Source organism: Euleptes europaea, chromosome 4 (assembly GCF_029931775.1).
Source record: "Euleptes europaea isolate rEulEur1 chromosome 4, rEulEur1.hap1, whole genome shotgun sequence".
Taxonomy (NCBI): Eukaryota; Metazoa; Chordata; class Lepidosauria; order Squamata; family Sphaerodactylidae; genus Euleptes; species Euleptes europaea.
In genome coordinates this window covers 58,310,218-58,382,306 of record NC_079315.1, presented here as the reverse complement: position 1 = coordinate 58,382,306, position 72,089 = coordinate 58,310,218, and the positions used below count along the sequence as shown (strand labels likewise).

General features: G+C 43.7%; 2 protein-coding genes across 2 annotated transcripts in view; both read left to right on the top strand.

Moving 5' to 3' along the window:
• Positions 1-22,449: 22,449 nt before the first annotated feature.
• Positions 22,450-37,340, top strand: FAM240C (family with sequence similarity 240 member C). Its single transcript, XM_056848992.1, has 3 exons — positions 22,450-22,546; positions 29,261-29,409; positions 37,217-37,340. Exons 2-3 carry the CDS (start codon positions 29,264-29,266, stop codon positions 37,338-37,340), a joined length of 270 nt encoding a protein of 89 aa, XP_056704970.1. The 5' UTR covers positions 22,450-22,546; positions 29,261-29,263.
• Positions 37,341-70,939: 33,599 nt separating this feature from the next.
• PRXL2C (peroxiredoxin like 2C) overlaps positions 70,940-72,089 on the top strand; it is a 9,779-nt gene continuing 8,629 nt past the window's right edge. The window contains exon 1 of the mRNA XM_056848773.1: positions 70,940-71,131. Within this exon, the coding sequence (XP_056704751.1) occupies positions 70,940-71,131 (192 nt within the window). The remainder of the gene's footprint in view (positions 71,132-72,089) is intronic.

Sequence of the window (72,089 nt, the reverse complement as noted above, 5' to 3'; positions counted from 1 at the left end):
GGAGATAGTGATAGGGGTGGTTTCAGGGTTGGCCAGCCATTGCATAGAACCATCCCTGTCCTCAACCATTGGTGTGATGGAACATCTCTGTCTTACAAGCCATTAAAAAAAACAGCTAGTATCAGCATGTCTGAGCTCGTTGATACTCTTCTCATAGAGTCATAGTCTCAAAAGATCTTCACCCTCTTGTAATTTAGCACATAGCACATCCTTATTTTCAAAAGACATAGTTTAATTCTTAGTAGTTCAAGTGTGATATTCTACCAGCCAACCCATATAAACAAGCACTTAGTAATGCTTCAGTTGTTTTTTAAAGAGCAAGGACCTGCTAGGGCAGACAGAATCACATAAGCTTAATAAATAAAATGCATTAATAATGCATGACATGTAACTTCTCAAACAATTTGGAGATAGCAGCATAGATGATCTCCTCTCTTTATGACACACCCTTTTTAATTTTTGTGCTTTTTATTCCAGCCAGCAAACTGAGCAGACACTGCTGTCAAAATGGAGGAACATGTTTCCTAGGGAGTTTTTGCATATGCCCCAAACATTTCACTGGGAGATACTGTGAACACGATAAAAGGATCAGGTGTGTAAAGCTACCTAGTATCTGTATACTTAATGTTCTGAGATGTGCACAAAACCTAGATATATTGCTCCATGAGGGAGCTGGACTCAACGACACAGGTTGCTGCACCTACCCACATCTTTAATACAGTATGTGTGAATATAAAGTGCCATCAGTACAGTATAGGGTATTTTAATACAATAATGGATATGTTATGGTCTCTGTACCCTATCTCTATACAGTTGCCCCATGACGTATCCTGTTATGTTAACAAAGAACTTGATGGGTGTAACTGGATTTAAAGCTTAATCAACTGATATTATTATCCCATGACTCAGGTCCTAAAGGAGATTAATATGTAGCCAAGCATTAAAAAGACAAGCACTTAGAGCCTCATGCTTAAGGAGGCTTATTACACTATAGCCTGAAAGAGAGATGAGTAGCAGGAAAAGCCACCTTATAGGGCCAAGAATCACCAATGTTGCCTTTTCCATTACCAGCCCTGATTTTTATTTCCTCTTTCCCTTATATGGATCAAAGGAGAAGCATTAATACCACAGAAGAGTCACATAGGGTTACAAGGTCCGTGTAGGGGCTTCCACATGGAAACAATTCTCCATGAAGCTGTGTTTGCTGCTGCGAATGCACGTTCCTTGCCTCAGTGCCATCCCCAGCCACCATTCTTTCAGGCACCACCAGAGGGCTTTTATTGGGCTTTTTCAAAAATCTGTAATTGCTTGATCGCTATCGCGTTATAACTTGAAAACAATATATTGCCTTGATCTGCTAGCTTTTCTGAATCCCCTGCCTTCATTAGAAAAAGTAAGTTTCCAACTCCTTTCAGAGGTATATCTCTGAAACAAAAAGGGCTAGAGTCTTACCTTTTTTTTTCTTCTAACAAAAGCTGGGAATTCAGAGGAGCTACTAAATTGTGGCAATAGTTCATTATAATGTTATTATGCGTCAACTTTTTAGTGATTGACATTTTTCAAAGCCCTCCAGTGGTGCATGGAGAAACAGAGGCTGGGAAGAGGTGCTGAGAAAAGGAAAATTGTGCCATGCAGTTTTGAAGGTGGGACATTAAAAATGTGCACCCTTCCCATCCACACAGCACGCAAAGGCACTTTAACTGTCATGTTCCAAAACAGATCATCCCAAACCAGGTTTGGGAAAGACTGCATCAAGGCAGAGAAAAACCCACAATGTGGATGGTTAGGGGCTGATATACTGTGGGTGCTCCAAAATACCAGAGCAAAACTTCCATGTGGAAGCAACTGGAGGCAGAAAATTGCCTCTGACTTAATAACATTCAAAAGAACCTAGAATGAGCGTTAATCATAACAACCAATCTCTTTTTCCAGAATAGAAACACTGAATTTCTATACAGTATGCTGAAGCATTTACATCATAGGGGGTTGACATCTCCCTCTACTTGCTCCATAGGAACTTTCAAAGAAAACAGGTCACTTAAAGAATCCAGGAAATATGAATGTGCATATAAGTATTTGTAAAACTCTCCTTTTAAAATGCCTTGTGGTACAGTAATTTGCAACTCTTTTGAACTATAGAGGAATACTTTTATAATCTCTCCTTTGTGCCTGCTTTGCTGCTCAACTGAAATAGCTCAAAGAAAGTAAAGGGGGGGATTTGAAAGCAGCCCATGAATATCATTCTCTGTTTCCATTCAACATAAAGTAGGTTGCTGAAAATGGATTTTTAAATTTGTTTGGTTCAGGTTCCACAAAGAAAGAATTGCTTAATTGAAATCATCTTGAAACCAGCTCTGAAAGGCCACGACTTCCTGGAGACAACCTACCTTCTCATTTCAACATTATTATTTCCACTTCTATATCAACTCCTCTCATGAATGCACTGACAAATGAGCAGAAAAGCTAGACTTTCTACAATTCAGTACAATACTTTGCTCTTTAAAGTATTTTGCCACTGGTGATAAGTATATATACTTTTTGCTAAAAAAAATGTCCAGTTGTTTAGAAAAGTTATAAGTTTTGCATGACAGCCAGCATAGTGTGATGGTTAGAATGTCAGATTAGGATCTGGGTGACCCAGGTTCAAATTCCCTCTCTGCCATGAAAGCTTGCTGGGTGACCTTGGGCCAGTCACACATTCTCGGACTAACCCACTAGACAGGGTTTTTGTGAGGGAAAAATGAAGGAGAGGAGAATTATGTGAGTTGCATTTGTTCCCCCATTGGAGAGGAAGATGGAATATAGATAAAGTAAGAAAATAAATAAATAAATTAAAAAAAAGTGCAAGTACTTAAGCATATTCACAGTGCAATTCTAAACAGATTTACACCCTTCTAATCCCATTCAGTGGACTTCAATTAACTTGCAAGGGTATCACTGTTTAGGATGGCACTGTCATTGACTAACAGTTTATTCCTGCTTAGCTGACACTGCAGGACTTTCTGGGGAGGAGACAAACTAGAGAAGCTAGAAAATATTATTGCCACCAAGGGTAGGCGACTGGGTCCAAGGGCAGGAATGCTACATCTCACTCTTGACTGGTGTGACAAGAAATATGTGTAACACCTGACACTGAAAGTGTGCAAATACACATACTGGACTGGATCTAACCATCCCCCAAAGCATTCCTCCAGCCTTAGCGGAGAGCCACCAATTTGCATTGACTCTTCTGTTGGAGAAAGAGGCTGGAGGAAGACTTCAAACTTTGGTCAGTGGAGTGGTAGGACGGGGGTAGGATCCACCCCATTGTCCCAACTCAGGCACCACATCCTAGGAGACATGCACTGAGAAGGAAAATTTGATTATAGGATCATTCAATATTACAGCAAAGAAATTTATGATCTATAAATATAAACTAACCACTTGGGGAGGGATGACAGGCTTGGGGAAGGCCACATAATTTTCATATACGATGTTCAGGAAGGGAACGCTGCCAGAAATGGCTCCCTGTCACATAGTCCTCTTTTTTTAGGCATAACTATTAGGAATATGGAACACAACCATCATATTGTGATTTTTATGGGCTCAGACTAAGTTCAGGTTACTAAAGGTTTCTTGGGCAAGTTTGGGTACTCACAAAATACAGTGAATTGATGGATGTTAGATTCAGGCCAGACAAAAGAGAGTTTCAGAGGCAGTAACCTCCTGAATACCAAGACATTTGTATGAGAAGAGACCTGAAAAGCTGCTACCAGAAAGAGTCGATACAATAGTACTAAGCTAGTCAGACAATTTTCCTTTGGTTCACTATGAGATATATTTTCATACCCCTACAGTACAGGCAGTCTGGGCACTAAGCAAAGTGCTCCCTGCAAATGGCATTATAGGAAAATGAAGGAAAATCTACCTATCCATCCTCACACAGTTAGAAGACATTTTTGTCTTTGACATCAATGATGTTCAAAGACTGAAAAATCAGTTCTTCCAGTGGAAGATGATTGTGACATCATAATTGCATATGTAAATATCTATATATAGTCAATTATTTAACATGTAGGATGAAATCATATTCTTTTCACAAGTATATAGCTACCATTAGATAACTATTGTATTTGCATTGCTGTCTTGTAAATTTAGATTTGTACATTCTTCCAGCTGAATAAAAACATTTTAATATGTGATCTTAGAAGCCTGTCTTTTATATTGCTGTTTATGATACCTTGTGGCATTCTTGAGTTACATTATAAACTCCTATTTAAATGGATACATAACATGTGCTGATTCAGGTGATCGGATTGAATTTATACTAGTATGTGAATGGCTTTAATTATAAGCATCTAACCCAATCTTAAGCTTCAAAACCACTCCAGAAGTCAAAATAAAATGCATGTGTGAGTAAAATAAATATAATCTTTGTTAATTTCAATGGTACTTGCTAAATGACATAATCATTATAAGATAGCAAACTATAACACTTTTTTATAAAGGTAAAGGTAAAGGTCCCCTGTGCAAGCACCGGGTCATTCCTGACCCATAGGAAGGCTTTTTTTTTCCAGAGCACAATTAAGAAGTTTTTCTTGTTAAAAGCTTATCTGTGAAGAAAAGTAGCAGATTAACATTTTTTGTAGAAATTGTATTTAGAGGGCTATACATTTCTACAGCTCAGTAATTTAGTCCATATCACAAAGTGGGTAGAAAAGCATATAGGACATTGGGTACACCGCACACGGTTCTGCAAAGTACTGGATACCTTGAAAATAAATACATAGCCAGAGGTCATAACCCTGTGGCCTCCTGAGTGAAATCCCCACATAGCTTATTCACATAGCTTATTTAACAACAGGTAGCATCAGTCTGAACTCTTATTCTATTTACATTTGGAGCCAGTGTGAACCTTGGACAGAGAGTCAGCTTTAATTGTTGTGCTATATTATACACTATGTATAAAATGTACATATGTAGCCATGAAATGCTGCATGTTGCTAAGCCCCTTAAATCCACATTGGCTCTGGCTGTGATATATATACAGAATCACAGTGTTACAGGGCTCAGGTAAAATCAGGTCAGTGTCTGGGCATTCTGTGAGACCACTGCAGGACAAGATTTTTAACCTTGAGGGAAACATGGCTAGGCATTAAATACAGTATCAAGTCCTACTATGTGTGGGTCCAGTCAAGGAAATTTATCACTGGAGTCATTCTCCACAAAAAAACACAACATCTAGGACACAATCTACATTCCATTGCTCCCACCCCCAAAGCATTAAGTCCAATGTTAACCAATAACTATAGGTAAGGTTTGCAGGTGCTGTGCTGAGAAATGATTGCCCATCTATCCTCGTGCTGGGAAAAATCACCAGACCAACACCCTTCATCCCAGGTTCCTTAATATGACAGTCTTTCAAAACATCTTTGCGAATACAAAGAGAAATACTATCTCATTCTTTTCCCCAGAATTATTATACAGCACAACATGATGTACAGGCCATGATTACCTGACTACTTAATTCTCCATCCAGCAAGCCAGGGGATTTCTTTTATTCTGTCCTTTCTCTGTTCATTTTTTCCAGCTGTTCAGAGTGGGGTAAATTCAAAGGTATTTGTTTCACATTGTGAAGACTGTGGCTGCTGCAGCATGTCCGTCTCCAGCCTATTTGCTGCATCTCAGTGTGACTACCTTCAGAGTCACACAGGACAATTGTAAAACCATGCAGACTTCAAACCAAGGTAACCCTTCCATTAACACAATTAGCCTTACTGGGTTTTGCTTCCTGCTGGAGGCTTGACTACAAGCAGTGTGTGTGTGTGTGTGTGTGTGTAAAGTGCTGTCCAGTCACAGCCGACTTATGGTGACCCCTTACTCAAGCAATCATTCAAGCCAAGAGACGTAGTTTGCCAGTGCCTCCCTCTGCATAGCAACCTTGGTATTCCTTGGTGGTCTCCCATCCAATTACTAACCAGGACTGACCCTGCTTAGCTTCCGAGATCTGACGAGATAAGGTTATACCATGCTGCCTTCCCACAGCATATAAGTAACATAGCCATAGGCTAATATAAGGGACTATGTTTTCTGGCGCCTCGAAGTTGGGGAATGTGTGCTAAACATATTGATCCTTTTTGTTAAGAAGAAGAAGAAGAAGAGTTGGTTTTAATATGTCAACTTTCTCTACCACTTAAGGAAGAACCAAACTGGTTTACAATCACCTTCCCTTCCCCTCCCCACAACAAGCAACATGAGAGTGTGTGACTAGCCCAAGGTCACCCAGCTGTCTTCATGTGGAGGAGTGGGGAAACAATTCCAGTTCACCTGATGAGCATTCGCTGCTCATGTGGAGGAGTGGGGAATCAAACCTGGTTCTCCAGATCAGACTCCACTGCTCCAAACCACCACTCTTAACCACTACACCTTGCTGGCTCCCTTAGCTTGGCTTTCACTGGGATACTGTGCCGATGCTATACATTTAAAACTTTTACTAAATCAGCGGAACTGAAATTATCTGTTTTACAAAAGGGAAAGTAAAACCCATATGAAGGAGAGGGGTGATCAACACCAAAATATGGTGCAGAGAAGAAAAAGTAGATGGGAAAAAACTGTGAATATTTGCTTTGATGTTTGCCAGACCCAGGACAGTTCCAGATTTTAGTGGGCCCTAGTGCACACATGGGCCCCCAGGAAACTATGGTGGGCGGCAAAACCCCGTGGCAGGCAGCCTCCTAGGGACTCGCCTCAAGCGACAAGAAGGCACCACCCCTTGCTCATTCACTCCCCTGCTCATATTTCCCTCTCTCTCACACAGTGCCTTTCTTATCTCACTTTTTGGGGAATAAGACCTACTGAACTCAGTGGGCCTTACTTCAATGTAAGCATGCAGTGTAAGCATGCCCTTGTTATGGTGCCCTTGTACATTGCCTGCTTCTCCCACTCACCTGCCCAGTCAGTCATCTACCCAGGTGCCCTGGCTGTTCACCCGTACTTCAGACAGTAGCAGAGGTAGCATTGCTCCCACGTGTGGATTGCTGCACTTGGAGCTTGTTCGTGTGATGGCAGCAGGCAGCCCATGGAGAAGGGAGCTTGTTCATGTGGTGGCAGCAGGCATGGAGAAGGGCTCAGCGGCACTCCCTCTCCCACCTGTCATGGTGTTTGGAATGAAGGCCCACTTTCATATCTATTTGCCCCACACATTTATTTTTCTTATAGGTTACATGTTTAGGAAAATGCAAATGTGTGAATCTTGACCCTTATACTCTGGACTTCAGTTAACATTCACTCAAGGTGTGCCAGCTTTCAGTGTTTAAAGGTCTTACCACACCATATATTTCTAAAATCCTTACTGCAAATGAGGGATAAGAGAGAAAGAGAAGTTTTCCTAAGACCTCCAAGTGAGCTCTTTGCAGATGCAAGATTTGAACTGAGGACCTGCTCATTGTCTTAGCCACCACACAACACTAGCTTGCATAGTTACTGATACCTCCATGAAGCCCCTTACCTCCAATGCTCTGAATTCATTAACAGAGACAGGTATGGGGGGGGGGGATTCAGTAGAAGTGGATGTCTTTTCCTGGGGGGGGGAAGTGGGTTTGCTATTCTCAAGCTTCACAATTTAAGGGCAAGCAGAAGCCACGACAGAAGGAAGCAGAGAAGAGAGGGGCAACTACAGAGTTCAATCATAGAGTCTAGACAGCATGTGAATTCTGCAGTGGCATCTGAATGATTGGAGAGCAATCCTAAGCAGGTCGACTGAAAACCCTACTCATGTCTGTTCAATGGGGCTTACTTCCCATTCCATCAATGTATGTTCTTAGGGTTGCACAGAGAAATGTTCTTAGGGTTGCATTGTAACAGTGCAGTCCTAAGCAGTTGCACCTTTCTAAGACCACTGAAGTCAATGTTCTTAGGATGGCACTTGCAACAGAAGTCAGCCATAAAAGGGACAGTTCACATAAATGTTCTTGTTTTTAGAGCATACACAGATGGCAAGTTTATAACAAAGAAAGGAATTGATATTTTTGATGGAGACAAAAGAACCTACAACTGTATTGCATCTGCACTGGAACTCAGGTGGAAAATGTAATGTTTGTACTAGTCCTTCAAGTTTTGGATTTTGCTTTTAAAGTTATGTGCCTTTCTCCAATTCCTGTAGACCAGTGGTTCTCAACCTTCCTAATGCCACGACCCTTTAATACAGTTCCTCATGTTGTGGTGACCCCCAACCATAAAATTATTTTCGTTGCTACTTCATACCTGTAATTTTACAGGTACACTGTTTATTAACTTACTAAACTTAATAATACACACGCTGACTTGGATCATTCATCCCCCCCTTTCCTCGTCGCCTTTTAAGAACCATTCATGCACGGGAGGTTTTGCCTTGGATTTGCTGCTCTCTAGATGCACATTTTCCCCATCTGCATTCTCAAAACTCTGCAGGGGGGCTTATTGTTGAGTTTTGAGAATCTGGATGGGGTCTAAAGACACCGCCCCCCAGCTTTGCCGGGACTCCTGGGAAGGCTGGAGGGGGGCTGTCAAACCCCTCTGCGCTCTCTGCGCAGAGAGCGCAGAGGGGTCTAAAGACCCCCTCCCAGCCTTGCCAGGACCCCCGGGAAGGCTGGCGGGGGGCTGTCAAACCCCTCTGCACCCTCTGCACAGAGAGCGCAGAGGGGTCTAAAGACCCCCTCAGCTTTGCCAGGACTCCCGGGAAGTCTGGCGGGGGGCTGTCAAGCCCCTCTGCGCCCTCTGCGCAGAGAGCGCAGAGGGGTCTAAAGACCCCCCCAGCTTTGCCGGGACTCCCGGGAAGGCTGGCGGGGGGCTGTCAAACCCCTCTGCGCTCTCTGCGCTAGGGGCGCTTTAAACAGATCTGCGCCTCCCTGTTTAAAGGGCCCCCTCCCCGCGCCTTCATGGAAGCCCCGTGAAGGCGCAGGGGGGCGAATCTGCCAAATTTATTCGCCGAACCCCCGAAGTCGGCAAATTCAGCTCCCCCGTTTCCCGCCTTTTTTGAGTTCGGTTTGTCTGAACTGAAAAACAGCCGAATCGGGGGAAATTCGGTTGTTTTTCGGAACCGAATCAACAGCCCTACTGCTGTAGACTAATGCATTACATTTGTAAACTGGGGTGATCATGCTGACCTTTTTAGGTCTCTAGATAAAAAGGTCTACAATTCACCTGACTATTGTATAGAGATACAGTTTTGGGTGCCAATAGAAAACAAAACCGCTTTGTTCACAATTAGGTATTCTGTTGCTCATAAAGCATGCCAATTGCAGCTCCTAAGTAATGATGACAATATTGAAGAAGGAAATCGTTAAAGGCAGATAGCTAATCTTCAGACAGGAAAAACCGCCTATTTATTTATTTTGATTACCACCCTTCTCGCTGTGACTCAAGGGGGGGGGCTACACAGAGTGAGCCAATACAATCAACAGGATGGGGCATTCAGTAAACAATGAAACAAGATTTGTGTTGTTAGAACTAACCAGAAATTAAAAAAACAGAACTGACACAAAGCATAAGTATTAACATGAGACATTAAATGATGCAAAATTACATAGTAGCATCCAATTTACAGCAAAATATACACCGTAGAATAGACCACACCACAGTCCCTAATAATTTGTCCAAGTAACTTTGTGAATCATTTTGTACAGTGCTATCCTAGTGCCCGCGTAGAAAAGCCCTTTTGAATAATTCAGTTTTGCATACTTTGTGGAAAGCCAGGAGAGTGGAAGCCTTCCTGACCTCCTCAGGCAGATCATTCCACAAGGTGAGGCCACAATGGAGAAGACACATGTATGGGCGGTTGTTGATTTTGCCCTTTTGCAGATTAGTACCTGCAGAAGGCCCTGTTCAGATAAAGCTGTCATGGCAAAGCATGGGGGAGAGATGGTCGTACAGATATGAGGATCCAAGGCTTTGAAGGGCTTTGTATATGATAGCCAATACCTTACATTGCCTAGTAACTGATGGGCAACCAGTGGAGTGTCTGCAGAATTGGACAAATATGCATGCTCCATCTAGCTCCTGATAATAGACCAGCTGTGGAATACTGCACCAGCTGGAGTTTCCGAATTGATTTTGAGGGGAAACTAATATACAGTGTGTTACAGTAGTCTAATCTTGATGTCACCATGGCATTGATACAAGTGGCCAGATCAGCCATATCAAGGTAAAGGGCCATTTTTCAAGCTAGGCTGAGTTGGAAGAAAACTTTCTTTGCAACTGCATTAACTTGCTTCTCCAGTATAACCCCAAGGCTCTTAACTGAGTTGGCAAAGGTCATCTGAACCCCACCGAAAGTAGGGAGCACAATGTCCTTCAAGTCTTCCACCTTCCCAGCCAGCATAACTTCTGTCTTTCCAGGATTTAGTTTCAATTTGTTCACTCTTGAACCTTTTGTCACTATCAACTCATGTTTTTCTAACTCAGTTATATTACTTTTGCCACAGCTGGGGGATTCATACCAAGTACTGTTGACACACAGGATAGTGTCTGTCCATTCCAATTGCATTTCACTTTGAGTCTTTTTTGCAAGCAGTGGCATTAGTGCATAGAGGAGCTGTCATTTCCTGCCCCTTCTTGAGTTTGGCAGGTAATTTCCTAAATGCCTGGTCTCCTTTGCACTTTAAAAGGTTTTTTCAAACACTATAGAGATGAGAAAAGGAAACACGATTCATTTACATTATTTTTGCCATGTCCTCTAGTCAGAACCTGCTGTCGCTTACTGCTTCTGATAGCATTAAGCTAGGGCCATTATTTCTTTAGAGCCATGAAATGTGTTTCTATCACATTAATCACAAGACCTGCTGTGATGTCCCAACTATTTAATCCATATTCCATACAACAGAAAATGTGTTTTAGTGAAGTGTGGCAGAAGCTTTACAAGACCCAGCAAAGAACCAGTAGGGCTTAAAGGGCCTGGAACTACTTCCCAAAATTTCTCCCTCTCTCCCTCCCTCCGTCCGTCCCTCCCTCCTTCCTCATTTGAAAATTTCTTCAAAACCCACCTTTTTCAAAAAGGCTTCACTGATGCATCTCCTTCAGCCCTTACTAAAACAAATGCTAAGAGTGATATAAATGAATTGTGCACGTATTTCCCAATTCACTTTCACTCCCATTTTTCTCCCTCCCTGCTAATTACTTCCCTAGTGTCTGAATGTAAACTCCTTGAGTCAGGAACATCTCTTTTTGTTATGCATCTATAAGGTGTCTTGCATCTTGATGACACTGTACTATCCAAGTGCCAGGCAAACTGAGGTTATAGCTATTTGAGTACTTAACAGTGTCCTTCTAAGCAGCGTTTCACCATCCTAAGTCCATTGAAAATTAGAAGGCTTAGAAGAGGGTAATTTTGCTTAGGGTGGCACTGTTAAAAACTGATTGACAGCCATTTCCCCACCTATCTTTCTCTTCAAACATAGTTTTATTTACATGTTATTTGTATTAAATTTTATATCCTGCTTCTCCCCATGGTTCACAAGGGCGATAATCAAAAATGCACTATACCAAAATAAAGACAATTAAAACCACTAAAACACAACACTTTCTAATCAACAGCTCTTTGGAACAAAGCATCTCTGAACTGCAGACTACAACATTCATTTTTCAGACATATGTAGGGTTCCCAACCTCCAGGAACTAGCTGGAAATATCCCGCTAATACAACTGATCTCCGGCTGATAGAGATCAGTTCACCTGGAGAAAATGGCCGGTTTGGCAATTGGACTCTATGGCATTGAAGTCCCTCCCCTCCCCAAACCCCACTCTCCTCAGGCTCTGCCCCCAAAATCTCCAGGTATTTCCCAGCCCGGAGCTGACAACCCTTGTCATATACTCTTTGCAAAAAAAATGGTCTTGCACAACTAATGAAAGATAACTGGGAGGGGACAAGTACCCCAACCTTTTTGAGCCTGTGGTCACCTTTGGAATTCTGATGCATGTGGTGGGTGCAGCCATAAAATGGCTACCACAAAATAGCTACTGCAGTTGGTGGAGCCACCCACAAGATGGCTGCCACTGTTTACTTTCAGTCACCCAGTGAACATATTTGTGCTGTGGTGGCAGTTGCTGTCAAAGTAAAGTTTCTAAAAATCTGCACAGCCAATCAAATCTCCAATGGCCAATCAGAAACCTTGCTAGGTAAATGCCCTGCTTGGCCCTGCCCATTTCCTAAAAACATTTAGCAGGTACCAGGAAAGGTGTTGGCAGGCACCATAGTAGCGGCACCCTGATCCAGATTATCTAGAAAGCTGTCCCATAAAATGAGGGATTATCATGTTGAAAGGTCATACCTTAATAGCAGCCAGTCGCACTTGGCAAACAGATGGAATGGCATTGGCCACAAAGCATTTTGCCATGTACAAGTATATACAGAGATTTGATCACTCACGTATGTGATCTCTACAGATCTTGATGAGTTTAATAGGCAAGAACCAGCTCCTTTAATTTAGCTAGGAAATGACATGGTTGCGAATGAAGCTGACTTTCTTCTCACCGTAGTTCTAAACAGACCACTTGTCTACTCTTTCACCACTCTGGGTAAGGCTTGTGTAATTTCAGTGTTCTGTACAGCATCAATCTGGGAAGGGGATGGGGCTCAGTGGTCCATTATCTGCTGTGGATGCAGAAGGTCCCGGGCAATTCTTGGCATCTCCAACTAAACAGGCTGTGAAAGACATCAGCGTGAGACTGGAAAGCTGCTACCAGTACCAATCTCCTCTGATGGCACTGATTTTGATGGACCAATGATCATCCTAAGGGGTTCATGTGACCCTTGCTTCAATGTTCTGTACAGTGACTAGCTCTTAGTCTCTAGACTAGGTCTTAGTCTCTAGACTCCCTTTTTTGGGATGTTTAGCTGAGAAATTAAGCCACTTCTGTTTGTGATGTGCTGCAATATCCTCCATGATTTTTTCAGTCGTCCAGCAACTGTTTCCCTATATTCCTGGCCATACCTGTGAAAGTTTGTTCCCACAAACTTTGAGCTAATGCCACTAGTATTTTATGCCAGCTGCATATACTGGAGACATCATATGGCAGAGAAAAAAAACTTCTCCATAGTAATCTTACTGTATATGTTTACATTTTAATCTTTATGAGGTGGCCTTGCTGGGTGACCTTGAGGCAGTCACACTCTTGTCAGCCTAACTCACCTCACAGGGTTGTTGGGATGGTAAAATGGAGAAGAGAAGACTGATATATACCTCCCTGAACTCCTTAGAGGATAAAATGTAGTAATAAATAAATATGCTTCCTTCTAAACATATACGAAATACAGATCTTCAACCATAAGTATAGATGTAGATAAGTTTTCTATATATATTTTGAGTTACTTTATATTTACACTGATTAAACTGAGATCAGATCATTGATAATTGACTTCGTTTTGTAGACTTCAAACATGAAGAATGAAGAGGCTTTCATGTAATTTGTGATCACAAGGGCCAATTTACTAACAAAGAACTTGGAAATTAAAATGTCAGACAAGTTAATGGAAGGTTTGATAAGTTGCTGTGCTGTTCATGAAGATTATATTCATTCTAATAGCTTGATTATAAAAGATATTGAGAGTAGGGTGCAGAGAGAAAAATCTGCAGCCTGCATAATGCTTCATTCAGTGGGATTTTGCTGGCACAGCAGTTTGATTATTGTGATGCTTTCAAACCTAAACTAATGAAGATGTTGAACAGTAGCAGCAATGAACGTACTTCCAGGGCTTCTCTTCCTGCTTCAGCTATGCTGTTCTAAAACTGCCAGAAAAACAATTATTGCAATGCATTCATTCATAGTTCTGAATTCTGTGATACTCTTGTCTTCTCAGGAGCCTCGCGGCGCAGAGTGGCAAGCTGCAGTACTGCAGTCAAAGCTCTGCGCACAACTCGAGTTCTAGCCCAAAAGATAGCTGGTTTCAGGTAGGTGGCTCAAGGTTGACTCAACCTTCCATCCTTCCAATCGGTAAAATTAGTACCCAGCTTGCTGGGGGTAAAGTGTACATGACTCAGGAAGGCAATGGCAAACCACCCCATAAACAGTTTGCCTAGTAAACATTGTGATATGACATCACCCCATGGGTCAGTAATGACCCAGTGCTTGCACAGGGGACTACCTTTACTTTTTCCTTATCTTCTCATAATGTGACTAAAGTATGATATTCTCAGTTTGGTCATTTTAGCTTCTAAGGACAGTACAGGCTTGATTTGATCTAGAACCCACTTATCTGTCTTTTTGGAAGTCCATGATATCTATAAAACTCTCCTCCAACACCACATTTCAAATGAATCAACTTTCTTCCTGTCAGCTTACTTCATTGTCCAACTTTCACACCCATACATGGTAATGGAGAATACTATAGTATGAGTTATCTTGATCGCCCTTTTGGCTGATGATGGAGCCATAGAATAAAAAATCTTTTAGAATTTCAATTTCTTCATCATCAACTTTAAAGTTGTGTAATTCCCCAGTAGTCATTACTTTTGTTTTCTTGATGTTCAGCTGTAGTCCTGCTTTGGCACTTTCTGCTTTAACATTCATCACTAGTCATTTCAAGTCTTCTCTGTTTTCTGCCAGTAATGTGGTATTGTCTCCATATCTCAAATTCCACCAACACTGAGGTTGGGCATCAAAAACCATCAGATGCGGTGGCATACCCATTTCTTTTAAAAACAACCATAACTTTTTTGTGATTCACACATGGAATGTTCCACAAGTATAATTTTTGGCTGCTAATAGGGTCATGCTGGTGCCCCCCCTTTCCTTGTGCCGGGGGCAAATGCCCCCAGCAGACCCCCACAAGACCCGGCCCTGGTGCACTGGCTTTGGTTTGTCCTCCTGTGAAGTGTATTTGGCATTTCAGCAAGAAATGTTGTATTGGATCAATTAAATAGAACATATAATTTGCTGGAGATGATGCATTGCTTAGCAATAGAGTGAATGATTTGCATGCAGATCATCCCAGGGTCACTCTCTAGTTAAAGGAACCTGAGTAGCAAGGGCTTGAAAACAGTGGAGTCCTACAAGGATCAGTACGGGGACTAGTGTTAATTATAATTAATTTGTTCATAATTGATTTGGAATGTGATGAGTGGCAAACAAAGTACAGTGTTGGTAAGTGTAAAGTGATCCTTTTTTTTTGCTGACAAGTCAGCTGAATTATGGCAACTCTATAGGGTTTTCAAGGCAAGAGATGTTAAGAGATGGTTGGCCTTTGCCTGCCTCTGCATTACCCTGGCATTTCTTGCAGATCTCCCATCGAAATACTAGCCAGGGTCAGGGATGAGAGTGTGTGACTGGACCAAGGTCACCCAGCAAGCTTCCATGGCATGAGTGGGGATTCAAACTTGGTTTTCCCAGGCCCTAGTCCAACACCTTAACCACCATACCACACTGGTTCTCGAAAAGTGATGCACATTGGAACAAAATAATCCTAATTTTAATACATGATTATGAGGTCTGAAATAGCTGAGGGAGATTAAAAGAAATCTTAGGGCTGTAGTGGAAAGCTCCATGAAAATGCTTGACCAGTGTGCGGCTGTGGTGAAAGGTGTGGAGGTTAAAGAAAAAACATTAGTAAAAGAGAAATTGAATTACGTAGACAGAAGGGAGGAGGAAAGCTGACTGTATTTCTGTTGCAGGAAAGGGAGTGTGTCCTGATCAAACTTGTCTTAACTGGTTTAGACGTTCATGCCTGTGTCAGGAAAAGTAACAAGAATGCATTAGGCAATTTGAATTGCTTGAGCCAATGGAAAAACCAATATGTATCTTGGTAACAATGTAATACAATCAGCCTTAGTTTCTACGCATTGCCCTTAAAGTAACAATATCAAAACTTATATTGAAGGGTGTAGGAGTTCTTATCCTATGACAAGGGAACTCTGTTAAGTTGATCTCCTGGAATATTCCATGGCAGGGGGCTCAATTACACCTTCCAGAAGTTGAACTTTTCCTATGTGAGCATCCTATTATTTTAACCCAGGAAACGTGGAGCCTTGAAAGCTGTTCCCTTACAGGTGGTTTTATCCTTTTGTTTTATTGGGATTAGACCCATGCAATTGGGTATTTTTAAAAATGTTTCTTTTACTTTTAATAAAGAAACTGACTCAATGCTTCAGATTTTGGTTCCTGAACTTCCTCATATTTTTGCCACAACAATGGGCAAACTCCATGCTGGGGATTATTAGGAAAGAGCCTGAAAATAGAATGGCCGATATTGTAATGCCCTTGTACAGAGCTATGGTGTGGCCTCATTTGGAATACTGTGTGCAGCTCTGGCCTCCCTATCTCAAAGAGAATATTGCAGAGCTGGGAAAAAGTACAAAAGATGACAATCAAGATGTTTAGTAGGGTGGATCACTATTCCTATGAGGAAAGCTGAAGAGTCTGACCCTTTTCAGTCTAGAAAAAAAGACAAGGGGAGACATGATAGAGGTTTATAAAATGATGCATGGGAGGGGAGGAAGTGGGCAGAGGGAGCTTTTTCTTCCTCTCCCATAATGCTAGAACTCAGGGGCACCCAATGCAGATGTTGGTAAATAGGCTCAAGGAAGACAAAAGGAAATACTTCTTTACGCAATGAGAAATTAAACTGTAATTAAACTGTGACATTCATTGCCAGTTGAGGTAATAATGATCACAAGCATTTAAAAGGGAGGGAGACAGATTCATGGAGTGGCTACAAGTCATGACTAAAGTTGCCAACCTCCAGGTGGCGACTGGTGATCTCCTGCTATTACAACTGATCTCCAGCCGATAGAGATCAGTTTGTTTCGAGAAAATGGCCGTTTTGGCAATTGGACTCTATGGCATTGAAGTCTTTCCCCTCCCCAAACCCCACCCTCCTCAGGCTCTGCCCCCAAAACATCCCGCCAGTGGCAAAGAGGGGCCTGGCAACCCTAATGGTGACTGAAGGGAGCCCCCACATATAGAGGTAATAAACCTCTTCTTCCAGGAGGCAGCAGCAGGGGTGTTTCTGCCCTGTGTGATTGGTCCTCCAGGGGAACTGCTTGGCCACTGTGTGAAACAGTATGTTGGAGAAGATCTTATCCTTGCCTGAAACCTTAGAAAGCTATTTCTAGTTAGGGGTAACAATAATCTACGATAGCTTATAAAATCACTTCTTGGCCTCTCAAAAAGATTGCCATCTCAGCACTGTTTGCAGAGATTATTTCTTCATGCCACCTGTTCCACTTTTCAAGGATCATTTGATTTTTTGAAGTCTTCTTCATCCCTGTTGTTGGGGACTGGAAGCCAACATGGAATTTATTCAGCAACATAACACTATAACACACAAGGCAATTGTTCCAGAGGCACAGTTCTTTGAACAAATAATCCAGTGGAGTTTTTTTTATTATTACCATTATTTCTATCAGTGACAGGGAATAAATACAATGAATGCAAACAAAACGCCAAGACAAAATTGCATACAATTTATACATTAGAAAGACCTACAAGGTCATCTAATCTGTTTCTCTGCCAGTTCAGGATTGCTCTTTTAGAAAAGTGCCTAACCTGATCACAGATGTCTCAGGGATCGTATTTTAAACATTTTAACTTACAAAAAGAAATAATAATAGTATATTAAGCCACCTCCTTCAAAGGCCTCCGTTTTTCCTACTATTTTCTCTTATTTTCCATATAAACATTTTTACCATTATGTTTCTTCACATTGTTCTTGTTCTTTCTTTTGCTCATCTTTTTTAGGCAGGGCCCCCCCTTTCCCCATTATTTCTCTTCTTATTTTCAGTCACTACTTCCCTGCTCCTTCCACCTCTCTTTTCTTCCCTCCCCACTCCCTTTTATACCTCTTTCCTCTAGGACTTCATTTGGGCCAATGCTGAATTTGAATCAACTAACTCTCCAACATATTCCAGTACTGGGGTTAGACATGCAAGGCCTCCCACTACAGTGGAAGACCTCCCAGGGCCCCCTGCTCTTTACCCACCAGCACCTCATGTGCCGGAAGAGGGAAATGGGGGGGGGGGGGGTAGAGCGTGCACCTGCATCACACCAGTGCACAGAGTGGATGCTCTAGCATTCACAAAATCTCTATGCTAAGACCATAGAGTTTTTGTAAATTCTAGAGCATCTAGACATCACTTCCAGTTTTTACCAGAAGTTATGTCAGCATGCTGATGCCACACCAGAGTGCCAGGTAGGGTTGCCAGGTCCCTCTTGGCAACCGGCGGGAGATTTTTGAGGCAGAACCTGAGGAGAGCAGGGTTTGGGGAGGGACTTCAATGCCATAGAGTCCAATTACCAAAGTGGCCATTTTCTCCAGGTGAACTGATCTCTATTGGCTGGAGATCAGTTGTAATAGCAGGAGATCTCCAGCTAGTACCTGGAGGTTGCCAACCCTAGTGAGGAAAGAAAAACCAGACAAAATGGATAGGTTTCCTTAGTATATCAGGTCAAAGGCCTAACTAAACATTGTACTTTTCCAGGGTCCATTCCTGGGTCTAGCCAAAAGATGAGATCCAGGAGTCCCATGCTTGGACCTCAGTGCCCACACATGCAGGGGCCCAATTCAGATTGGGGCCATTGTATGCATGGAAGGGGGCTGTTTCAGGTCCAGAAAATGGACATGAAACAGCCCTTGGCCATTTGCCCTGCTGGGGAAGCTCAATATGTACTGATGGTAGGGTTGCCAAGTCCCTCTTCACCACTGGTTTTTGGGGTGGAACCTGAGGAGGGCAGGGTTGGGGAGGGGAGGGGAGGGACTTCAATGCCATAGAGTCCAATTGCCAAAGTGCCCATTTTCTCCAAGTGAACTGACCTCTGTCGGCTGGAGATCAGTTGTAATAGCAGGAGATCTCCAGCTAGTACCTGGAGGTTGGCAACCCTAACTGATGGGCTGCGTATGTACTGCTGGTAGTTTCCTCAGTGGGTGAAATAATGGCTCCTCAGGGCCCTTTCAGGTTAGGAAAACAGTCAAGAGAGAGAGATGTAAAGCCCCTCTCCATAAGAGCCCTGCTGGATCATGTGTGTCCTGATCCAAATCAGATGTTCACAAATCCGGGGACTGAGTCTGGCAACTGGACCTGGAAACAAGCCTGGCAACATCTCCGTATTCTCTTCTTCCAAATTGTAACAAATCTCAACAAAGTTGTACTGCTTTCAGAGGGACTGTATTATAATTATCTTCTATCCTATGCATACTTAACAATACATCCCACTGAACTAAGTTTAACATATTTCTGAGTAAATATGCATAGGGCTGTGCTAGTGTATAGTTTAACAAAGTAGACGTGCTGTTTCTTGTATTAAAAGATTAAGCAATTCTATTCCAAATCCTACTCAGGGACTTACTTCCAAGAAGGTTTTCTTAAGATTGCATTGTCAGGCATCTGATGAACAGACCTTTGACTCTCAAAAGCTCATGCCCCCAAAATCTTGTTGGTTTCTGTACTGATAGTGGAGTCAAATCTAGCCACAGAATTCTAACTAAATGTGAACTCGACCACAGAAGCAAAAAGACATGCCTCAGCCAAACAGTTCTTTTTATAGCAGTAGAAAAGAGCAAGAGACCAGTAGCACCTTAAAGACTAACAAAATTTTAGGCAGAGCATGAGCTTTCATGAGTCACAGCTCACTTTTTTCAGAAAGCTCATATCCTGCCAGAAATTTTGTTAGTCTTTAAGGTGCTACTGGACTCTTGCTCTTTTCTACTGCGACAGACAAACACGGCTACTCATGGAGGGGTTTTTTTGGGGTGGTTGTGCCAGACCGCTGGTCTAACTAGCCTAGTACAGTCTGTTGGTTCTTGTAGGTTATCTGGGCTGTGTGACTGTGGTCTTGGTATTTTCTTTCCTGATGTTTCGCCAGCAGCTGTGACAGGCATCTTCAGAGGAGTAACACTGACAGTGTTACTCCTCTGAAGATGCCTGCCACAGCTGCTGGCGAAACGTCAGGAAAGAAAATACCAAGACCACAGTCACACAGCCCGGATTACCTACAAGAACCAATGAACTCTGACCGTGAAAGCCTTTGACAATATCTAGTACAGTCTGATTTTCAAGAAGCACTTTTCCTGTGCCTTCCTCCTTTCAGACTGAAACTTGCATAGACTGAACCTGATTCCTTATATATGCAAAACCACTGAGCTTGGCCCCCATCCCATGGTGATCTCTCTTGTCATGTCACTGGAACACCATGAACTTGTTCCTATCCTGCTTCGAGGTAAACATGACCTCTGAAAGCATCGTAACTGCCATATAATTATTTCTACCAGTGAAGGCAGAAAATAGCTACACTGAAGGTGTTGATAGAGGTATTCGCTTACCACTGATGGTATTTTGTCATGTATCTGTGAGCTTCCATTTCATGTCCAGATAATCATAATGGCCAAAGTAACACGACTATTGAGGTCAATAATAGAAATGGCTGTGACATTCCTTCAAGTTAACATAAGAAGCACCTTGCTGGATCAGACCAATGATTCATGTGGCCCATCTGTTCCAGCATGCTGTCTCACACAGTGGCCAACCAGTTATTCTGAAGGTCCAGTAACGGCATATAGGCTAAAGTCTTTCAGTGATGTTGCTTCCTAGTACTAGTATTCAGAGGTTTACTGTCTCTGATTGTGGAGGTTCTCTTTAGTCACCATGGCTAGTAGCCACTGATGGATTTATCCTCCATGAATTTATGTAATCCCTTTTTGAAGCCACCTGTGCTTGTGCTGTAACTACATTCTTCAGCAATGAATTCCACATTTTAATTACTTGAATAAAGATGGATTACTTGAGTAGAGATGGATTGCCTCTATAAAAGAAGCCACAGCCCTCAATTTGCAAGATCTGAGCAAGGCTGGCCATGAGTTGGAAGCAACTTGATGGCACTTAACACACACAACACACACATACACACAGAGTAAAGGAGTACTTCTTTTGTCTGCCCTGAATCTGGTGCCCATGAACTTTATTGGGTGCCTTGAGTTCTAGAATCTATTGACTCTCTCTGCCTCATGCATGATTTTATAAACCTGCATGATGCCCCCCTCAGTCATCTTTAATCTAAACTGCAAAGTCCCAATCAATTGAGCCTTTCTTCATAGGAAAGGTGCTCCAACCCCTTAATCATCTTGATTGCTCTTTTCTGTACTTTTTCTAGCTCTGTAATGGAAACCAAATTTGCACACAATATTCCAAGTGATGTTGTAACATATAATACAGGAGCATTATAATATATAATATATTATCATATATAATAGAGAGAGAAAGCAGCATAACCCAATCTCATCAGATCTTGGAAGCTAAGCAGGAGGAGATCTCCAAGGAAGACCTCCATGGGACCTCCAAGGGAGACCTCCAAGGGAGACTCTGCAGAGGAAGGCAATGGAAAACCACTTCTGCTTAATCACTTGCTTTGAAAGCCCCTTGCTGGGGTTGCCATGAATTGATTGTGACTCGACAGTACTTTACACACACAATATATATAATAAGGTCCATATTTATTTTAAAATTAAAAATTAAGAAGTTCATGTTTTATTAAGGAAAAAGGCCAGAATTCATCAGTAAGTAGCACATGTGGGAGAGAAAATATAAAATTATGCTTTTTGTATTCACAAACCCAAACTCCAGTGTTGGTTGCTTTTGACAATGCTTAAGTTTCACATTGCAGTATACAAAATTAAACACATTCACCAATGATTGTAGATATACTTTTAAGGGGTATGCCTCTGGCATTTTGTTCTGCATAAATTATGGCACTAGGAATCTGATGGAACAAATATTAAATATAGGGTATGTTTCTTGAATATGGTGAGTGGCACTCTACCATTTCCTCTCAGAGAACTGGAGAAATGCTCATGATGAGAAATCAGACAAAATAGGCCCTATTAGAACCCAGTCAGAGAGAGGCCTCTGTTTATTCATGCCTCACAGTAGGAGATTGCGCTACATTTGTCACACATTCTTAAAGGCTTTGAGGTTGCCCTTGAGTTGAGTTCAGATTTCTTTACGATGTGCAACATTAACGGCTTAGCTGTCATGCAACCAGCCAGGGGTTCTCAGCAAGTAGCAGTTCAAAAGATTTTTTATATATATTTAAAACATTCTGTCACACAGTCAAGACTGAAACAAGCTGTTACGTATATACAGCATACACTGTTCAGCTCTCTTTGTTTTCTGGTGGGGGAGGGCAAGGCCTCTGTTCCTGCTAGTCACATGGCACAATGTTCCAATGATCTGCACTTGTCAAAGAATAACTATTTCCCTTGAGCCAAGTTATGACATCAGTGACACTCGCCAGATATGATAGCATAGATCAAATGTGGCATTCAGAGTCAATGCCTTGTAGCTGTCTGGCCGTTCCACTTCATGTGTTGTAGTCTTTTCAGACAGAGATTAGTTTCTTTGCCTCCTGTTAAAACGATTCAAAAATAGCCCCTGTCACCAATCCTAAATAAAAAAAAAATGAGTGACAGAAGGAGAGGCATTTGATGGTTCACACAGTCCACTCTGAGTCTGGTAGAAAGAGAGGATCCTCGAGGTAAAGGTGGAACATTTCAGTACTGACTCCAGAAACCCTATATTCTGAAAGAAGAGGAAGCTTCTGTATTATTAAAGTAAGCTTTTGTTTCTTCAGTACATTATTATTATATCATTTTGCCAAGATTTTCCTCTATTGTTTTTATCTAATCATGTAAATAAATATATGAACGTTTCCATGTTACTAGATTATTCACAGTGTAAGATTCTTTGAAAAATCTACATCTGATCTCAGTTGATGTCTTTCACATTTATATCATTATCTTCAGGTAGAAATTTGGCACCTCAGAGATAACTTAAACAACATTTTTAACAAGAAGCAACACAGCAGCAATAGGGAGTCTAATGCTTATATGCTGCAATACAATACCCTTCATTCAGGCATACACATTCTCATATGCTGTTATCTGGGGAATAATTTGTTTGTGAGGAATGTTAATTAATATAAAACTGCACCAAAGTTATATTGATTGGTTCTGATAGTTCCCCGCTGTTATAAGATGAATATTCTGCTGGAGGAAGATGCCTTCCATTGGAAAAGGTATCCTAGAAGAAAGTCTTCCTCTAGTAGCAGGTGGCTCACTTCACAGGTGGGAACCAATGAATGCACCCAGCGCCTCAAGATTTAACTCAAAATACCTCAGAAATGTTTTTAACTGATCATCTTCACAGTTTTAGCAGACATCAAAATGGACAGGGTCAGTAAGAAAGTTAACTAAATCTGATATTAAAGAAAGAGATTATTGTATTGCACTTCATTTTTTACAAAGAGCCAATGTGGCGTAGTGTTAGGGCTGCAATCTCCAGTTTGGAGAATTCCTGGAGATTTGGGGGTGGAGCCTAGGGAGAACAGATTTTGGGGAGGGAAGGGACATTGGCAGGGTATACGGCCATAGAGTCCACCCTCAAAAGCATTTTCTCCAGAGGAACTGATCCCTGTGGTCTGAAGCTCAGTTGTAATTCTGGGAGAGCTCAAGGCCCCACCTGGAGGTTGGCAACCTCCAGTGTAGAGAATGGGACTGGGATTCAAATCCAACCCAACTGTGAAGCTCCCTGAGTCACGGTCTGTCAGCCTGATCTCTTTCAAAGGAATATTCTGGGGGTAAACAGGGGAGGGAAAACGTTTATTTCCTTGAACTCCTTGGAAGAAAGGCAAAATCAAAATATGATAAATAAATAGACATCTAAAACAGGAATTTGAAAGTACAAAGTTACTGTTCAAACTCAGCTGCTGTATATGTACATTTAAATTACTGGGCATACATTCAAATTTTTAAAAATAGACACTTCAACCTGGACGTACATTCAAATTTTTAAAAATAGACACTTCAAAGATCAGTTAGCAGCCCTTATATTGTGCAGTAGCATTCTTTCATTAATATGCTTCATACAAATACAAAAGTTGACTCAAACCTTTGCAGACTATCTTGAAGCAGTTCCTTTAAACCATCGATTAAATTCTAGTCTCACCTCTGAAATTCAGTGGAAATTGCTTGAGTTTGTCCCAAACTGAACCAAATGGTGGGCTTTTCTGCATACTCAACTTACTCCTGATTTTCTTGGCGGTCGACTCATAAGCATTGGAATCAGTCTGGGGTTTTCCACATGTCTGCACTTCCTCTTCATTTGCACAGTTGTGGAGTTAATTTATCTTCTTCTGCACATGCCTGAAATAATCAGGATTTTAAAAGGAGAGGGCTGTCATCATTGGTGGCATCATCAGAGGCATCACAGCACATGCAGCCCTTTTTATTTTTTTGCTCATGCCTGTCTTTGCACAGTTTCAGAGGGTAACCATGTTGGTCAGCAGTAGTACAGTTAGACTCAAGCCCAGTAGCACCTTAGAGACCAACAAGATTTTTAGGCATGAGTTATGACTCTAGAAAGCTCATACTCCAAAAATCTTGTTGGTCTCTAAGAAGCAACAGGACTTGAATTTAGCTGTCTTTGCACTGGGAAGCCTAAAAGGGGAGCAGCTCCACCACCCATCTGTTTACATACCATATGTTAAGTGCTATGTCCCTTTCAAACCACACCACTTTTCTCAGCCTCAGGGCTTTTGCATTTTTTAAAAAAAATCTGCACTAAAATATTGTTATTTCAATATACCATTGTAATGATCGGTTTAGCAAGTTATCTGAATTCCCAGCTGTCTTTCTTTTTAAGTCAGTCTCTAGCTCCTCCCCTCCAGAGAAACAACGAAAAAGGCATATTTCCAGGAGAGAACAGGCTAGAGACTTACTTTAAAAAAAAAAAATGAAAGCTAGGAATTCAAAGAACCTGCTAAACTTAAATGTTGCGTGTGTGTGCATTGAAAATAAAACCACCGGTCTTCAAGGTGGGGGAAGTAGAAGGAGTGGTTTGGTAAGTGGGCTGGAGGTGGAAGTGGGTTGGAGTGGACATGACTAACAGAAAACTTCTCCAACAGCAACAGAGATATTTAAATTAGTTAGGCTCCAGTGACAATACAGTAATGTTGAACAACCACTGTGTTTTCTCCAAGGCACACTGGTGTATCTGTTCTTTAATACCAAATAAAGCTGAAGAAAATTCTTACACTGTGGCCCACTATAGATCCCCACATGAAAAATGAACTCCAATTTATTTCCATACACATCATGAGGTCCCTCTCTGACTTTATTTAAAAGATACCTAATGATTACAAGTCTGTACGCATTTTTAAAAGCTCGCGCTCCAGACAAAAGAAAACCCATAGAAACTTTACTCATGGAAAAAAAAGGCAACTCAAAATTGCCTTCCAGATCTTTATCAGGTAAAATTGGTCTCAAAAGAACCATAAACAATGCGGGGGGGGGGGGGGAGAAGCAAAAACTAGAGGCACGAAAATGTGTGTGGGAATCAGGGGATAAATCAAAGCAGGATGGGACCAAAACCAACCAAAACACACCATGCAGAAAAGCCCAGTGTGAAAATATATTTTGTACCCACCCAACATCCATTAAATTCAATAGACTTAACAGAATGTGATATTGTACCCCCAAATTTCAAACTCAAATGGCATATCTTTGCATTTTCCTCACAGAAAAAAATAATATAAAGCTGAATTTATCAAGGTTGGTTTTTTTTCTGTATTGAACTTCTACACTGCTCACTGCTATGCCCACCAACTTACCCCGCCTCTCCTGCTTTCCCTCTGTTGTACCAGTTAACACTTCATGTCTGAAACAAAATAGGTCGCCTGTCAATGCAGCCTGTCTTTTCAAGGTAGCCTGTCAATGTAGTGTTTGCTGAAATGATACCTCCACTCCATTCCTTGGGTTGCCAGGTCCCTCTTTGCCACCGGTGGGAGGTTTTTGGGGCACAGCCTGAGGAGGGCAGGGTTTGGGGAGGGACTTCAACGTCATAGAGTCCAATTGCCAAAGGGCCCATTTTCTCCAAGTGAACTGACCTCTGTCAGCTGGAGCTGTAATAGCAGGAGATCTCCAGCTAGTACCTGGAGGTGGGCAACCCTACCTATTCCTTTTTAAGATTATGCTGCTAAAGTTCATAATCTATGGCGACTCAGTGGCTGGCTACTGTGGCGGTTATTTATTGAATGTTGACTCCAGTTTTGGACTTAGTGTTGTTTCTCCGTGAACGCCAAGCTTTTAAGCGACACAGCGGTAGGAAATGGAGATGAGTAAACACCTCAGAATAATTGCCATGCCTTATTTCACCCAGAGGTGTGAAAACACATTCCCGCTGCAGTAGCAAAGGTGAGTGGCAAGGGAGGAGATGGGGAAAGCATCCACACACCCTGTCCCTTCTGTGCTCACTGCTTCGCCCATCTGCCTCCCCCCTTTCCCTCTGTTGCACCAGAGCAGAAGTGCTGACACAACAATTACAGCAAAAGAACAAGCAAAGCCTCCGCCCTCAGCTTAGCTCTGCCTCCTCCCTTCCACGGGAACACTCTGTCCACAGCCAGCCCACAATTTCCCCATGAGCCAGATTTAAGAAGGCTTTGTTTTTAAGAAGGTTTTGGCTCATGGGGGGGAAGGGGGGAATGGGAACCAATCAAGTTGTGCCTGGACTGGTCATGCGGATGGTCCCAAATTCGGCGGGGCTTCCCGCTGACCACATGGGGGAGTATCCCTGGGTGGAAGCAGCCCATAACAGCATGCGATGTCCCCTGGTGGATCAGACCAAAGGTCCCCTCCAGATCCTTCCGGAAAGCCCACAAGTAGGATACGAAGGGCCTCCCCTTCCCTCCCTTCACCCTCCAGCCGTTGGTTTACTGTCTCTGAATCTGGAGGTTCCATTTAGCTATTGTGGCAAATAGTTGCTGGTAGATCTACCTGCATGTTTAGCGGTGACCAGTATACTTCATACAGTACTCTCATGGCTACGTTTCTTAAAATGTGAAGCTTCTTTACAACTTTACATCTGTTTCTTTTCTGCATCTGAGAACAGAAACCATGTAATCTAGCAATTATCCATGCCTCCCACAGGAGTCCCTCTCGGTTTGGATTGCTGTTAGCAGCATATAGCAGCAGTGTTGTTTACAGCTTTGTTGGTGGTGTTTAAATGCCATGCTTTGAAGAACTGTGGATATTTTCATTTCTGTTCCACTGGCAATGTTACCATACCTGCTTCACATATAATGAGCCAAAGACAAATGTGGACTAATGTGCAGATATATTTAGTACGCCATCGAAGTAATTTTGTTCGTAGTCAGCTACTGACTTTAGGGGGAAAGTTTTTAAAAAAACTTTAAAAAAACTTTCACATTGAGTGCCCAACATCTAAGGCCATGACCCCAACAAATTATGCACACACATGGGCAAGAACAGTGAACACAATTTGAATATGACTGTTTCACGGAGTGATTTTACACTGGTTTGGCATCCAAACTAGGGTGGGCTTTTTTGGAGTATCCACATAATATCATCCCCTAATTGTCTACTTCCCATGTTTTCCTCTACTTTGCTCTGAACTTTCCCAAATCTGATATGATCTTTTTAGAAAGAATGTAGTCAAAGCTTATTTGCATGTCAAATAAGCTTTTCATGTCAAAGGAGTGCATTTTGATAGCCTCTCCCACCTCATTACTATTTTCCTTGCCGATGCTCTCTGCAGCCACCTTTTACCCACTCCCACCTCCATTGGAGAACGTTTTTCTAATTGGTAACTGCTATATCACTGTGGTGTTATAGCATTATTACGATCTATTGGCATCTATCTACCAGTGCTTCTGAATTACTAGCTTTAATTTTCTTTCTTTCTTTCTTTCTTTTTTGCAAAGTTAGTTGTTAGTAGTTTTGGTTGCAGGGATATAAGGAGACTAGATCATGGTAACAAACCGTTATAAATGGGGACCCACAAGGACTTGCAGGAAACATTTCATTTTCCCTTCCCCCACTATTTCCTCTCCCTTTCCTGCAGCCCCCAAAGCCTTTCCCCTTTTCCGGTTTCTTTCTCTCCTTCCCACCAACAGCCAACTTACATTTATCTGCCCCTTGGTCTTCAGCTTCCCCCCACAAGTAGCCTCCCCACACTATTTCCTCTTTCCCTCTTCCTGGCAACCCCCATATCCTTTCCCCTTTCCCTGATTCATTCTCTCCCTCTCAGCCATTCACAAGCCTGCCTTTTATCTACCTCCCATCTTCAGCTATATTTATTATATATTTACTTCATCCATACCTTACATAATTTCCCTTTCCTCCTTCTTATCTGCACAGCAACCCTGTATGGTTGGTTAGGCTGAAAGTATGTGACTAACCTAACATTACCCAGTGAGCTTCCACAGGAAGATGGGGTCTCCCAGGCCCCACTCTGAAGTTCTAACAGCTACACCACACTGGCTTTCATTGGATGGCTTCTGTTTAACAGTAGCAAGCAGCTAGGTCTAACAGAGTAGTACAAATCAGGTGATATCAAGGCACCCAGTGGTTGCTGCCACACCTAGGGTTGCCAACCTCCAGGTGGGAGCTGGAGATCTCCCGAAATTACAACTGAACTACAGATGACAGAGATCTGTCCCCCTGGAGAAAATAACTGCTTTGGAGGGTAGACTCTGGCATTATGTTCAGCAGAGACCTCTCTCCTCCCCAAACCCTGCCTTCCTCAGACTCCACCACAAAATCTCCAGGAATTTCCCAACCTGGAGCAGGCCACCCTAAAGTCTGGCCCTAAATTCCCCCCCCCCCCAATGGCCAAAGTAGGTCTGGAAAGGGCTCTGCCCCCTCCCCTTTGCTTTTACTGACATAGCTAAACCTTAGAATGCTGTGATTACCTAGCAACAGCCACTGAGGAAATCCATTGCTTAACATTACAGGCACCCCTTTTATCATTTTGGGGGTTTTTAAGCCCCAAACGTTGTTGGGTTTTTTTGGGAGTTTTTTGGATTTCACATTTTTCTGCAATCTTGGGGCCCTTTTCAGGTTTGTAAAGATCTGTCTTGCCCGTTCACAGCCCCGTCACCAGATTTAAGTATCCAAAGATGAGGTCAACTTCACTTTTGAAATATAAAATGAGTGGGGACCTGCAAAAAGGGTGCTCATTCTCCAGCTAAAATTTTCTCTTGCAAAATAGGCACAGTGTTTGGACAAGCCACAAAGTCAGCAGAAGGGCAAGATGGAAGTATTTGGCACCCCAGAAGACAATAACTTTCATTCTCATATATTTTGCATATAAGAAATCTAGGTATCGGCTACACATACAAGGATTGCCTTCTCATACAAGGATTGCCTTTTCATAAAAGAAAAAGGCCATAGATTTCATAACATATGTGTTTTCCCTGACATTGTCACAAGCTAAGATTGTAGTCCCCTTACCTTCATTTTATCTTTCAGAAAATGAATAAAGCCACTGGTCTGAAACGTCATGGGGTGGTAATCTATGATGCAAATGGCTTGAAGAACTTCTGGGAAGAAGTCATTGAAGTACACACAAAACAAAAAGAAGTAGAAGATTCCCGCTTAACCAAGAGTGCTTTGAATAAGTGAGTAATTTTTCAAGCAGGCTATTTGGCAAAGGTGTGTTATTGTATGATTTAAATTTGACTGTTAACATTATTGCATCACTGATTTTGTAATCTCCAGACCAAAGTAGCTCATTTTAAGACTGCATAGTTTTTTAGAAAACATTCCCATATCAACAAGGCCATCCTAAGCAAAGTTACACCCTTCTAAGTAGGAGTGTGCAATCAGATGTTGCCAACACAATGAAATGTGTTGTGCAGTGAGCACTGTAGTGAAAAACTGTGCAGTGAGCACTGTGCTGCCCCAGCAGAACGCGAAATGTTACATAGAAAATGTTTGTAGTAGTTAGCCCTTTAAGACTTAGAATCATGGGAAATGTAGTCCAGACCAACACTAGGTCAGATGTGTCTGAACTGCACGCTAATTGGCTATCAGAGCTTCTTCTTCCCACAATTCCTTCTGGCCCGGGTAAATTGAAATCCTTTGTTCTACCAAGACTGAGTCAGAAGAGGAAGGAGGCTCCCAATTCATCTGTTTTTTCACAGACTCTAGATATGTTCTGCATCTACTTCCTGTTCAGCGATGTGTGAGTTGAGAGATTAATCCTTATGCATTTATATGAAGAAATAATAAAGATGTAATATTTTGGACATTAAGAGTTCTGTTGTCACTACTCAAAAGGGGCCTGGGGGCCGAGCTCCAGGCGCTGGACGAGACAGTGAAAAAACAGTGACTATTAAGAGCCTATGGATATTTTGGATTTATACAGACAGACTGTATCAACAAACTTTATAAACTTGCATGCCTGCTCTGCAAACTGTTTCAGCCCATGCAAACGGCTTGGATTTTAAAAGGACATTTTTCCTGTGCTTGAAGCTGGTCTAGTCTGCATGTGAATTGCAAGGAGATTGCCTATTTGCATTTGTATATGTCTCCAGCTTACCCTCTCCAACTAGCTGAAGAAAGGGTGGGAAACACAGATCTCCCTGCAGTTTGAACAGTTTAAAAGGTTTTAGTCTGCATGCTCCTGTTTTGCAATGTCTACAGCATTCAGCTCACTTCTCCTCTAAGTAACTCCTGGCCTTTAACCTAGCCCACAAGGACATTAAGGCAGGAAGTCTCTGGTTCCCTGAAAGCAAAGCACGCCACAGTCACTGGAGCCCCATACAGCTCAGACAGCTAACGAGGTCCAAGCACCAGACGGCTAACCCTTTGCAAATCAGGAAAAGCTCCCTGTTGTAAGTTGGAGTATAAGAGGCCAAAAGACAACCAGGGAGTGGGGAATCAGGATCCCAACATCAGCATAGAAGGAAAGTTTAGGATCATCACCACCTAGTGCCAGCCCAGAACAACTGAGGCCCGGCAACCGACTCACCCAAGCAGACCAGAACAGCGCCACCTGGTGGACGGCAACGGTACTGCGCCCCCAGAGAGGACAGCACCACCTGGAGGACAGGATGTCCACCAACGTTGCAGCCGTGGGAGCTGACAACCTCCAACCAGGAGACGAAAGCCTGATCGTGGGTCCAGATGGAGCAGACAGCAACCAGTCCACCTCTGCAGCAGCAACAAATCAAATGCACGGAACGACCTCAGTGCATCGGATGCCAATGCTCTCAGCCAAGATGAGAGACTGTCTGTTGAGCCAAAAGGATGAGCTTCGCGATAAGGCGGAACGCGCATGGCAGAAGGCGCAACGAGAACTACAGAAAGACACTACTAGCTGCAGCGTAGAGGAACTGCGCGGCCTTCAGGCCCGTCGTGTACAGCTGTACTCACAGTGGTGGGGGAACGAGGATCGAATTTCGATAATCCTGGCCCAACTGGGCTCAGAGGAGGCACCACAGTTCAAGGATCAACGGGAGACCCGAGAGAGATTCCTCGAAGGCGCTGCACAAGACCTAGACGTCCGCATTAAGGCAGCAGAAAAGGGGAACTCGACCACACAGCTCTCCTCTCCACCATCACACCTGGCATCAGTGAAAGACATGCCTTCGACAGCCCACTCCCTTGTTTCTTCAAAACGGCAGTCTTCCAAGGCCCTCTCCCACGTTTCTGGAGGTACCCGCAAGTCCGGGGCCTCTGTCGCCTCGAAGGTTTCTTCCCATGCTGCTAAGGGCTCCCACAGGTCAAGACCTGCCACCTCTAAGGCCCGTTCTCACGTTTCTGGGAGCTCCTATAGGTCAGGATCAGACGCTAGCCTGGCATGCATAGCGCTGGAAGCCAAAGCTGACGCGGCAGCAGCCGCCAAACGAGCAGAGTTTGCCAGGAAGGAAGAAGGCGTGAGAAGGGAAGCGGCATTGCAACAAGCGGAGTATGAGGTTCAGCAAGCCAAACAACGAACAGAGCAAGCCAAACAACGAGCAGAGCAAGCCAAACAACGAGCAGAGCAAGAGGTTCGGCAGACCCAACTCCGTGAGGAGCAAGAAGCTTGCGAAGCCAGACAACGAGCGGTACAAGAGGAACGAGAAGCGAGACTACGGACGTTAGCTCGGGAAGGTGAGGCCGCAGAATTGGAGGCCCGGGCTCGGACCTTCGATTTGGCAGCGCGGCTGGATCTGGGTTTCCGGCCTGAGGAGCTAGAAGAAGAGGATACACAGCACCGCGTGCTGTCCTTCGTACAGGAACAGAATGCTCTCATCAGCGTACCAGTGGACATCAGCCAACTCACCGCTCCCGCACCCCAGTCATCCGCTGCTCCTGCAGCTCAGCCACTCAAGTCACCTGTCGTTCCTGCAGCTCAGCCGCTCCAGTCACCTGCAGAACAGAAAGCTCTCATCGGCGTACCAGGTGGGTCCGAACGCAAGGCAGATATCAGCCAATGGGCTTTGAATCCAAATACTGCAATGTTTGCTCCCACTGTTCCTGCACCCCAACCATCTGCTGGGCCCGCAGCTCAGCCACTCCAGTCACCTGCCTTTCCTGCGACTTGGCTCACTGCTCAGTATCCCACACAGCTCATTCATGCCGTTCCACTCCCAGACCCTACCCGCCTCGCCCAGTACAGTGGCAGCTACCTGGGATCACGCAATCTCAGGAAGAATTTGTCCGAGCAGGGTGTGCAGAAGTTCACAGATCGCGTGGAAGACTACTTCTTGTGGAAGGTCATCTACCAGAGGGTCACAGGGGAGATGGGATTGCGAGCAGATGAGGAGTTAACGCTCTTGATCGCATGGCTGGGGCCAGCTTCTTCGGATGCAGCCAAGCGACTCTATGCAGCGCACGTCGAGAACCCTGAAATGGCACTCAGGACAGTGTGGCAAAGGCTTGACGAACGCTATGGCAGACCTACAGACATCGAAAACGTTTTCATGCGGAAACTGAAGGACTTCCCTAAACTGACTTTGAAAGACACTCCCAAACTATGGGACCTACTGGATGTCCTGCTGGAGGTGGAGGCGGCCAAGAAGAATCCACAGCTGTCCGGTCTCGTGTGTTTGGATCAATTCAGCGGACAGGACAGGATTATTGACAAGCTGCCTCTCTTGCTGCGAGAGAAGTGGGGCACAGAAGTGGCTACCTTCAAGGTGAACAACAATAATACCTACCCCCCCCCTTTTCATTTCTCGTTGACTTCATTAGGAGGACAGCGAGAGACAGGACTGACCCTCACACTGGTTTGGATAAACTCTACGGCGAAGCTCATGAAGAGAAGTTGGCGTCCAGAGACACGAAAGTCAAGGCCACTATCTCTGTGCAGAAGACGGAAGTCTCAGCTGCCACGCTGCGACCTAAGACGGAGAGGCCTGTGGGAGCTTTCTGCCCACTGCACAAGAAGCCACATTCGCTCAATAAGTGCAGAGAGTTCGGGCAGAAAGGGCTGGACGAGCGGAAGGCTCTGGTGAAGGAATACAGATTGTGTTACAAGTGCTGCGAGTCTAAGGACCACTTGGCTAGGGACTGTCCAATCAGCATTCTGTGTTCGGCCTGTGGCAGCAACAAGCATCCCACAGCTCTTCATGCTGACCTCATCTTGTCACAACACCCTATGATGGGCACCACCACACAGGCATCACTGGAGCCTGCAACGGGTCTCCCTGCAATGGCGACGCCAGTGACTACTGCCCCTACTCAGGACAATGCTGTTAGCACCCAGTGTACTCGTATCTGTGGTGCTCCAACGAAGCAGAGAACCTGTCATCAAGTGTGCCTTGCTAGAGTTTTCCCCACGGAACGCCCTGACGAGGCTGTGAAGATGTATGTGGTGCTCGATGGGCAAAGTAATCGTTCGCTAGCCAGTCCTGCATTCTTCCAGCTCTTCCACCTGGATGGTGATGAGATACAGTACACCCTCAAAACGTGTGCTGGTGTCCAGCTCACGGCGGGGAGGACAGCCAGTGGATTCCAGATTGAAGCACTGGAAAGTGGTGCTCAGTTCCATCTCCCAACGCTATTAGAATGTGATGCGCTACCAAATGACCGCGGACAGATTCCCACACCAGATGTCGCACTCTGCCACCCTCATCTGCGGCCTATTGCTGACCACATACCTGACCTGGACCCCGAAGCGCAAATCCTGCTGTTGCTGGGAATGGATTGTTCTGACCTGTTCTTATGCCACGAACAAGTCAGAGGTCCTCCCGGCTCTCCGCATGCTCAGAAGTTGGAACTGGGATGGGTTATCATGGGGAACGTGTGTGTGGACCGCCTCCAAACCCCAGCCACCGTCAGCATCTTTGCCACAAACATCCTGGACAATGGCCGTGCTCCTCATGGGAAGCCATGCCCGGATCATTTCACAATCACTGAGAAAAGTCTCTATATCTTAGGCTACACAGTATTCCAGGTGACCAAGGGCGACAATGAGCCAGCCTTGCCCATTGAAGACAAACAGTTCCTGAAGCTGATGGAGTCAGACCTCGAAAAGAATAAGGAAGGAAGTTGGGTCGCACCACTCCCCTTTCGAACACCCAGACAGCCCGACCGGCCCGAGACGAGGTATGACCTCTTAGCCCCAGATCAGGATACTGACGTGAGGCCCGAAGTTTCCTGCATGCGGACTGAAGCGAGGACAGGACTCCAGTTAGGGACACAACGTTTCCACCGCTACTCCACCTGGGCAGCGCTCGTTCGGGGAGTAGCCCGCCTGATCCACTTTGTCCGCCACAGAAACTCTGAGACAGTGTCACCAGACGAACGACACCACGCAGAATGGCTGATTCTGTCAAGCATACAGCATCAGGCCTACTCAGAGGAAATCAGGTGCCTTGAGAGCAGGAGAGCAATCCCGAAGACCAGCACCCTCGTTAAGTTAAATGTTTACCTCGACGACGAGCTGTTGAAAGTGGGTGGGCGTTTGAACAGAGCGGACCTAGCCTCAACAGTAAAGAACCCCATCGTCCTTCCAGCACGGCAGCATATCACCATCCTTTTGGTGAAGTATTATCATGAATCAGTCCACCACCAGGGACGGCATTTCACAGAAGGCGCCGTCAGAGCGGCTGGACTATGGATTGTGGGCGCGAAACGATGCATAGCAGCCATCATTAGCCAGTGCGTAAAGTGTCGCAAACTCAGAGGGAAGCATCAGCACCAGCTGATGGCAGACTTGCCAGCGGATCGACTCAGCATGGACCCTCCCTTCACCAACGTAGGGCTTGACGTCTTCGGACCCTGGAACATAGTTGCACACAGGACGAGAGGAGGACAAGCTTGTAACAAGCGATGGGCAGTGCTTTTCACGTGCCTGAGCATACGAGCTGTCCATATTGAAGTGGTCGAGTCCTTGGATGGTTCCAGCTTCATTAATGCCCTCAGACAATTCTTCGCTGTGCGCGGACCTATCAAGATGCTCCGTTCCGACCGTGGCACAAACTTCGTGGGAGCCTGCAGAGAGCTGGGGATACGAGGGACTGCAGACTTTGATCCAGCCCTCAGCTCCTACTTGATCTCCCAGGACTGTACATGGACATTCAACCCACCCCATGCATCCCACATGGGAGGTGTATGGGAACGCATGATAGGAGTAGCACGTCGCATCCTAGATTCCATGCTGATGGGAACTCAGTCACTCTCCCACGAAGTCCTAACTACTCTTCTGGCAGAGGTTGCTGCCATCATCAACGCCAGACCCTTGGTTCCGGTTTCCTCAGATCCTGACCACCCAACGGTACTGACACCAGCCACCTTGCTGACGCAGAAGACTGGAGACTGGCCAGCACCCCCAGGGGACTTTGTCGCTAAAGACTTGCACAAGCAGCAATGGCGACAGGTTCAGGTGCTAGCTGACACCTTCTGGAAGCGATGGCGACAAGAATACCTCCCACTTCTGCAAGGCCGCCACAAGTGGAAAACCTCTACACCTGATCTACACGAGGGAGATGTGGTCCTGTTGAAAGACAAGGAAGCTCCTCGGAATGCATGGCCTATGGGACTTGTAGAGAAGGCCATACCAAGCGCAGATGGGCGAGTTCGCAAGGTCGAAGTACGCGTCATCAAGCCAGATGGCGCCAAGACTCTTCCCAGACCAATCACTGAAGTGGTGCTTTTGTGCGCCAAAGAATAATTCCGGTGAATCCTGTTAGACCGTGTGCATGTTATTTGGATATGCAACCTAGTTGTGTGTAGTATTGTATAATCCCAGTTAGACTTGTATATTAACCATAGTATGCATGCAGTTAGTGGAATTCATAAGAATTCCAGGCGGGGAGTGTGCTGCCCCAGCAGAACGCGAAATGTTACATAGAAAATGTTTGTAGTAGTTAGCCCTTTAAGACTTAGAATCATGGGAAATGTAGTCCAGACCAACACTAGGTCAGATGTGTCTGAACTGCACGCTAATTGGCTATCAGAGCTTCTTCTTCCCACAATTCCTTCTGGCCCGGGTAAATTGAAATCCTTTGTTCTACCAAGACTGAGTCAGAAGAGGAAGGAGGCTCCCAATTCATCTGTTTTTTCACAGACTCTAGATATGTTCTGCATCTACTTCCTGTTCAGCGATGTGTGAGTTGAGAGATTAATCCTTATGCATTTATGTGAAGAAATAATAAAGATGTAATATTTTGGACATTAAGAGTTCTGTTGTCACTACTCAAAAGGGGCCTGGGGGCCGAGCTCCAGGCGCTGGACGAGACAAGCACTGTATTACTGAGACATTTTCTATGCATACATGAAAAAGCTGAACATGGCACATGGAAAGCTGCTCATTATAACCACACCCATATTGCTTAGATACTTCCTTAGCTTTTGGGTTGTTTTTTCTTTTGGAGTACCGTAAATAGAAACCTTAATAGAATTAATTTCCTTAATGTCATTTCCATTGTATGTATTATATGAATTTTCCTACTAGTCAGCCATTATACATCATCCAGAGAACTCCCAGAGGAGAAGGCAGCATGTATCTATAATGAGAGCATTTCCCCAGTTGTTTGACTCCTCTGGAATCTAGTAATGTCACCAGGTTTCACACAGATGATGAGCTATTCCATTACTATTCTCTCTGTCCCATGCCAGACAGCCAGAGAGATACCTATGCTAAATTAATACAGGACAAGTGTTGTGGTGATGAAAGAAAGGACACAGCTCTGATATCACTTGAATGATCTAGAAACATTTGAGAAGACTGGCTAGAACTTTGCTTGTAATATTTCTGAGTCCACAGATTAAAAGTTAGCAGAATGAGGAATGGGTTAAAACTTCTTCAATATGAGCAGCAACTAAAGCAACAGTCTCTATGCCTTGTTCTAGAACTGACTAAAGTCAAAAGATTTTAGGGCAATTCCTCAAACTATCTGTTCCCTAACACAGTTAAATATAAGTGAGTAATGCTTCTAAATTATAAATTCTATCACTACATTGCTGATGTCAGTGAATGTTCCTTGTCCACAGGCTCCGAAGTGAATGGGCCCAAAGGCTGGAAGGGCGAACAAGGATGCTGCAGACCACCAAAAAACTAAAAGGACAGAATACCCTTTTGTCAATTGACACATTTCAGCACAAAACAGTGTTCTAAATTACTGCCGAGATGTAAGTAGTGTGATGGCTCCAACCCATTTGTGTAGGTAGAATGATACATCTGCTCATGCAAGGGGGGGCATTTCCGCTGATTCCCCCTTCTTGCTGCAGCTCCCAGTGCCATACCCTTCCCAATGGTCTTCTGAACATCCAAATCTGCATTTCAGAGGATGCCAAAAGTAAGGGGGGAGTAGCAGATATGCTTTCCACAAGTGCAGCTCTACTCATGGCCCTATGGATCCAACCCAGTTTCTTTGGCTAGCAGTGACTGGTTTTGACTTTAGATACTCCATTATAAATTAGAGCAATAATTAAGATGAAATATACATTGCAAATGAACTTGTATAGTAAGAAAGATATGAGATTCCAGTTCATGCCTTTTTTCCATATCAGTCTAATTTAGGTAACAGCAAAATGATATAGATTGACTCAGCAAAGGTTGAAGCCTTCCTCCAGCATAAGTGGGTCTTCCTCTGGAATAGCTCGTTAGGCAGGAGGAAAGTTTCAGTCTTTGCTGAGACAAGTGGTAAGATACAGGCCATTGACAGTTCAAATATTCTGATAAACATTATGGTACTAGTTGGAGCAAACAAGTCTTTTTGACTTAACAAGGAGTCTTTCTTTGGTGAAGCAAGCCTTTCTCAAATAGAGCAAGTCTCCTTCTACTAGAACAAGGATTCTCAGGAGAATCACTGGATCCAACATGTATTCTATTGTTATGATCTTGCACTAAAAAAATAGTTTGACAGCCTCTTGCATTTTTTCCAGGTGATAGCTGTTATTTATGATGAAAAAAATGGAAGATCATTAATAATTACATCCTCCAACAATGTACATGGTGCTTAAACATGGCCAAGAAGAACACTAGTATGCAGAACTATTTCCTTGTATTCCTCAAAGGTTTTGCAAATGAGTTGAAACTGAAATACTTCCAATTCTGAGAAAATCAACAACCTTCTTGCAGGTCTCTACTGGGAATAGTAACATTTTCCCCAGATTTGTTTTTTTGGGTTTAACCCCCTTACTGCTCCCAAATGAATTTTAGTGAAAAGTATTGTCAGATAACAAGTCTTTTTGAAATTTGGATGTGGGGGAGGGAGACCTGCCCAGATCCTGAGGTTTCCTATTTTGGGATCTACTGTCTGCAAGTCCATTTTAAATGTACCAATTTTTGTCTTCTTGCCTAGTAAGGAAAGTGGTTCTAGATATACTGTATAGATCTAGATTAGGGTTGCCTCCCCTCCCCAAACCCCTCCCTCCTCAGGCTCTGCCCAAAAAACCTCCCACCAGTTGCAAAGAGAGACCTGGCAACCTTAATCTAGATGGACAAAAAAACCATCTGTTTCAAAATAATATAAACTACAACCCAACAGTAAAAAAAAAAAAAAAAACACAATTATATTACAACCTAAATTGAACCTCTCTGTAGCATTCAAAACTAAAAGGGAAAAGAGAAAGAAAGACTAAGAGGTAGAGTAACAGATGGCCAGGCCCCAAACAGGAACAAGAGTGGGCAGGAGAGGGGGGAGATAGAGATGGCCTATGGCCAAGAGATGCAAAGATGAGGAAGACTTAGCAGTCTGAAAGACCCAACTATATATTTTCCTATGGGCTTCTAGCAACTGTGGAAAGAAACAATCCTGAACTTCAGTGAACAAAATCTGCATGTAATAGGCACCTCCCTTACAAATCTTTACAAGTGTGAATAAAATGACCAATATAAAATAACATGAGGGAGGGTTTAAAAAGAATATAAGAAGACCCCTAGTAAAACAACATTTAATACCCAATCAACCTCTCACCAGAGCCAGCACACTCACACCTCATATAGGCAATTTTAGCAATAAGGTTTAATGCACTGCTGTCCAAATCAAGTTTGAATGGTGTCGCTAGCATGTACTAGGAGGGGGGGATGATAAAATGGCATTGGACAAGGGATCATTACTTGCTTAGTGCTTTTAAAAAACCCAGAGGAAATAGAATGGTTGGAATGGATTAGATAAAAAATTAAAGTCCAGAATGTCTTTGTAAGTGAGCAGGGAAATAGAAGCCTGGCAGTGAGACAGCAATGCAATTTGTCATCAGAGTCATGGAAAGAGATGCAGAATGCCACTTGCCAGCCTGAGTTAAGTCATCCAAAACTCATTATGAGACACATGGTTTTTAAAGGCATGGTTGTTTTTCTTGGAAATCTTCAATACGTACACAACTTACATGTGTTTATGTGAGAGTGTACTGTGCCCTTCTTAAATAAAGTATTATAGACAGCAGTTGAGTTTTGGTTTCATTTTTCATTCGGTCTCTCCTTGCTAGAGTTGCCAGGTCCCTCTTCACCACCGGCGGGAGGTTTTGGGGGTGGATCCTGGGAAGGGTGGGGTTTGGGGAGGGGAAGGATTTCAATGCCATAGAGTCCAATTGCCAAAGTGGTCATTTTCTCCAAGTGAACTGATCTCTATTGGCTGGAGATCAGTTGTAATAGCAGGAGATCTCCAGCCAGTACCTGGAGGTTAGAAACAAACAAGGCAGCACGGAGGCGAATATTCAAGTCCTATATATCTATCTATATATCTATACACACACACACACACACACACACACATATATATATATATATATATATATGAGTATTCACCCACTAATATAGTGTATGTTTTTTGTGAGAGCCTCTGTGCTGCCTTGTTTGTTTCTAAGCTTCGCTGTTGCAGCATAGGTTATTGTTGGTTAGTACCTGGAGGGTGGCAACCCTACTCCTTGCTGATGGTTATGGATGGCATGACTCCACTAGACATGGAGCATTTTGTCAATAGTGTAAGTGGAAACAGAGAGCCTTCTTCTCAGGCACCGTAAGTGAATAGCCTTTGATAGGGAAGGCATTCTATATTTTACTAAATCCAATCTGCTCTCAAGTGTTCAGGTTTAGCAGTGTGAGGAAATAAAGCTTTAGAAAACTGAAGCGTAGTGATGGGAGGACACCTTGAAGAGGAACACTCTGCGGCAGCTGGCCTTCACGCTGACGAATGCGGAGGGCCCGTTTATATGACAAATTTAAAGTTATTCTACTGTTGTGTTGTTTCCAGGGAACTCGCAATGAGGAGGGAGATCTCTGCAGACTTCTCTACACCTTCATACAGATTGTAGGATGCCTTGAGGGAAAACATGACAGCCGTTAAATCATTTTAAAAGCTGTTAAGGTTTGTAGTGTAAATGTGCCAAGAATCACAGAGCTAGAAGGAAACTAAAGGTCATCTAACTAATTACTCAGGAGAACAAGAAACATACGCTAGAAAGAGAGTTACGTTCTCTGGCCATTGTTTCCTACTAAGCACTAATATCAGCAAGGAAAACTTGTGCTGAATTGAGATCTTGAGTTGAATCTTATTGTTCCCTTCCATTAAGTATGGATTTATCCATTGGGGGAACACTACTTCCATGAGGAAAAAGTTGAAAGAAGACATTCTTCCAATAGAAAATAGTTTCAGCGGGTAGTGGTGTTGGTCTGCCGGAGAACAGCTAGATACAAGTCCAATAGCACCTTGGAGATATCTAACAAAGGGAGCCTTGACTCTCAAAAAAGTTCATAACCTGAAAATCTTGTTTGTCTCTAAAATGCTACTGGACTCGTATCTAGTTGTTCTTCTGGTGGAAGGAATCCTTTTCCAATGGAAGGAGTCTTCCTCCAACAGAAAATTCTTTTACTTTGTAAAAGGGAACATGGACCACTGGAACCAACTTCTTGTTTTTGTTGCAATAAATTACATGTTTAGTTGGCAAACACTGATTACATTACTTACTTCCCCATCGCTACACACTTGTGCACAAACACAGCCAGGTTTGTGCAGGTAGTAAACTCACACAAAGACATTTTAAAGAAGAGTAACATCCATGCCAATATGTAGATGTCATAATGATACACTGCTCCCTTTCTTGTGGTGCAAAATACTGCTTTTTTGACAGGTCTTAGAAAAGTTCATCAAGGTGTTTCATATCTAATAAGTAATAATGAGGTGTATTCAACCATATATAGACTTTGTGAGGCAGGACTGTCCTATTTCCATATCCCAGAGCAGTCCACTGAGCTCCCCACCACACCCCAAAAGTTGTTTCTGGAGATCGGCAGTAACAGCACCCAGGCAAAGTGGGGATTGCAGTGGGAACAGGAATTAGTGGAAATAGCTGCCCCCTCCCACCCACCCCAAAAAACATGTGTGCCATTCAGTCTTTGGAAATGTATGGCTGGGTAGATGTGGTAATCCATTTAATATAAATAAAAATTATTTCTTATTTAGAATAGTTTTAATAAGTTGTATCAACTTTGTATTGCTTAGGCTCAGCGAGAAAGCTCATGCATCATGGATGAATGCAAGCCCCTGATTGCAGATGGACTCAAAACCCCTAGAGGATAATCGCTAGTCAGATGGCTCCCCAAGCACTGACTTTACAATTTAGATCTCTGAGTTGGCTGACAGATATGAAAAATTACTTATGCTGTAAACAGACAACCTACTGTTAGGAACACTGAAGAGTCTCTTGAGCATTATTTATTCTTGCAAGTACACAGCATACATTTCATTACTAATCAAGTTCTTCATAATGTTCATTAGAGACAGGTGCATGGCTACAACTAATGTGAGGGCCTAAATGGTACTCATTGCTAATCAGAATGAAGCTCCTGAGATTTTTGAGTGCATGCAGATTAGACAGGAATCTTTAACTTCCAACATATAAACAATAGAATGAACATACGACATTTCCATTCCATAATTTATATCAAAGCCTTAAGATGTTTTTAAAACAGGGATGACCAAGTGGTTGTCACCTCATTGCTCTATTTTCAGTATTCAGGAAATTTCTTATTTCTTGATAAATATTATGGAGCCCCGTGGCTCTTTGAGGTTCAAATGTACCTATTTAAAGCATAAATCATCAGGACAGCTTGCAAGAGCTCTCAGACTTCTCCATTCTTAATTTCCAAATAATTCCAAGCATGTTTGTTTCTTCTAGGTTGAGGGCCCAACAGATACAGCATGGCAGTTTGGTATGTTTAAATACAACCAGATGGTTCTTCCATTCACCTCCATTATGTGTGCGTGTGTTAAGTGCCATCAACTCACTTCTGATTTATGGTAACCCTAAGAATTAATGTCCTCCAAAATGTCCTATTGATAACAGCCTTGCTCAGCTCTTGCAGACTGAGGGCCATGTCTTCCTTTATGGAGTCAATCCATCTTATGTTGGGTCTTCCTCTTTTCCTGCTGCCTTCAACTTTTCCTAGCATTATTGTCTTTTCCAGTGACTCCTGTCTCTTCATAATGTGACCAGAGTATAATACCCTCAGTTTAGTCATTTTAGCTTCTAGGGAGAGTTCAGGCTTGATTTAGAGTTGCCAGCCTCCTGCTATTACAACTGATCTCCAGCCGGTAGAGATCAGTTCACCTGGAAAAAATCGCCGCTTTGGCAATTGGACTCTATGGCATTGAAGTCCCTCCCCTCCCCAAACCCTGCCCTCCTCAGGCTCTGCCCAAAAAACCTCCTGCGGGTGGCTAAAAGGGACCTGGCAACCCTAGCTTTATTTGATCTAGAACCCACTGATTTGTCTTTTTGGCAGTCCACAGGATCCGTAAAACTCTCTTCCCACACCAACTATGCCTGTGGTATTTTGAAGCATTTTTATTTTTATTTATTTTTTATTTATCCTTTTTGCTAGAGGATGAATACGTATGTGTATGTGGCTGTAATGGGGACCTCTTTGTGCTTTTTTAATTTTTAAAAGCTTGGTTTCTTTTTATGCATTACATGTACAGAGATAGACAAAGTTTGTACATTTCCCCCTCCAGTGCTAAAGTACACATGGGTTCCAGGATCCAAAGGGTTTACACACATGCAAGGGGATCGTATGGGGCTCCAGTGCAGAAGATGGAAGTCTCAGCTGCCACGCTGCGACCTAAGACGAAGAGGCCTGTGGGAGCTTTCTGCCCACTGCACAAGAAGCCACATTCGCTCAATAAGTGCAGAGAGTTCGGGCAGAAAGGGCTGGACGAGCAGAAGGCTCTGGTGAAGGAGTACAGGTTGTGTTACAAGTGCTGCGAGTCTAAGGACCACTTGGCTAGGGATTGTCCAATCAGCGTTCTGTGTTCGGCCTGTGGAAGCGACAAGCATCCCACAGCTCTTCATGCTGACCTCATCTTGTCACAACACCCTACGATGGGCGCCACCACACAGACGTCGCTGGAGCCTGCAACGAGCCTCCCTGCAATGGCGGCGGCAATGACTACTGCCCCAACTCAGGACAATACTGTTAGCACCCAGTGTACTCATATTTGTGGTGCTCCGACGAAGCAGAGAACCTGTCATCAAGTGTGCCTGGTCAGGGTTTTCCCTACAGAACGCCCTGATGAGGCTGTGAAGATGTATGTGGTGCTCGATGGGCAAAGTAATCGTTCGCTAGCCAGTCCTGCATTCTTCCAGCTCTTCCACCTGGATGGTGACGAGATACAGTACACCCTCAAAACATGTGCTGGTGTCCAGCTCACGGCGGGGAGGACAGCCAGTGGATTCCAGATTGAAGCACTGGAAAGTGGTGCTCAGTTCCACCTCCCAACGCTATTGGAATGTGACGCGCTACCAATGATCGCAGACAGATTCCCACAACAGATGTCGCACTCTGCCACCCCCATCTGTGGCCAATTGCCGACCACATACCTGACCTGGACCCCGAAGCGCAAATCCTGCTGCTGCCGGGAATGGATTGTTCTGACCTGTTCTTATGCCACGAACAGGTCAGAAGACCTCCCGGCTCTCTGCATGCTCAGAAGTTGGAACTGGGATGGGTTATCATGGGGAACGTGTGTGTGGACCGCCTCCAAACCCCAGCCACCGTCAGCATCTTTGCCACGAACATCCTGGACAATGGCCGTGTCTCTCATGGGAAGCCATGCCCGGAACATTTCACGATCACTGAGAAAAGTCTCTATACCTTAGGCTCCACAGTGTTCCAGGTGACCAAGGATGACAATGGGCCAGCCTTGTCCATTGAAGACAAACAGTTCCTGGAGCTGATGGAGAAGGACCTTGAAAAGAATAAGGAAGGAAGTTGGGTCGCACCACTCCCCTTTCAAACACCCAGACAGCGACTACCCAACAACTGCGAGCAGGCACGGACACGACTCCTCACACTGCGCAGGACTTTAGCACGCAAGCCGGACATGAAGGTTCTTCATGGACAAGATGCTAACAAATGCCCATGCTGAACTCGCACCACCACTGAAAGAGGGAGAAGAATGCTGGTATCTTCCCTTCTTTGGAGTGTACCACCCACAGAAACCTGGTCAGATCAGAGTAGTGTTCGACGCCAGCGCACAGTTCCAGGGTTTCTCACTAAACAAAGTCCTCCTCACAGGACCAGACCTGACCAACAGTCTGATCGGTGTTCTCATGTGCTTCAGGAAGGAAGCGATAGCTTTAATGGCCGACATTCAGCAGATGTTCTACTCCTTCCTCGTTAGAGAGGACCACCGCAATTATCTGTGCTTCTTGAGGTTCAGTGATGAACAGCACAACCAACAAATTTCAGAGTATCGCATGAGAGTGCACGTGTTTGGAAATGGGTCATCTCCAGCTATTGCCAACTATGGTTTACACCAGACGGCAAAGCTGGGGGAGACAGAGTTTGGCTCCGAAGCTAGACAATTCGTGGAATGGGACTTCTACATGATGGATTGAAGTCTGTATCTACTCCAGCCGAGGCCATCGACCTATTAAAGAGGACGCAGAAAATGTTGGCTGTGGCTAACCTTAGATTGCACAAGACTGCATCTAACTGTATGCAGGTGCTACAGGCCTTCGACCCAGAGGATCGGGCAAAAGGTATGAAGGACCTGGAATTTGGTACCAACATGTCCCTCATCCAGCGCAGCTTGGGGTTGAGTTGGGACATCATAAAGGACACTTTCACCTTTCACGTACCGGGACACGAGAAGCAGTTCACTCGGCGAGGCGTCCTCTCAACAGTGAACAGCCTGTTTGACCCCCTGGGGTTCACAGCACCAGTGACCATCCAAGGGAGGCTTTTTCTTCGTGCGCTTTCCCTGGGAACGAAGGACTGGGATGAACCGCTTTCCCCCGATCAGATCCAGGAGTGGCAAGCTTGGCGAAATTCCCTTCACAGCCTGCAGGAAGTGAACATACGCCGCCCCTATGTGCCAACTTCGCCTGCCAGCGCCACCTGCAGGGAACTACTCATCTTCTCAGATGCATCTACTAAGGCCATAGTGGCCATTGCATACCTAAGAGTCACCGACAAGGAGAGTCATATCCATGTGGGCTTCATCATGGGAAAGGCAAAACTGGCCCCATGTCAAGGACACATCATTCCCAGATTAGAATTGCGCGGGGCCGTGCTGGCCGTAGAATTGGCAGAGCTCCTAACTAAAGAGATAGGTCTCGAGCTCACAGTCACCACCTCCTACACAGACAGCAAAGTGGTGCTGGGCTACATTCATAACCAAAGCCGGAGGTTTTACATGTATGTCGCCAACCGAGTGGAGCGAATCAGGAAGTCCACGGAACCAAGCCAATGGCGCTATGTGTCCACGGACCTGAACCCAGCAGATCACGTGACCCGGTCAATCCCAGCATCATCACCGGCAAAGTCTATGTGGCTGACAGGCCCACAGTTCCTTCGGGATCCAGACAGCCCCAAACGGCCCGAGACGAGTTATGACCTCTTAGCCCCAGATCAGGATACCAACGTGATGCCCAAAGTCTCCTGCATGTGGACTGAGGCAAGGATGGGACTCCAGTTAGGGACACGTTTCCACCACTACTCCACCTGGGCAGTACTCGTTCGGGGAGTGGCCCACTTGATCCACTTCGTCCACCACCGAAACTCTGAGCCGGTGTCACCAGACGAACGACATCACGCGGAACAGCTGATTCTGTCAAGCACGCAGTGCCAGGTCTACTCAGAGGAAATCAGGTGCCTCGAGAGAGGGAGGGCAATCCCGAAGACCAGCACCCTCGTTAAGTTAAACGTCTACCTCGACGGCGATGAGCTGTTGAAAGTCGGTGGGCGTTTTAACAGAGCGGATCTAGCCTCAGCAGTAAAGAACCCCATCGTCCTTCCAGCATGGCAGCATATCACCATCCTTTTGGTGAAGTATTATCATGTATCAGTCCACCACCAGGGACAGCATTTCACAGAAGGTGCCATCAGAGCGGCTGGACTATGGATTGTGGGAGCGAAACGATGCATAGCAGCCATCATTAACCAGTGCGTCAAGTGTCGCAAGCTCAGAGGGAAGCATCAGCACCAGCTGATGGCAGACTTGCCAGCGGATCGACTCAGCATGGACCCTCCCTTCACCAACGTAGGGATCAACGTCTTCGGACCCTGGAACGTAGTTGCACGCAGAGCGAAAGGAGGACAAGCTTGTAACAAGCGATGGGCGGTGCTTTTCACGTGCCTGAGCATAAGAGCTGTTCATATTGAAGTGATCGAGTCCTTGGATGCTTCCAGCTTCATCAGCGCCCTCAGACGATTCCTCACCGTGCGCGGACCTATCAAGATGCTCCGTTCCGACCATGGCACAAACCTCGTGGGAGCCTGCAGGGAGCTGGGGATATGAGGGACTACAGACTTTGATCCAGCCCTCAGCTCCTACTTGATCTCCCAGGACTGTACATGGACATTCAACCCACCCCATGCATCCCACATGGGAGGTGTGTGGGAATGCATGATAGGAGTAGCACGTCACATCCTAGATTCCATGCTGATGGGAACTCAGTCACTCACCCACGAAGTCCTAACTACCCTTCTGGCGGAAGTTGCCGCTATCATCAACGCCAGACCCTTGGTTCCGGTTTCCTCAGATCCTGACCACCCGACGGTACTGATGCCAGCCACCTTGCTGACGCAGAAGACTGGAGACTGGCCAGCACCCCCAGGAGACTTTGTTGCCAAGGACTTGCACAAGCAGCAATGGCGACAGGTTCAGATGCTAACTGACACCTTCTGGAAGCGATGGCAACAAGAATACCTCCCACTTCTGCAAGGCTGCCACAAGTGGAAAACATCTACACCCGATCTACACGAGGGAGATGTGGTCCTGTTGAAAGACAAGGAAGCTCCTCGGAATGCATGGCCTATGGACTTGTGGAGAAGGCCATGCCAAGCGCAGACGGGCGAGTTCGCAAGGTTGAAGTACGTGTCATCAAGCCAGATGGCACCAAGACTCTTCCAAGACCAATCACTGAAGTGGTGCTTTTGTGCGCCAAAGAATAATTCCGGTGAATCCTGTTAGACCATGTGCCTGTTCTTCTGATATGCAACCTAGTTGTGTGTAGTATTGTATAATCCCAGTTAGACTTGTTATATTAACCATAGTATGCATGCAGTTAGTGGAATTCATAAGAATTCCAGGCGGGGAGTGTGCTGCCCCAGCAGAAAGCGAGATGTTACACAGAAAATGTTTGTAGTAGTTAGCCCTTTAAGTCTTAGAATCGTGGGAACTGTAGTCAGATGTGTCTGAACTGAACGCTAATTGGCTATCAGAGCTTCTTCTTCCCACAATTCCCTCTGACCCGGGTAAAATGAAATCCTTTGTTCTACCGCGACCGAGACAGAAGAGAAAGGAGGCTCCCAATTCATCTGTTTTTTCACGGACTCTAGACATGTTCTGCATCTACCTCTCCTGTTCAGTGATGCGTGAGTTGAGAGATGCGTTTGTGTGAAGAAATAATAAAGATGTAAACTTGTGGACATTAAGAGTTCTGTTGTCACTGCTCAAAAAGGGTTTGGAGTGCGAACTCCAGGTGCTGGACGAGATAGGAAGACTGCCCTGTGCCGATCACAGTGTTTGAGAGATTCCTCCATGTTTCAAAATTGGTTTCCTGTGTGCATGTAGAAAGCAGTCATTAATGAACATCAATCTAAAGTACTTTCAGGCACATGAGCACATGAAGCTTGCTTCTACTGTATGCATTGGTCTGTGAAAGTCAGTGTCATCTACTTTTACTAACAGTGGCTCTTCTGGGTCTTGGGTAGTTTTTCATGTCACCTACTGCCTGATCCTTTTTTAGCTGGAGATGCCTGGGATTAAATCTGGGACCTTCTGTATGCAAACTGGGAGTTCTACCACAGAGCCATGGCCTGACCTCACCACATGGAACTATTCACACAGTACTGGTATTCTGGCCATTCTGTATAAGCCAAGATACAGCGTCAAATACACAATCCTTCTTCCATCCGCAATTATGAACATAGTATGACCATGATTTCCTGCAGCAATGCTAACTCTTACAAATATACACATACTAGTAAGGACATATTCTGTTTCTTGCTCAAATTGGGTAAATGTTTCTTTTGGAAGAAGACAAAGAGTTGGCTTCTATATGCCAACTTTCTCTACCACTTAAGGGACAATCAAACTGGCTTACAATCACCTTCCCTTCCCCACAACAGACACCCTGTGAGGTAGGTGGGGCTGAGAAAGAGCTGTGACTAGCCCAAGGTCACCCAGCTGGCTTCATGTGTAGGAGTGGGGACACAAATCCAGTTCACCAGAGTAGCCTCCACCACTCATGTGGAGGAGTGGGGAATCAAATCTGGTTCTCCAGATCAGAGTCCACTGCTCCAAATCACCGCTCTTAACCATTACACCACACATTTTAATGCTCTCTTCGCCAATTTTTCTGCTTTCCCACTCTTTTGGAAAGTATCCTAGTTCTCTAAAGAGATTTTGTTGTTGTTCTCAAAGAATCTCCAGATTTTCTCAGGCAACTAAATAACATAAAACTGTATTCTAATGAGGAAGAACCACACAACTCTCCCTCACGTGCCATTTGAAATACATTCAGCCTGACTTACCTCTTAGCAAGAGAGGCATATGGCTGATGAAACATTTCCCAGGCCTTTCTCTGCCCAGCCCCCTGTTATCCACAACTGTGACACACAGGAGCGAGAGGAAAAGATTTGGTAAGTCTTTGTCATGTCTCAGCCCCAGTAGACAAGCTATTTGCATATACCATTGCTGAGACTCTTCCATCCTTCTGGTCCCGAGTGCTGCTTTGTCAGCACAAAGGAACCTAGACAGGCCATTAAGCATCCATCTGTAATAATATAAACCATAGTTAAAATAAGCATAAAAGCAGCTTAAATTATAATATCACATGCCACAGTTGTCATCCAGTCTCTCAACAAAAGCCTAATATCCTGGAACTAAATATTTCAGGCTTCATTTATGTTATGTACAGCTGTGCTTGTGACAAATACTCTACAGTTTCCAACCTAATGGCCCGTCTATGCCATGTATATGTGAGATTGACAGATGACTGGAATAGTTCTCCCAAAAAGCTTTGAGGCTGCAGTGCAGACAACCCCTTTGGAAAGTTTCAACTATCGATTTTCAGGATCTCAATCTTAAACCAAGTATGATAAACTCAAAAACAAAGCCATTGGTTATCTTAAAATCTATGAGCAGTATTATACTTCACTTAATATCCAACAATTTTCAGAAGGCATAATAAATGTTCTTCACTACAAGATTCATGCACCTTTCCATTTGTTCATTAGTTCTGAGGTTTCGTTCTAAATTGTCTCGTTTTCTAATGTGCTACCTTGTTCAGAGTCCTGACTGCATCTTCACTGCAGGCATTAATTACTTATTGTGTCATATATCAAATAAGAAAAGGAAATAAACTTTTGAATATGTTTGCCTAGCATCAAAGAGCTCTTTTTCAGTGATGGGCAGATGAAAATGACACAATATACTTTCAAAGCAGTGATCTTCAACATAAGCTTTCATGAACTGGAGCTTCCTTTGTTGGATGCAAGGCATGTATAGGGTTGCATTGTTGGATTGCATGTATAGGGTTGCATTCGTTGGATGCAAGGCATGTATAGAATATATATTGATACTTACAAGTTACACACAACAGAAAAGAGGGAGATCCTAAACTGCTGTGAGGAGTCCACCTATGGCAGCAGTCATTTTAGTTCACACACATACACACACATAATTTTCTTTTCCTTCTCATTTTGTTCCTCCCAGACAACAGCAAAAAAGAAATCGAAAAGAAAATGCAACTCATCTGAGGTCAGGTTTCAACCTTCTTATGCATCACAATTCACCAGCTGAATAATATACTGGGAATATATATATACACACACACATTCTGAAACTAAGAAGAGGTCCTCAATGAACTCCCAAAGTACTACTGAAGCCCTGAGCTCCAAGTTCTTGTCCAAAGAACAGTTTAAAGAGGAAATTGACAGGGGGTGGAACAGTATGAGCTATCTGCCTTTAAAAGACAACTTACCTATATAAACATACATAAACATATCTGTCTTCAGGCAAAAGCAACTTTTTTAAAAAAATCTACATGTTGCATGTAAATTTTATCTACATGTGAGTGAATGCACACAAGCACGCACGTGCACACACATACTACTTTTCCCTTTATGGAGATACAAATACATGGTTTCTCTTAAAACATGAGTCTCTCAAACCCTGCAGGGGGAAGTGACTTCAGGGGCATTACAGCAGAAAAGTGGTTGGTGGGGAAAGGTGAAGCAACCTTCCTTTTATGGCTTCTTTACTGAAAATTTCCCCCTCCCCAAACTGCTGTTCTTTTCAGAAACACCAGTGAAATTTTAATATGCATTTTCATGTAACATCAAATTTGATTCATACATCAGTATTCACATGAAAAGGATTTTGAGGTGTAGTTCTATACTCCATGGCTATGTATTTTATACTGTGCGCTGTAGATTTTCCTCTATACAAGAGAAGAACCAAGGACAAGCAGGCGTATAGGAAACACTGCCCACAGCCTTTGAAACTGAATCTCTCTTACGTTTTCGTAAGTGCTAATTTAGGGGGTGGGAGAAATTATATGGTTTAATTTGGGATTAGGATTCCTCAGTAATGATCCCTCCCCGTAGGCCTGAGATGGGACAAAAATCTTTACTGGAGTCCTAAAAATAAAGTTTATGACATACACTCCAGCTGTAGTGTTGTTCAACTACAAGTGACAGTTTCATCTCAAATACAGCCAACATTAAAACATTGTGAGGTGCTTTCACTAAAATAGATTGTTTGAAGGGCGTGCCAAGGAGTAATTTGAACAGCACACTTTCTTCATGCAGTCAATATTCCATAATTTCTCCATGGTGTCCCAGAAAATGTGGTACAGCATGGGCACACCTTCATGAAGTTAATATTCCAATTGCTCCATGACATCCCAGCAAATGTAGTATAGCTGTAACATATAGATGTTGAATGACCTTATGTATTAAAATTAAGGCATACACTATATATGAGACTCAGACCCCTGTGCTCAATTGCATACAAGGAAGAAAGTCTTAGAAAAGAGATTTCTTTTTTTAAAAAAACAACACCTGGTGTGTGGGTGAGGATGAGCTCTTCCTGCACTTGCCACTCACCTCTCTATAGCCTCTTGTCCAAAGCACTATTTTTCATGGCTGAAATCACTTCCATTGTAAGAACCAGGACCACTGAGAACATCGATAGGCTTCTAGACAAAGATTTCCCCATGGCCCCCTTCACTCCACCCAGACCCAATTAAACAATTATATGAAAACAAATCACATTACTTGCCCAGTTTCATTGCCCCTTAAGGATTTTGTTTCCCCCTCCCCTATTCGCAGCTCTATTAACAACTCAATTAAGAATAAAAACATCTGGGGGAGTCAAACTGTAGGAAGCTAAACCCATGACTAGGGAAAGTGACAGTCTACTACTATCCTTGCACCCCTTTGCTCTAAAATTCAGAGTCTCCGTTTCTTGCTGTATAAAGACTTGTGGGTTTTTTTAAAGTCTGTCATCACTATGTGTACTTTGAGTCTCAGTCATTTCATTAAAATTATCTGTTTCTCAATAGGTTCCAAAAAATAAAATGAGGGAGCCACACAGTGGTAACATAGATGACAGTAGTAATGGATGACACTAATATTTGACCACTGGTCTTCCCTCAAGTTCAACTGAAGTGGGTTCCCATCCTTCAGAAATGTTGGTAGTTACATTCAGGAGTCATTTTCAGTTCTGTCTTCCTCCTACACTACATCTCCTCCTGTAGATGTAGTGTACTTTGATTTCAGTAAAACCTTTGATAAAGTCCCCCATGACCTTCTTGAAACAAAGCTAGTAAAATGTGGGCTGGAAATGCTACTGTTAGGTGGACTGGCTGACCAACCAAACCCAGAGGGTGCTCTTTAATGGCACAACTTCATCCTGGAGAAGAGTGACCAGTGGGGTGCCACAGGGGTCTGTCCTGGGACTGGTACTATTTAATATTTTTATAAATGATTTGGATGATGGAATAGAGGACATGATAATCAAATTTGCAGATGACACCAAGTTGGGAGGGGTAGTTAATACCCCAGAAGACAGGGTCAGAGTTCAGAATGACCTTGATAGACTAGAGAGCTGGGTCATAAGCAATAAAATGGATTTCAATAGGGAGAAGTGTAAGGTACTTCACCTAAGCAGAAACAACATAAGGCACAGGTACAGGATGGGAGATAGTTGGCTTGACAACAGTACATGTGAAAGAGATCCGGGAGTCTTAGTGGACCACAAACTGAACATGAGTCAACAGTGTGATATGGCGGCTAAGAGGGCCAATGCAATTCTGGGCTGCATCAATAGGAGTATTGTGTCTAGATCAAAGGAAGTAATACTACCACTGTATTCTGCATTGGTCAGACCTCACTTGGAATACTGTGTCCAGTTTTGGGCTCCACAATTTAAGAAGGATGTTGACAAGTTGGAGCATGTCCAGAGGAGGGCGACCAGAATGATCAAAGGTCTGGAATCCATGCCCTATGAGGAGGGACTTAAGGAGCTGGGTTTGTTTAGTCTGGAGAAGAGAAGGTTAAGGGGTGACATGATAGCCTTGTTTAAATATTTGAAGGGATGTCATGTTGATGAGGGAACTAGCTTGTTCTCTGTTGCTCCTGAGACTAGGACACGAAGTAATGGATTTAAACTAAGAGAAAAGCGATTCCACCTAAACATTAGGAAGAACTTTCTGACAGTGAGGGCTGTTTGACGGTGGAATGCGCTGCCTCGGAGGGTGGTGGAGTCCTCATCTTTGGAGGTCTTTAAGCAGAGGCTGGATGGCCATCTGTCAGGAGTGCTTTGATTGTGGGATCCTGCATGGCAGGGGGCTGGACTGGATGGCCCTTGTGGTCTCTTCCAATCTTGTGAACTTGTGAACTTGTAATGGTTTATTGTTGGACCATTTATTTTCTGTCGGATAGAACTGTGTTCCAGAGACAAACATGCTACTTATACTATCAGATTCCAAGCAGGGGTTGGCAACTCCAGACACTGAAGTGGGAATATTATCTTGAATAGACAATTTCACAGCTCATCACTTCTGCTGTGATGGGAGTAGTCCTACCTGGCCGACTTCTTCCTTGTCTGAAACTTATAAAAATACAAGAGCCTTCCCCGCTGAAGAACCCTGCAGCCATAACCAGAGTTCTGCCAGCCTCTTCCAACGGATAGTTCAATCCATAGTTCTGTTGCTGGTCTGAGCCTCCAAAAGGTGGGTTGAGGGGACGGGAGGGGGCACGTGTTTGCAGAAGTCTCCTGTGTTCTCTCTGGCATTAAAAGTAACCTGATTAAAGAGATCTGGTTTAGAAAGAAAACGGGGGATCTGGGCTTTCATTACTACACACGGAAAGAGTGGCAATGAGAGGGAAGATCATACTTTTCAATTAAAATGAGGGGAGGAAGCTACAAATGTGAGAATTCCCCCCTTTCTGCATTACCTTGGATTGAACGCAGAAAGGTAGGAGGGATTGTCGCATTCATGCTGCATGCAATCGAGCAGTATCAAACAAGCAAGGCTTCACTTTAAAAAAACTTTCAGAGTTCCAAGAAGCACCAGCATCTCGCTACAAATCCCCTTCCTTTTCCCACAAAGGGGGGGGGGTACTATAGCGTTCCTTCGCTGGTCTAGGTGTAAAAAGGGGGGGGAATAGGGTGGAAAATGGGCGGTGAGAGGGGAAGAGAGGGTGTGAACAAGGGAAGGGTGTTTGGTGGGGGGGAAACATTAAAGTAAGTTTCAGGGGGTTCACACACTGGAGGACAGCTGGCTCAGAAACAGAGGGGAAATTATATCACAGTAAAAGTGGTTGGGGGGAAAATGGAGAAGAGGCAATGGGAAAACATTTCCAACACCAAACGGAGCAAAAAACGTGCTCACAGGAAAAATACAATGTAGCTTTTTGATGGCACGAAATGTTGTTAATCATACATGTGGAAATAGCCTTTGACAAGGAAGACAAGAAGAGTTGGTTTTTATACCCTGCTTTTTTCTACCTTAAGGAGTCTCAAAGCAGCTTACAATCACAACCCCCTTTTCTCCCCAGAGCAAACACCTAGTGAGGTAGGTGGGGCTGAGAGAGTTCTGAGAGAACTGTGACGGGCCCAAGGTCACCCAGCAAGCTTCAAGTAGAGGAGTGGGGAATCAAACCTGGCTCTTTAGATTAGAGTCCGCCACTACACCACGCTGGCTCTCATTATCTGTAAAACTTTCCTCCAGCACCACATTTCAAATCAGCAAATAAGTATAGCATCAGAATTTTAGAACACACAAATCCCCCTTCAGTTATGCTGCAGCATCCATATCCTCCCTTGCGTATAAATACTAGTGGAATTTAAGGATATGAGCCAAATTCCAATTACTCTAATTGAGTGGTTTTCTTGAGAGTTCCTTATTTAGAACTTTTTACAACAGTCACTTAGTGTAAAGAATAGTGACAAATATTTAAAATTATCTGAAACTGCTACATTCAGCAAGACCAGAAATTATTTTATTTTAGAGAGCTCAGGAAATTATAAAGTTGGTCCCGTAGAAAAGCTGAAGAAAAAGTAATGTTTGGAAGGTATGTCAGTCTTGATCAATGAAAAGTATTTTGGAATCAGACAGTCCAATTTTCTCTTTGCTGTAGCAAAAGTTGCCTCGAGTATGTGTTATTTTTATACTGGCACAGCAGAATTTTCAAAGACAGAGTTTTGCACATATCCAATAGAACTTCCTATATAATATGGAAGTGAAGAGTAAAACAGAATGACCTGTTACCCTACCATTCATTTGGATGACAATAAAACTGAATGTGTAAGTAAAGAAAAAGTAGGAAGAAGAAGAAGAGTTGGTTTTTATACGCCGACTTTCTCTACCACTTAAGGAAGAATCAAACCGGCTTATAATCACCTTCCCTTCCCCACAACAGACACCCTGTGAGGTAGGTGGGGCTGAGAGAGTGTGACTAGCCCAAGGTCACCCAGCTAGCTTCATATGTTGGAGTGGGGACACAACTCCAATTCACCAGATTAACCTCCACCACTCATGTGGAGGAGTGGGGAATCAAACCCGGTTCTCGAGATCAGAGTCCACCGCTCCAAACCACTGTTCTTTACCATTACACCACGCTGGTTCTTTTAATGCTCTCTTCAACAATTTTTCTGCTTTCCCACTCTTTTGGAAAGTATCCTAGTTCTCTAAAGAGATTTTGTTGTAGTTGTTCTCAAAGAATCTCCAGATTTTCTCAGGCAACTAAATAACATAAAACTGTATTCTAATGAGGAAGAACCACACAACTCTCCCTCACATGCCATTTGAAATTCATTCAGCCTGACTTACCTCTTAGCAAGAGAGGCACATGGCTGATCAAACATTTCCCAAACATTTTCCAACAGACACCCTGTGAGGTAGGTGGGGCTGAGAGAGCTGTGACTTGCCCAAGGTCACCCAGCTGGCTTCATGTGTAGGAGTGGAGAAACCAACCAGGTCCACCAGATTAGTGTCCGCTGCTCATGTGAAGGAGTTGGGAATCAAACCTGGTTCTCTAGATCAGACTCCACCGCTCCAAACCACTGCTCTTAACCACTACACCATGCTGGCATAGGAGAGTACACCACTCTTAACCACTACACCATGCTGGTATACGCTGGTATATGAGAGTACTTTGAAGAAACCTATTCCTAAATATGATTGTCCCTGGTTCAGTGAACCTTCACACACTTGTACACATGTATGGACTTGCTAAACACATTTAACTGAATGTGCAGATGTCAGGGGCAGTGCCAGAACACACAAACCCTCTCTCCTATGGACATGTATAGATGTGTATGTGTAGATGAGTGTCGAAAAGTCTATACTGTGAACTTGATGTTCTATCTCTTTATGTCTTGGAGGACCACTTGCCTCAGGCTCTTCCTGTTTGCTTTCTAGGAATAGAAGTTATGTTGTTTTCCCTGTCACTGGTGATGCCTGGCACTGGTAAGGAAAGGCTCCAAAGGATTTTTGACCCATAGTTGTCTGAGATGAAATTCTGAAAAACAAATGGAAGTAGATGAGTTGGTTTTTATAACCCACTTTTCTCTACCTTTACGGAGTCTCAAAGCAGCTTACAATTGCCTTCCTTTCTCCTCCCCACAACAGATACTTTGTAAGGTAGGTGGGGCTGAGAGCGTTCTGAGAGAAAAGTGACTAGCCCAAAGTCACCCAGCAGGCTTCATGTGGAGGAGTGGGAAATCAAACCCAGTTCTCCAGAGTACAGTCCACCGCTCTTAACCACTACACCACGCTTGCTCCTAGGCCCCATTCATGTTGAAATCATGCACAAATGTTTCTAGATCAGGAGCGTTTCCAGGTTTAAGCAGACCACCAAAAGCTAGGCTAAAGGTTGATTTGCATTGACCTAACAGGTAGAGTTGCCATTGCCAACTCAAGGTTGGGAAATTCCCAGAGACTTGGGGGCACAGTGTGTGGAAGGAGTTCAGTAGAGAAGTAATGCCATAGAATCCACCATGTGAAGCTGCCATTTTTTCCATAGCAACTGATCTCTGTTGCCTGGAGTTCAGTTGTAATTACAGAAGGATTCCACCACCACCAAGTTTGGCAACCTTACTAACAGGGTATGGGAGCCACTTTCTTAGGAATTCTTTCAAAGCTGCACTGCAAATGTATATATTAAGAAATCATATGATCAAGGATAAGGATGTGATTTCATTCCATGCAAAGTTCATCCTTCCTGGAACCAATTGCATAGTTCTTTCATACATAAATTTGTGGAATGGTCCAGAATTTAACACAAGGAAGCAGCTGTCATACTACCCTGGGTAAGTGTGAATCTACATACCAGGTGAAGAGCCACACAGCCTTTGTGCTACTAATTCCTGATTCATCCTTATTGGATTCTTATGGGTCCCCTGCTGTGTCAAAACAGTACCTTCTGGGGTTTTTTTTGGGGGGGTTGCTTTATTTTGTTTTGTTTTTAAAGGATATTTACAAAAGCAACGAGTCCAGGTTAAGCCAAACGGACAACATGATGGATCTTGGCTAAACAAAAAATACTACTAATTGAATTGGCACAGAATCTGGGCATGTTTTATTGGAATAGGGCAACATGTCCACGGCAGACTACTTGGATTAGAGAAACAAGCTGCATTCAGGATCCTGTAAATGGGGGGGGGGTTCCTATCATTCCTCTGTGTAACATTTCCCCCCATTGCAGTTCTTTAAAAATGTAAATTCTTTGTGGTAATTAGGCAAGCAGCTGATAAAATACACAGACCCATAACTGATTAATCAAATCACTGGACAGAAAAAGAGCAGTCTGCCATCCTTCCATTGCAGATGGGCTTAAGATGGAGCCAAGCTGGCTGCTTTTTAATGGACAGGTTTAAAGCCATTTCCATCCTGTTGTGATGAGTCCAGTATTATATCCAGTGCTCTGGATTAGTAGATAATGCTCAAATTTTTCTAATGGCAACGGTAAGTCTTCAATACCATTGGCGATACAAAGAATTGTGCACCTTTACATTGTCAATGGTATGCAAGCATTGTGTGTGTAAGGTGCCGTCAAGTTGCAGCCAGTTGTCAAGGCCCAGGCTTCAACAGGCGAAACTTCATCAGAGGAAGAGCCTGAGCAGGGAGAAATAACGGGCATTGCAGCTCAGACAGCTGAGAATGCAGGGCAGGGCGAAGGACAACAGGTAGGAGTAAACACCAGCCCCACTGAGGAGTTGGAAGTAAACACAGAATCACCTCCTTCGGCACAACCAGATGCAGCTGTAACTCCACAGAAGCAGGACCCACCCAGCTCACCTGAAGCCACTCAACAACAGCACAGGCAAAAAGGAAGAATGGAGTTGCAAATTAAAAGGAGAAGTGCGCGTCTACAGGCACTAAGGAGACGGCTCCAAGACTGTGAGTTGTCTGAGGATGAGAACTAAGGCAAAGAGAAACAGCTTAAACCCAGGCTTGGAACAGACAGACATTGCGAAAGCAATTGTTGCAAAAGGATCTCTGACTTTTGTTGCTGACGCTCCTGGACTTTGATAAACAGACTTCTGACCCTTGGACCGGACTTTTGACTACCCCTCTGCACGCCGACTTTATTTTGGTTTCCAGCTCCTGGCGGGACTCCCCCGGATTCCTGCATTCCTGAGATAACAGCCTGCTCTCAAGACCAGTAGCCGGCAGTAACCCGAGACGACCTGGCCTAGCACACCAGTTTATGGTGACCCCATAGGGTTTTCAAGGCAAGAGACTGATAGAGGCGGTTTGCCATTGCCTGCCTCTTCATAGCAACCCTGGACTTCCCTGGTGGTCTCCCATCATAGTACTAACCAGGGCCAACCCTACTTAACTTCCCAGATCTGACATTATCAGGTAGCCTTATCAGGGCAATTCAGGCATTACATAAAATGATTGTAGGGTATGTTTGCATTTTATAACAGAGGACTGGGGTTGTTTAACAGCACCCAATAAGATCATGGCTAAGGTGATTTGAACTATGGCCTTCCTATCTCACAGCTGACTCTCTTTTATAGTTATTAAAGGACACCCCCTCCCAAACAGATATCAAAGAAATTTATTTTATCTTCCTGTCTTCCCCAAGTGAGAGGAAGTTACAGGGCAGTACTAATAGATCAGTGTCCTTGTGAAGAAAGAGCACCATACTCTTAATATTATTATTATATTTTCTACTATTACTGTTTACTTCATTTATACCCTGCCTTTCTCACCAATTGGGACCCAACATGACTTCCATCATTCTCCTCTGCTGGATTTTATCCTCACAACAACCCTATGAGGTATGTTAGGCTGAGAGTGTGTGACTGGCCCAAGGTCACCCAGCAAGTTTCCATGGCAGAGAGGGGATTCGAACCTGGGTTTCCTAGATCCTAGTTCTTCACTCTAACCACTGCAAAGTACTGGCTTTCCATCTGACTTGAAGACCATTTTGTACAAACTTACAGTTAAAGATTTTAAAGATGTGGGGAACAAACTATATACATGGACTGGCATTATTTTCCCTTCAGCTGCATTGTTCTAGAAACCCTTGGTAATGAAAAGCAGCTACTGCCAGCCAAGAACCTCTTAGCAACCGTTCCCAGGCAGTTCTAATACAGCCTAGAGATCTGCTCATCCCATATTCCGAATATGCTAGTTTAGCTGTGCGCTTTGGCCCTACAACACAAGTACGTGGCTAATTAAAATGATGCCACAATGGGATTTGGCACAGCCCCTCTGTTCTGTGATTGCCCTCTAGATTGCTCCTTTTGGCATGTCTAAAGGTTCAGGCATCACCTAGTGGGGATTGAGCCAATTTGATTTCAACAGCAGCCTCCCATGGCCCAACAAGATCTGCTTTTGCAATCCTTTTAAGTTTCTTTTCAAAACCTGCCATTTAGCATATTGAGCTTCAGTTTGAAACAAACGTCAAGAGCCTCATTGGAAGCATGGAGGTGGTTGTACAGTTCTCTGGGCTGTGGTCTGTATAACAGTATGGCCTCTCTCTGTTGTCTTTGCTGAAGCATTACATCCCTGCAGTTTCTGTAATTACTGGTGTGGCCAAAACTTGGCCAATCCTCACCATTCTCCATTTGCTTTGCTAAAGATAACCCCTGTGTTGTGCATTCTATATGTTGAGATGCCTAATTGACTGCAACACTTCGCAGAAGTAGCCTGTTTGTTCCATCGCTGTAAAGACATCACTGATGAAGTTATCTACCTGAGACAGAGAGCATATTAAATCACTTGAACTTCATTTGCATGACGACTCTGCTGAACGCACAGGCTGTTCTAGTGATTCCAGCCGTTTGAATGACACTCTTGAAATTGCTCTTGAGGTATCTATAGAGATATATAGGTATGTGCACAGGAAATGAATTGTTAGTCCTTATCCATTACAAATTAGACTCAGCACATAACCCTGAAGGAAAAACACCTAGCGGTGGTTTACATTTGTCTTACCAGTAAGCTTTTTAATCAAAAGTAATTTGGTATTAAGCATATTGAAGCATGTTTCATTAGCTGTTGAATGGTATTTTATTTATTCATATGCTCTGCAACATATGTTGCCTGTGTTTTTGAAGCCGCATCTTTTCCAATGATAAATTGTGGCTTCCGCTGTTTGTTGTTGTGTTGGCGCATTGCCTGTTTTCATTCTGACATGGCACACAAGGAAGAAAACCATCAGTACCTCTACGGCTACTGGCACGCACAACTTTACCATTGTCAAAGTGTCAAATGCTGTTTGAGGACCAACATTTCAAATCAAAAAACACGGCAAAGGGATTTGCATCTGGAATTTCAAATAAGACTGCATAAATCATGGAAAGCCTTCATAGAATCTGCACCAAACATATTGAAAAAAACCTGTAACCAGACCCAGTACAAATTTGAACACACACACACACATATATATAATAACAACCACCAGAAACAGTAGTAAATTTTTATATTGTCAGCATTATTTGGAGGAGAGGCTATAAAAGATATATGGCCACTTATTTATTTTTAAAAATCTAGGTATTTTAACTGCAGGCAGAGAACTGCTCATCCCAAGTTGCTGCTTCTTTTATACCACCTCTCCCAACTCCCTTTTTCCTTCCTCTGCTTGTGGACTGTGCGTGTGATCTCTCAGAAAACTCTATTGGCTTACCTGCACAGGCACCCAAAAGGATCCCCAGCTCTGTTTTACAGGTTCCAGATCCCTTGCACATCTGTGTTTGGCAACGCTCACAAAGCCAAACGTATGCCACTTGTGACCTTACAAGCAAAATGTTGGTAGCCTGCCAGTCATGCATGATAGGGCACCAAAAGCTTGAGAGCCCTTTCTGCCACTTCTGCCTGTATGGAGATGCAAAGACAGAAGATTGTGGACTGTATTCACCTTGCATGTGATTTCAGGCCTGCACTACTGTTAGAGTTGCTAACTTCCAGGTACTAGCAGGAGATCTCCTGCTATTACAACTGATCTCCAGCTGATAGAAATCAGTTCACCTGGAGAAAATGGCCGCTTTGGCAATTGGACTCTATGGCATTGAAGTCCCTCCCCTCCCCAAACCCCCACCCTCCTCAGGCTCTGCCCCAAAAACCTCCTGCTGGTGGTGAAGAGGGACCTGGAAACCCTAACTACTGTTGTCATGTACATGCCATTTTTGACCCTTCCCTCATAATTTTGCTGCTGTTGCTGCAGGGGGAGAGCATACACAGTAGGGTTGCCTCTATCAGTCGGAGATCAGCTGTAATAGCAGGAGATCTCCAGCTAGTACTGGAGATTGGCAACCCTAATACACAGGAACACTCCTCCCTCTTCAGTTGGAGCAAAAACTGCACAAAAAATAGGGGGAAGTGCCTCTTCGCCAATTGTCCAGTATCCTTTGCTTAAGACTTGCTACCCACGTTTGGAATTGCTAGAATGCCCTCCACAAATCCACAAGGTTATGGGTGAATTCAACTTCCCTGATGTGTGCTGGGAAACAAACTCTGCTGTGCATCCAGAATCAATTTCCTGCCCTGGCTGGCTGACAACTACCTTTTTCGAATGGTGGAGGAAGCTATAAGGGGCTTAGCCGTACTTATTATTAACCAGCAGCCAAGAGTTGGTAGATGGGGTGAAGGTGGTGGGAACCTTAGGGGGAAGTGAACATGTCCTTCTAGAATAACATTTGCTGTGGGGGAACATGGAAGTTCGTAGCCAGACATGTATGTTAGATATTAGTAGTTCACAGTGGGTAGCCGTGTTAGTCTGTCTGCAGTAGTAGAAAAGAGCACGAGTCCAGTAGCACCTTAAAGACTAAAAAAAATATTTTCTGGCAGGGTATGAGCTTTCGTGAGCCACAGCTCACTTCTTCAGATATTAGTAGGACAGACTTTAATGAACTCAGAGGCATGATGAGAGTCATTCCATGGGCAACATTGCTGGAAGGGAAAGGAGCAAGTGAAGGTTGGGCTCTCCTAAAATAAGAGCTCTTGCAAGCTTGAGCCATCACTATACCAACAAGACAGAAACATGGTAGGGAATCCAAGAAGCCAATGTGGATGAACAGAGAATTCCATGATGTGCTAAGGAAGAAAAAATGAAATGTCCAAGAAATGGAGGGAAAGACATACCTCTAAAGAAGAGTATCTGCAGGTTGCTAGGCACCGTAGGCCAGCCATCAGAGAGGCCAAAGCTCAGAGTAAGCTGAGGCTGGCCAGAGAGGCTTGCTACAACAAGAAAAGCTTCTACAGATATGTGAGGAGCAAACACCAGGTAAAAGAGCCATAGGTCCACAGTTGGATGAAAATGGAAAAACTCTGTCAGAGGACAGAGAGAAAGCAAAAAGGCTCAATGCCTATTTTGCCTCCATTTTTTCCCCTGAAGAAGAGAACAGTCTCACTTAGAGATGGTAGTAGGCAAGGCACATCATCTGGGCTGCTGTTTGACATGAACAGAGAGGTAGTTGAGAAGCACCTGGGTGCAATGGATGAGTACAAATCCCCCGCCATGTTTCTGTCTTGTTGGTATAGTATGCACTTGAGAGTGCTCAAAGAACTTTCTAGAGAGCTTGCAGAGCCTTTGTCCATCATCTTCCAGACCTCTTGGAGGACAGGAGATGTGCCACGGGACTGGAGGAAGGCGAATGTTATCCCAATTTTTTAAAAAGGGAGGATGACCCAGGAAACCACAGGTCAGTCAGTCCAGCCTCTGTCCAAGAGAAAATACTGGAGGAGATTTTAAAGGGATCAATCTTTACACATCTGAAGGACATCTTGGTGATCTGGGTCCTGCCAGACCAATCCTGTTTCCTTCTTGGACCAAGAGTCGACCTTACTGGATTTAGGGAACGCCATTGGTGTTGTTTACCTGGATTTCAGTAAAGCTTTTGATAGGGTTCCCCATGATGTTCTGATGAGTAAATTGGTGGACTGTGGAATGGACTCTAGGATAGTTAGGTGGATATGGAACTAGATGGAGAACCACACCCAAAGAGTGGTTGTCAATGGCATTTCATCTGATTGAAGGGAGGTGTCCAGTGGGGTGTCACAGAGCTCGGTTCTGGGCTTGGTACTTTTCAATATTTTGATAAATGATCTGGATGAAGGGGTGGAAAGACTACTCATTAAATTTGCATATGACACCAAATTGGGAGGAGCAGCAAACACACCAGAAGATAGGAAATATAATTCAACGAGATCTGAGCTCACTGAAAAAGATGCAATTCAACAAGGATAAGTGCAGAGTTTTACATCTGGGTAACAAAAATTAGAAACATGCGTACCGCATGGGGGATACACTTCTGGGTAGTAGTGTGTGTGAACAATATCTTGGGGTATGGGTGGACTGCAAGCTAAATATGAGCAGCCAGTGTGATGCAGCTGCAAAAAAGGCTAATGCGATCTTGGGGTGTATCAACAGAGGCATAACATCCAAATCACAAGATGTCATAGTCCCGCTGTACATCACATTGGTCAGGCAACACCTAGCGTACTGTGAGCAGTTCTGGGGGCCTCACTTCAAAAAGGATGTGGACAGAATGGAGCAGGGGCAGAGGAGAGCCCCTTCCAATTCTACGATTCTATGAAATCAGGTTGGATGAAAAAAATAGTGTTTTGATGAGCCTGAATTGTCTTATACTTGTAGACAAGAGCAAGAAATGTACAGCAATCAACCAAAGTCCCCCAAAGCCTTGCATTTATATAAGAATTCTCACCCATCTGACAGCACTGCCCCAACATACCAAAACATGGTTTGAGATTGGCTCTAGCAAGCCACCTGACTCCCAAGATCTGAAGCGTTCTGGGTCACATTATTTGTTGGCCTGTCCTCTTGTCCACATTTTGTTTCATGTTAATTCCATGAAGCTTCTGCTGTAAAGCGTAATTATTTAGTTGATTGTTTTTATATAGCAGATATTCTACCTCAATTACTGATTACTGTTGTTTGCCCTTTAACCATAGCGTTGATATGGCTGTTAAAATACAAGATGATCCTTTAATATTGCAAAGATCCATGAAGTTTAAAAAGCAATTTTGCAAAATCACCAATTCTATGAGCACATATCTGTTAATATAAAATATGACCCTATAAAATGTTCATTTTGCAACATAATCAGGACTGATTGAATTAATGGTTTTGTGATGAATCACTTCCATATTTTCTTCGCCAGCAAAACTCTGCCACAATTTAGCTGTCCTGCGGAACAGAATGAAACAAATCCTTAACTAACAGCACCATCTAGTGGGTTTAGTATATTGCAAGGGGTGCAAAGTCATTTTATAATTCATGTATTATAACTTTATTATGAAGACGTTAGGGCTAGCTGTGGACAGAAAGTGAGAATGAAATTACAGCCAAAAGCCCAGCTGTTGACAATAATTGTTAGAGATTTCAAAGTAATGCAATCATAATCAAGCTAGTGTTTCAGAGCCAACTAGATCTGTCAGATTTCTGAGGCACCTACCAGTTTATATCCCATTTATATTGTGGTTCCTAGTTTTGCAAGCGATAGGCATACACCTTGCTTCCATGTGTATATCTCCATAGCTGGGCTGGGGTGATGGGAGCCTGTGAAGATGGAGGTAAAAGGTGGAAAACGTTTCAACCTTTTTGCTCTGCCCCATATCTTACCCCTTCCACTTTATACATTTAGGAATATATGGATTGCATTATTGCATATATGCATATATGTGCATATATTGCATATATTTTAAAGTGTTTGAGGTGTAAACCCCCCCCCAAAGTAAAAGCACAATACACAAACCTGAAATGTTTTTCACAGATCGCAGATCCCAATTTCATAGTTTTCTTATTCCGCATGATCTTCTAGTTTATTTGCTAAGACATTTAAGAGGGCTTCATTTGACTGTCTTACACAGGACACGAATACAAGGTTGAATCCCGCAGAAAATTCCTACATGCACAACAGTTTTTATGCAAGAAGTGCTAAAATTACTCATTGCTGTCTCTTGTGCTAAGTGAAAGTGATTGTATGCCTGCTGCAGTCTTTGTGCTATTACTTGTGCAAAGGGAAATGTGCTAAGTACATTTTCCTGTCTGGTCACATATCACAGGATCCAAACTACTGATTGCCATATGTTAAAAGACCAATGAATGAAGTGTTTAGTACTGGTGAACTGTTATTTAATGTACATCAGATAACAACTTACAGAAACTAAGGAATGGTTCCTGTGCTACTCTACAGCTGTGGTTGCCATTTCTACACGGCATTTTTCTATGGTATTCTCATAATCAATGTAAGGACTGTCCCCATGGGAAATGTATATAATCTTGTTACTTCTTGAGGCCTTATGGATTTAACCATCTCATACTCCCCTCCCATTTGTTATCTAATTACTTGTTTTACCTGAGAAGAACAGGCAAACAGCCGACAGGAAGAGGCAGCGATGATACTAAAGAAATGCAAGAATTGTTCTTATATTCAAGTGGAAGAAGGTGGGACTAAGAAATATATTGGCTGAAAAATGGGCTTTGTTTGCCATACATTTGAATGTGAAATGAAAGATAACTTTGTGAGCCAATAGTATCTACTTTTGAAATATTTATCTGTACCTCAAATTATGGAAATAACAATGTGAACATTTTTCTTTTCATTTTTTCTTGCTTTCATGGCATGTTTTCATTTTGTTAAAAAAAGATGGGAATACACATCTGCAGTTTAAATTGTAATTGTAGTGTTATTTATGAGCAATAATGGAAGAGAGAGGAGAAAAACATGATTTTACTATTCCAATATGAGTTTGGAAGAATAGCATTAAGAAAACCTCCCCATAAATCAAACAAAAGTGACAGACTATTCACAAGGGGTGGGTGGGGGAATTAACATCCAATGTTATCAGTAATATGGAGTACAGTGCCAGCCACAGCTATGTTCTGGCTGTCTCTACAGAATCTGCTGTAGTAAACAGATGAGATTCATTACTGATATTATATTTCAAGGGCAAACTAGAGAATGTTAAACTAATTTGTGATGTGTGTAGAGATTAGGGTTGCCAGGTCCCTCCTGGCAACTGGCGGGAGCTTTTGGGAGGTGGGTACAAGAGGCAGCAATCTACGCCTCTGCAAGATGACGTCACTTCTGGCACGATGCGGAAACTAGTTGCCAGGTCCCTCTTCGCCACTGATGGGAATTTTTGAGGGCGGAGCCTGAGGAGGGCGGGGTTTGGGAAGGGAGGGACTTCAATGCCATAGAGTCCAATTGCCAAAGCGGCCATTTTTTCCAGGTGAACTGAGCTCTATCGGCTGAAGATCAGATGAAATAGCAGATCTCCAGCTAGTACCTGGAGGTTGGCAACCTTATTCTGTGGGCCACGTTGGGGCTGTATCCTGACACAGTGACTGCCCTGGAACATGATATATTTGTATCTAGACCTGAGTATTGATATATCAGAAAAAGAAAGCAGATGTGGTATCAAAGCTGTTTCATTTTTTTAAGGGACTGTTGGTCTGGGATACATTTTGACAACCCACTCCATTGATTTTTTGGTTTACTTTAATTTTTCTATAACCATTACTGATTTTTCAAAAATTTATTATGAGATGCCTTAAGTGCTTTTTAAGTAGAAGGGGAGATGTAAATCCTATAAACAAACAAGTAGACAACAACAAGAGTGTCATATTTTCCAAATTGTTTCATTTTGTAATTCCCAAACTAGACCTTTCATTCAGGTCCAGAATTAAAATGTATGAAGATGACAGACAGACTCCAGCGCCTTTGTTTTGCTCTCGGTGACATTGGCTCCATTTCTCTTTCGGGACTTACTCCTTGGTCAGGTTAGTTTTGTATTTGCGTAGTCTAAAATTCAGAATCTCCATTCAAAAATCTAGAAACAGAAGATTTTAGTCAAGAAATATAAACTTCTGTTTAAACTTTCCATTTGCTGACCAGATGTTTTGAGCTTTCCTAATGAGAAGCATAGTCAAAAGCAATATTTTCATGATGGGATATACCATTTCAACAGAAACTATCTGAAAGTTGTTGTGATTAATCTCTCTCCCCCCGCAAAAAAAAAAAAAAAAAAAAAACAGGCCTAATTATGAGCACACAGAATCTCTCCAGGGAAAGTGAGTACATCTTTTATTAACATTTTCCTGTCAAATACCTCTCAGTCAGTTGCATAGCTAGAGTTGTTTTACTACTCAGGGATATACAGATAAAGAAAAGGGAAGGAGGGAGAGAAATGGAAACTGATAAGGCTTACAGGACATGTCAGAGAGAATGGAAATCAGAATAGAAATTATAAGGAACTGTGTTGGCAAAACCATCTTAACAGTAAACGTGAACACCGCTGTTACGATAGACAAGCTTGTCTGATTTTAGAAAGCCTATGTAATGGCATATGAGCAACAGCGTGTAATACATCTCTGACACCAAGTGGTCAGTTTGTAAAGTTGCATTGCAGAGAATGCTTTGCATATCCTCCAGCCATTCAACTATGCATTGAAAATAATTGGTGCAAAATCTGATTGCATTATAAAAGTGTCCATCATTTTTACGACAACTGAACGCTGTGTCTCCAGGGAATTACATTTCACTCCTTTTTTGGCTGAAGCTGTTTACTAATTAATTTAGATTTTTAGCCTGGGCTATGTTGAATATCCAGAGCAGTAAAATATAACAACAAAGGGAGTCATTTAAAAAAAATCTGTTAAGTCAAATATCCACAATTATTTTATTTCCTATTCTCTATTGTTCCTGGGGTAGCTACTAAATAAAACAAGAGAAGGAACCACAAGGACTTGCAGATGTTGGCAGAGTAATTAACTCAACAAAGGTGCACAACCTGATTAAAGTATAGATAAAGGTTTATTCAGGAACGGACATACTTGAGAATAAAGAGGAGAGAGACAGGGACCTAACTACATGACTAGCTGAGAAAGAGAGAACAAGAGTGAGAATGGAACTTCCCAGAAGAAGGAGAACATTGCCCTAAGAGTAGCAATCTGGAGATAGACAAGGAAAGACATAAGAACATAAGAAAGACCCTGCTGGATCAGACCAAGGCCCATCAAGTCCAGCAGTCTGTTCACACAGTGGCCAACCAGGTGCCTCTAGGAAGCCACAAACAAGACGAGAGCAGCAGCACCATCCTGCCTGTGTTTCATCGCACTCAAAATAATAGGCATGCTCCTCTGATACTAGAGAGAATAGGTATGCAGCATGACTAGTATCCATTCTAACTAACAGCCATGAATACCCCTCTCCTCCATGAATATGTCTACTCCCCTCTTAAAGCCCTCCAAGCTGGCAGCCATCACCACATCCTGGGGCTGGGAGTTCCACAATTTAACTATGCGTTGTGTGAAAAAATACTTCCTTTTATCTGTTTTGAATCTCTCACCTTCCAGCTTTAGCAGATGACCCCGTGTTCTAGTATTATGGGAGAAGGAGAAAAACGTCTCCCTGTCCACTCTCCCCAAACCATGCATAATTTTATAGACCTCTATCATGTCTCCTCTCAGCCGCCTTCAACAGGACACTTAACAGGACAGAAGGTACTGACCTCACTATCCTATCTAACTGCCCTCTGCACAGTCTTCTCTTCCTCTTTGTACACCAGACATTGCCTATTCCAAAACAGAGGACATCTCATTTTCTCCTCTCCCACTATAACCCTTCCTTCCCTGGCAGCCCCCATTGCATCTTCCCATTTCCTGCTTCGTCCTCTCCTTTGCACCTACCACTCAAACTAACTTGATTTTCTCCCACATCTTTGCCTTTCCATCCTTCCCTCTCCCTGGCAGCCTCTACCTGGGAAAACTATGGCCCAGTTGAGCTGGCAACCCTAGAAATAGGGTGAGCTATGTGAAAAAGCATCTACCTTGGAAGCCACTATTATTAATATGATTTAGAACTTTTATATAACATCATATGTGTAGTACCTAGGGTTGACAGCTCCAGTTTGGGAAATACCAGGAGATTTTTGGGGTGGAGCCTGAGGAAGGTGGGGTTTGGGGAGGGACTTCAATGCCATAGAGTCCAATCGCCAAAGCGGCCATTTTCTCCAGGTGAACTGATCTCTATTGGCTGGAGATCATTTGTAATAGGAGATCTCCAGCTAATACCTGGAGGTTGGCAACCTTAGTGGTACCTTTATTTGCATACATTAAAGTCTTTGGTAGAGGACACTACAGATGTTAGAGCCATTTCTGCCTATTATGATTGCATGTGGTGGTGTTATCCCATTGTTAAGCAATGTTGTATAAAAGTTATAGTTGAAAGGGAATGTATTACCAGTTATAAAATCTCAAATACTCCTCAGGTTCTCCTAGTTGGTTTATTAGATGGTAAATAGAAATATGAGCGCTAATCTGTTTACTATTGCCAAGACATTAATAGAAACAAATTGGCAAAATCTGACAGTTAAACATGGATCCAAACAGTATGTCAACTTGTAAAACTGTCAAGGATAACAGAGCTTGTGCTTCTTAGGGGCAGCAGATAGAAAATGCCCACCTTTTGTCAATCCTGGAAACGTTTTTCTGATTTCTGGTATCAGACACTATAAATTAACTACAGCTGTGGATCTTTGTTGCGGCTGTTCTTGGTCAATTGCTAATGCACACTAATGTCAAAAATGGAACAGTTACTAATACTTCTTTTTAAAAATATTTTTTTCTTAATTTAATATATCCATAAAAACAATATGATAATAATAATAAAAAAGAAAAACATATAGTATTTACAATTTAACAATCAAATGACTTCCCCCTCTCCCTCCTCCATCTAAAATTAAATCGTATAATCTTTTGCTAACGGAACGAATCCCCTACGTTATTTTAATTAAATCAATTCTTGTCGTATCCAACATTATAAAACCAATACCTGATATAAAAAATTAATACAGAGTATGAATAAGGGATTAGATCAACGAATATGAACAGCGACTAATACTTCGACAACAAGCTCGTTTTCCTGTGCCACCAACCCAAAACTGAAAAGCGAGTTACCACTGGTTGGCCGAGTTTGCTGACCCTCCCACCCAAAATACGCAGCCGCTCAATGAGTGGCCGAAGCGGCTGTATGTATTTCTCAACCGGCCTATCGGAGGGGGGGGGGACCGAGCTGGACTGCACGGCCGGGACCTCCCACGTGCTCCTGGGTCCAGAAGGCGCCCGAATCTGCGGCGCCTCCTCCTCCCGCTGCTATTGGCCGAGGAGTTCGCCCAGCCCCGGGCAAAGAGACGCCCTCCACCTGCCTCTCCTCCCTTCCCAGGCCCCGCTGGCCCGGGCGAAGCAGCCGTCGGGAAGGCGACCCCCCGCCCAGCATGGCCTATCCTCCCGGGGAGACGCCGCCCGTCACGCGGCAAATCAGCCGGCCGCGCGCCTGGCAGGACGCGGGAGGCGAGCCCGTGCGGCTGCGAGACGCCTCCTCGCGCCTGGTGGTGGACGCAGCTGGGGAGGGGCTGCCTTTCGGAGCCCTCTGGCAGCAGCAAAAGACGGTCGTGGTGTTCGTGCGGGTGAGAGAAGCGGCTGTGCCGCGCCCAGCTGGGCCGGAGCCTCCAGGCGCCCTGGGAGGGTGGGGACGCCAGGAAATGTTTCAGAAGTATTTGTAGGTGCCGGCTGCGCTCGCGTTAGGCACCCCAGGTCCAAAGGAAAAACCCACAAGCAAAAGACCAACCAAAATGACACAGAATAGTGCCCCTTTTGAATTCTTCAGAACTTCCTTGGGCTGGATTTTTTTTAAAGGGGAAATAGAAAAAAAAAAGATGTTTCTGGCCAAACGCCCTTATGCATTCTAAAGCTGCAAGATTCCCCCAGCGGAGTCAGAAGAATGCTTAAAGGTCCTGGCCTCAAAACCAATACACACACGTTGCTTTTAACATCCAACCTGATGAAGAAACCTGGAGAACTCAAAAGCTTGTGCACTTCTCCCCTATCTTTTTACTTGGGATTTATAAAAACGATTATGTGGTTTTTGTTTGGGGGTTCTGTTTAGAAGTAAGTCCCATGGAAAGCAGTGATGCTGGCATTTGAGCATAGGTTTTTAGGACCGTTAAAAAAAAAAACAAGAGGGTGCTGTGATGCCACCAGTGACCCCATTGATGATGACAGCATCATCCTCCCTTGAAAATTATTTAAGCCACATGCAGAAGGAAAATAAACTGACTCCATAACTGTGAAAATACACAGGAATGGCCCAAACCTATTCCAGTGCTTGTGGATCAACTCCCAAGCAAAACAGGAGTAACTCAAGTGTGAAGAAAAGGTCTGGTCTTGAGCTCCACCACAACCAGTATAAGAGCATTAGACAGCTAATGCACTGAATGAAAAGAAAGGATAGTAGAAACAAATGGTCTGGAGAGAAGAATAACACATAAGATAATGGGAGGAGGGGAAGGAAAGTGGCATTGCAAACAAAAGGGGAGCAAGATAGACATGTTCTGAATTATATCTGTGTCTTGTCCTTCATTCTCC

What these genes read in the sequence shown, in the direction of transcription:
- FAM240C (XM_056848992.1), top strand. Translation starts at nt 29,264, where the DNA reads ATGAATAAAGCCACTGGTCTGAAACGTCATGGGGTGGTAATCTATGAT. An exon ending in ACCAAGAGTGCTTTGAATAA is followed by an intron (nt 29,410 to 37,216) that starts GTGAGTAATTTT and finishes CCTTGTCCACAG; the next exon opens with GCTCCGAAGTGAATGGGCCC.